The following is a 72,089-nucleotide window of genomic DNA, read 5'->3' on the forward strand; positions in this document are numbered from 1 at the left end:
CGGAGCGTGCGACGATCCGTCGTGCCTGTGACGGTCCATAGGTGGCATCGTAGTGAAGCTGCAGAAGGAAGATGGGGAAGTCTTACCAAGTGTAGGGTTACGAAGTTCATGACAGACTGTCGTAGCCATGACGGTCCGTCCTGCTGGTTCGTCGTGATAATTAGAGAAGTAGTCCCAGTACCCCAATTCCAAGAGTTTAAGTGTTATGGAACGGAGACCCTCGACGGACCATCGTGCCTATGACGGTCTGTCATACCTGTTCCTCGAGGATAACGAAGAAAGAAGGAGAAGGATTTGTAAAGTATAGGATGACAGAGGCCATGACAGCCCGTCGTGGCCATGACAGCCCGTCGTGGCCACGACGGCCGGTCACGAGGTCCGTCGACCCAATCGCGTTTTGACAGATTTTCAGCAAATAGAGTCCTTCTTTTATTTGTTTTTTTGTTTTTTATAAATAGTTCAAAAAACTTCGTTTTTGGGGTTAGACTCTGTTGTAGTTGTTAGACTCTTTGTTGGTTAGACACTTTTATGTTAGATTCTTTGTTAGTAGATTATTTTGGATATTAGACTCTGGATTATTACACTTTTCTCGGGAGTTTATTGTTGGTGATTTTGTCGATTAATCAAGTAAATTTCTTGATTTTATTCTTTCTCATTGAAGTAAGTGCATGAATTTTTATAATACATATATGAATATTGTGATTATGACTATGGGTAACTAAACTCCATAACTAGGGTTGTGGGAACCATGGTTGATTAACAAAGTAAACCTAGATTAATTACAATCAAGTTAGGAACTGTGGGAACACGTAAACCCTAGTTACTTTGTGTAATTGATTAAAATCCAACTGGCAAAGCTGTTAAGTGTCTCTTTCACGTTCGTTATTTATTTTCACTCATTTAGAAGTAGAAACCCCCCTTTTTATGGTTTTACTTTCCAAGGAAGTCATTGACCAAACAATAGTAATAACAAGTTGAAGTTAAGTCTAGACTATTTTCCTCGTGGGTACGATCCCAACTAGGGTTGTGGGAACCATGGTTGATTAACAAAGTAAACCTAGATTAATTACAATCAAGTTAGGAACTGTGGGAACACGTAAACCCTAGTTACTTTTATTAATTGATTAAACTCCAACATTTGAATCTGTTAGGTGTCTACTTTAATTTAGCTAGTTATTTTCATTCATTTAGAAATAAAAACCCCCCTTTTATTGTCTTTGTTTTCTAAGGAAATAATTGACTAAATAATAGTAATAACAGATTGAAGTTAAGTCTGAAGTATTTTCCTCGTGGGAACGACCCCAACCTCATTAGTTGGGTTCTTTACTTGATACGATAGCTTTACTTCTTATTTGAGAAGTAAGTTTGAGCGTTATCACTAGTCTCCAGATGTCATTGGCGTTTCTTGGTGTTATGGATCTAACTCCCCCTCAATAGATTTATTACTATTGTTTATGTTTAAAACATCATTATACATGATGTGAGAATATAATCTAGAACATCGAATTTACGGGGCGTTACAATATACCCCCCCCCCCAAGGAACATTTGTCCCAGAATGACACCTTCAACCTTGTATTGGAGAAAAGTAGTAGACTCAAGACTATCATCCCAACAATAAGAAATTTCATAATGAGTCATATCTTATACATAGTACCATCATATAGGAACTTAGTCCACATTTCATAACACATAAGAGCTTATAATTTTCATCACATAAGGAGGAACTACCTTCTCCATTTTAACATAGGCTCACTATGAACATATTCAAAGAGTTGACATGCAATTTCTTATCAAGGATACACTAAACATGTTCAACACAATTCTCATGGAAGAAATATAGCACACTACAAATTAAAATGCAAGTTAAGCATGAGGAACATACTTCATGAACTCAACTTATGCATGAATTTCTACAAAATATGCACATATAGGTATACATAATAAGTTCAATAATTATTCATAATATTCATTTAATGGAACTACTAACCTCAACCTTGACTAGGAGTAGGAGGTAAAAGATAAGGGTAACGACATTTCATGTCGACATCGACCTCCCATGTTGCACCCTCAACCGGATGGTTCCTCCATAGAAATTTTATGGAGGTAACCTCTTTAAATCTCAATTTCTTAACCTGGTGATCCAAGATCTCAACCAGGACCTCTTCATAAGAAAGCTCCTCAATCAACACTGGATCACCTATACACTTCTTGGGCATAGACACATGGAACACTAGATGAATCGAGGACAAATCAATTGGCCACTTAAACTCATAAGAGAGTTCCCCTATTATCTTCAAAATCTCATGAGACCCACATAATCGGGACTAAGTATCCCCTTTTTCAAAACCTCATCACCCCTTTCGTGGGTGAAATTTTCAAATAAACCCAAGCTCCTACATCAAATTCAAGGTCCCTCTTTCTATTTTAGGCATAAGATTTTTGCCTATTATAAGACACTTTCAACCTCTCTCTTCTAAGTTGAACCTTTTACGTGGCCTTGTATACTATATCGAGGCCAAAAAAGAAAAATCACCCACTTCAAACCATCCAACCGGGGACACGATACCTCCTACCATAAAATGCCTCAAAAGGTGCCATAGTGATGCTCGAATGGTAGCTATTGTTGTAGGAGCACTCTATCAAAGTTAGGTGATCATCCCAATTCCCATGAAATCAATTACACAAGCTCTCAACATGTCTTCTAGGGTTTGAATGGTGCACACCACCTGTCCATCTGTTTGGGGGTGGAAAGCAGTGCTAAGTTTTACTTTATTACCAAGCCCACTTTAGTAAGATTTCCAAAAATGTGAAGTGAATTGGGCTCTTGTATCCGGAAGTATAGACAAGGGGGTCCATGCAACTTCACAATCTCCTTTAAATACAATCTAGCATACTCCTCTACCGATTAAGAAACCTTCACGGGGAGGAAGTGGGATAATTTTGTCAACCTATCCACTACAACCCAAATGGAGTCATGTTGTCTACATGTTCAGGGTAAGCCAACAACAAAGTCCTTGTTGACATCTTGCCACTTCCAAGTAGGATTATCAATATCTTGAGTTAGACCATCCGATTTTTTATCCTTGACTTTGAATTTTTAGAAATTTAGGAACCTAGTAACAAACTTAGCTACCTCGTTTTCATTCCATTCCATAATAAATCTCATGCAAGTCATAATACATCTTGGTGGCTCCTTGATGAATGTAGTATCGGGAGCCATGAGCCTCTTCCATGATTCTCTCCCTTAAGTCGTCCACATACAGCACGCATAACCTTTCTTGGTACCTAAATACACCATCCTTCCCTTGGGAGAAATATTCATTATTCTTACTAAGGACCGACTCATTCAAATCCATCAATAGAGGATCAAAATGTTTCTTGAACTTCACATCAACCACTAAAGATGACTCAGAGTTATGTTGAACCATGAAACCACCTTTTGAAGATTATTCTAGTTTGACACCCAACCGGGCCAACCTATGAACCTCTTTTACCAACTATTTCTTATAATCAACCACATGAGTCACACTACCCATAGACACTAGGATCAACACATCCGAAACCACATTAGATTTCTAGGAATGGTAAAGGACACACATTTCATAATCCTTTAAAAGTTCTAACCACCTTATTTGGCGTAGGTTCAAGTCTTTTTGAGTAAATACATATTGTAGACTCTTGTGATTGGTTAACACGTCAACATGTACCCCGTAGTGATAGTGTCTCTAAATTTTCAAGGCAAATACTACCATCGCAAGCTCAATGTAATTAGTGGGGTAATTCTTCTCATATGGCTTAAGTATTCTAGATTCATACATTATCACTTTTCCATGTTTAATGAGCACACATCCTAGCCCCAAGTGGGAGGCATAACAATAACAACAAAACCTTCGGTACCATCTGGCAAGGTCAACGCCGAAGTGGAGGTGAGTCTATCTTTCATTAATTGGAAGATTCTTTCACAAGATTCCGATCATTCGAACTTGGACTTCTTTTATTTTAAGGTAATTAATGAAGATGAAATAGACGAAAACCCCTTTATAATACTCGTATAGTAACCGGTCAAACCTAGAAAACTTTGGATATCGATAGGATTCAAAGTTCTAGGCCAACTTTTGACCACTTCTTTCTTCCTCGGATCAACCTATACCCTTCACTAGAGACAATGTGACCAAGAAACAGAACCAACCTAAACCAGTATTTACATTAACTAAATTTTGCAAAAAGTTGGTTATTCATGAGAACTTGTAAAACTATCCTCAAATGGCTCATATTATCATTCTTACTCCTAAAATATATCAAAATGTCATCAATGAAGACAACCATAAACAAATCAAGATAATTTCTAAAAAATCTATTCATAAGATCCATTAAAGCCGTCGGGGTATGCATTAGAACAAAAGACATAACTAGGAACTCAAAGGGACCATATCTTGTTCGAAATGTCATTTTTGGAATATCAACCTCCCTTACTCTAAGTTGGTGATAACTATAACACATCTAAAGTCTAAGGCGTGTTATAGACCCTAAAATGAATGACTAAGGGTTTTATAACTGTTTTAAAGTCAATTTTAATGCATAATTTGGGAAGTTTAGGAATCAAAACGTCAAGGAATGTCCATGACATCCAGAAACTAGTTCAATGAGTTTCTAGTGTGGCTTAGCCTATTTGACTATGTTTTAAGAGTTGTAAAATGATGAAATTGGGTTTCAAGGTTTCTAACACGTATTAGAGTTAGTTTATAGTTGAAACTCCTGGCTACGACTCCCCAAGACAAAACAAGGGCCCTTGAGGAGGATACTTACAAAAGTGGCTAAAACATGTCAAGGGACAGCGTCACAAACGAAGGCCACTGACAAGGCGTGGTCCAATAGACGGGATGTCGATGGACACTTATCCATTTTGTCCAAGGTTCCATTGAGACCAGTCTCTGTTGCCCACCACAGAGCAACAGGACGGTTGGTCCCTTGGTTGTCGATTGACAAACAGGGCGTGGATCGGTGTATCATCTGTCAAGACTGTATTTGTTGCACGTTTTTTAGATTAGTTTAATTAATTAATTAGGTGGTTATTTAATTAGTTAGGGGTTAAGGGAGGTATTATTTATTTAGTTAATGACCTATATAAAGACCCTAACCTAATTAAACTAACCTAACCCTCATAATCCCCAAAACCCAATTACTTTTCCTTCTATCTTCTTTCTCTCTCCCAAGTAGAATAACACCATAGTTTTTTAGGGTTTAAAAGGATCAAGTTTATCCAAAACTTCAAGTTTTATCAAGGTATGGGATTTCTTTCACCTTTGGGATCTCTTTTCCCAAAGGGTTCCTCCAAATTGATTTCACAAAGATGAAATTCAAGTGGGTTTTCTTCCAATACGAAATTGATCTTGTGAATTGATTTATTTATGATTGCTTTTGATTATTATGAGTATATTAACATGTATTATGACTAAATTTACTAAATCATCAAAAACATACCAAAAAGTACATGAGGAAATCACTGTTGATGTTCCCTTGATTGGAGAGAATAAAATCTATTCTTGTTTTGAGGCTCCTAATCAACACCACTACAATCAAACTTCTTACCCTCTCTTCCTTTAGACTTAAGAACCTTAAAATATCTCATTTTATGCCCATCTTCCTCCTTCTATAACAACTATTCAAGCTAGATAGGCACTTACCATAGTGAATCCTCCCACACTTGGAGCAAGTGGGATTTGTTAATGGAGACCCACTACCTTTCTCTTTGTTAATCCTATAGGTGTTGGAAGAATCTTTACTGGTTTACCTTTGTTTAGACTTAGGCCTACCTTGCCAATCAAACTTAACACTAGAAAAGTCTCCCTCATAGGACCTAGACCTTTTTTTCTCCCTTGATCTCTCTTCGTTGAGTTTTTTTCTCTTCAATTTGTTAGGCATGAATAATGAGGAATGAGATATACATATTGTCAACAAGCATTGCCGTACAAGATTCTTCGGCTACCATGTCAGACACACCCGACAAAAACCTATTCATCTTATCTCTTAGATTTGTCACTATGGATCGTGCATACTTAGACAAGAAGGTGAATTTAAAGGCATACTCTTTAACACTCATGTAACTTATGATTGATGAACTCTTCCATCTTAGCTTTCCTCAATTCCTGAGGAAACATTCTATAAAAAAATACGACTGAAACATATCGCATTCTATGGGACCCACTATTATAATCCTACTATATTTCCATTGTTCATATAAAATTTGGGAAACACCTTTCAATTGATAAGCAATTAGTTCCTCTTTCTATGTAGAAGTCACCCCCATGATTGCAAGTGTCTTATAAACGTCTTGTATGAACCCATTTGGATCCTCATCCCTCTTAGATCCACTAAAGTCTGGAGGCTTCATCCTCAAAAACTCCCTCATTCTAGAAGCACACATCCCCATTATTAGGTTTTCCGGAGCCACCACTTCTCTATTCAATTCCATCATCAAGGCTGGAGCAAACATTTTATAGAAGCTCTAAACTCTGCTAAGGTGGCATTTCCTATATGAAGGGTTATCTGGAACTTAAGGAGGAGCTTGGAGAGGAAAATCTTGTTCCATATTGTCTTCCTAATATATCCCAGAATTTTCCCTTATGTTAACCATACCTTGAAAAACCATAGGGCACGGATTATAAAAAGGTCCTTCTGAAGCCAAACTCTATGGCACAACTAAGAGAATGAAGAAGTGATATTTCTTAAATATCCGATAGCCTCCTATTCATGAATGTGAAGTGCTTCACATTTATACCAAGACCCTACTAGACGTGGTTTGAGACAATCCTAGATCCATTCTAAACTTTTTGCTCTGATTACCAAGTTTGTCACGACGCAGGGGTACCCCTTAGACATAACATGGCGTACTCAACCCCGAGTGTCCCACACAATACCTTAGCATAATCATAACATAAGATAATAGATAAGTATGGAAAATTTAAAACTTATTCAGAACAATACAATTTAAAACATTTTCATAAAACATGCGAAAGTCGTTACTACAACTTTGTCACAAACCATCTATTAAAACTCTTGAATAAAAGTCTTGGGAAGTACACCATATAATGTTTAAAAACACAAATAAATGACATATGGAAATTATGTAAAGTGAATTCACGATACTTTAAATGATTTTTCCTTAAAATTGGTCTGTGTTAGAGACTTTTTATAGTAGTTTTAACATGATTTTATCTTTATTTTGCAGGAAATGTCTCCAAAACCAAAATGTAGAAGGCAGCTGAGATTTAGGTATAATGGTGAGCCACAAAAACCATCGACAGACTATAGATAGTGACCGTCGACTAAAAATTTAAGCATCTGGAGAAAATCAGGGAAATTTGACCAAGTGTGGGGCTATAGAAGGATCGAAGGTCCGTTGATTGATTGACGAACTATCCTGTTGAATCGTTGTTAAGTTCAGAGATAGTCCTAGTACCAAAGTTGAAGAAAGTCTAAGTATGGAGCGACGGAAGACATTGACGGACCGTAGACACATCGACGGACTGTGTTGTTTGTCCGTCGATTAAATCAGAGAAGATTCCAGCTGAAGATGAATAAAAAGATGCTAAGTCTAGACTAACGGAGCCAGTCAACGATCCGTCGTTTCATCGATGGACCATCTGTGGGGGTTGTCATTACAGCGTTGTTTTGGACAACTTATCTTATTTGGATTCCTTTTAATTTATGACAATTTTTGTTATAAATAGGGTGTAAAACCTCCTTTTTGCGGTTGGATTCTATTACTATTATTCTTAGTTTGTTTTTGGAGATAGGGGTTTTTGAAACTTTGACATTCATTCAAATTTTCGGATTTGGTTTTCAAGTGATTTCTTGTTGTTTCAAGTTGAATTTCTGGATTTTCTTCGAATTTGTCAACGTTAGTTAATGATTTATTATTTATCAACTATGAATTGTGTTCTTCTATGCATGGGTAACTAAATCCACAACTAGGGTTGTGGGAATATTGGGTTATTAACAAAGTAAACCTAGCTTAATAATAAAGATCAAATAGATTATTTCATGTATTGATAATTCTTTCTCTTAGAAGTCTTTTTAACGAGTGAATGCGTTAGAAATCGCCTTATTACTACTTGCCAGACCAAGGAGGTATTTAATAGGAAAAGAATTGTCAACATAGATTTAGTGGGATACTACCTAATAGACTAGTCTCTATCGGTGTGAAGTAATAACTAAGTGATACATCGAATATGATGCTTAATATAAAGTAGAGGTAAGGGTTAGTAGCTTAGACACATGTAGTCAGAGCAAGGTACGGGATAAAATTCTCTAAATGCAGGACCAAGGATATAGAGATACCTAACTTAGCACTTTGCATGCAAAACACTAGGGAAAAATTGTTATAGCTAGTAATACGGCGTTATGAACCTACGGGGCATACTTACACCCTACTTTATCTCACAACTTGATAAACACTAAAGATTTACTCTTGCTAATTATTTTAGATAAAGATATTAAAATACTTTTGTTTCACAAACCCACCTTTAATTACTGTTTTTGAAAAGGATTTGACTAAATAGAAGTAATCATACATTAAAGTTAATTTTAAACCATTTTCCTCGTGGGATCAACCCCAACCTAATAGTTGAGTTCTTTACTTGATACGACCGCTTATACATATTTAGGGAGGTGTATTTTTAGAATATCAAATTTTGGTGCCGCTGCCGGGGAAAGTGGATTTTATATTACCCTTAATAACAGTGCTAAAGTTTAGTCAACAATTTCCTACTTTTACTTTTTTTTTCTTTTGTTTTTTGTTTCTCTTAGGTCTAGCTCTGGTGTATGCCAAGTACACGGAGCCGAGGAGAACCAATACTTCCATTCGATGTTGAACTTAACTGTACACTTCGAAGAATATATAATCAGTAGAATCAAGCTAATCTAGGTGATGGGATCAATCATCAGCCTCCACACCGGTTGATGCTCACAATCAAATAGTTATGGAAAATTTGGTGTATGATGCAACCTCCCGTCCCACGCCCTCAAGAGTGCTGTAAGTCCAATGTAAATATCATTGATTCAAATGGGCCTCTTTTCATACCTCCTTTACTGCAGGCACACCCATTCTTGGTAACTAGTAGTTTGATGCAGATGCTCACCGCGAGGGGTTTGTTTTAAAGGCTACCATCTGAGGATCCCCATGCTCACATAGCCAAACTAAGTCGGTGTGCAAGAGTTATGTGGGGAGGCCAGAGTTAGACATGAACGTTATCGGTTTGAGAGTGTTCCCTCTAATACAAACGGGAGAGGCCACAATATGGTTTACTGAGTTGACTTATAATTCTATTTATACGTGGGATTAATTGAGGGATGTGTTCCTAGCACGGTACTACCCGGTGTACAAAAATCTCAACCATAAAGATAGAGTGAACAACTTTGTGGCACTACCTAGGGAGTCGGTAAGTATCTCTTAGAGTATATTTACTGCGTTCGTGAGAGGTGTCCCAAACCGCCACACTAATGATGAGTCGGTGAAAGAGTAATTCTATTGGGGAAAAGATGATAATAATAAAGCAGTGCTCGACACTATTGCGGGTGGTTCTTATGGTGAGTGAACATATGCAGAGATTGCAGAGAAGTTAGAGAAAATCTCTCGCAACAATAAGGCTTGGAGTACAAGAAAGTCGGATACTAGGAGAAACACCTTTGCAGTGCAAGCTACACACAATCTGGCCGCAGATGAGCTTCGTGAAGAGATGGCTTAAATGAGGACTCAGCTTGGGTTGGTATTGAAACATGTCAGTGGAGGTGCAGAGAAAGTAAAATAAATGAAATTACTTGACTAAACCACCACCACCAGCGGATGACTACATTTATGAAGAGGAAGATTGAGGATGGTAAATACCGGCGTTTTATCCCTATGTTATAGCAACATTCCATCAATGTCCCTTTGATAGAGTCTTTGGAGAAAATGCCAAGTTATGCCAAGTTCATCAAGGATATATGTACAAAGAAGAGATCGGTATGTTTTGAGGATGATAAACGAATGCGGCATTATAGTGTTATTGTTACAAGGTCTTTTGTGCAAAAGAAGGAAGATCTGGGCGCTTTCACTATTCCATGTACCATTGATTTATTACAATTTTCCAAAGCACTATGTGATCTAGGTGCTAGCATAAATCTTATGCCTCTATCCATTTATAAAAATTTGGGTTTGGGTTACCCAAAGCCCTCTGCATTGCAGTTACTGATGGCCGATCAGACAGTGAACAGGCCCATTGGGATACTTTATAATGTGCTCGTGAAAGTGGTGTTGTTTATATTTTCAGACGATTTTGTGATTCTTGACTATGAGGTGGACTTTGAGGTCCCTATTATTATTGGGAGGTTGTTCTTGCTACTAGTCGCGCCTTGGTCGATATGGATAAAGGAAAATGAATTAAGGTTGAACAATGAAGAAGAAACATTGAACATTTGTACGTCCATGAAACAGAGTGGTGAGCTCCAAATGGTATCTGCTAAATCCAACAGGGATGAGAGCATGTCTGAGGTACAAATCGAAGAGCACCTAGGTGTTGAGGCACTAGCGGCAGTGATCATAAATTTTGAGGGTGATGGTATTGAAGAGTATGGGTCTTTGCTTACGTCACTTGAACAGAGAGAATATCCGTCCAAACCAAAGAAATTGGAGTTAGATATGAAGCGTCGAGAGTCTCAACCTGTGAGACCATCTATTGAGGACGCACACAAAATTAGAGCTTAAGGCTCTACCACCTCATCTAAGGTATGTATTCTTGGGTAGAGATGACACTTTGCCGGTAATCATTTTGAGTGTGCAACAAATAGAGTGTTTTTTGGAAGTTTTGAAGAGGTTCAAACGAGCCATTGGTTGGACTATTGCGCACATTATTGGGATACCTCCCGGTATTTGTTCACACAAAATCCAACTCATGCCCAATTACAAGCCAAGTATTGAGAACCAGAGATGGTTGAATCAACTTATGCAAGAGGTAGTGAAAAAGGATGTCATTATGTGGCTAGATGTCGGAGTCATATATCCTATTGTAGATAGTAGTTGGGTATGCCCTATTCAGTGTGTGGCCAAAAAGGGAGGAAAGACAGTAGTGACCAATGAGAGGAATGAGCTTGTTCCAATGAGGACAGTGACTGGTGGAGAGTTGCATGGATTACCAAAAAATTAATGCATGACATGAGAAGGACCATTTCCCTATGCTCTTCATGAACCAGATGTTAGATGGACTCGCAAGAAAAGGATGATATTGTTTTCTTGATGGATATTTGCATCACAATCAAATTTCTATTGCCTCGGAGGATCAATAGAAGACCACCTTTACTTGCCCTTATGGGATGTTCACATTCAAGAGGATGCCATTTGGTTTATGCAATGGACCAACCACTTTCCAGATATGTATGATGTCGATATTATCCGATAGTGGAGGACACTATTAAGGTATTCATGGATGACTTTTCAATTGTTAGCGACTCCTTCGATCAGTGTTCGAGTCACTTGGACGAGATTCTCTAAAGACGTGACGATTGTAATCTTGTGATAAATTAGGAAAAATGTCACTTTATGGTGAAAGAAGGTATAGTATTGGGCCATTGCATCTCGGATAAGGGGATGGGGTTGATCGAGCAAAAGTTGAAGTTAATGAGAGACTTCCTCCACCCATCTCTATAAAAGGTGTGAGAAGTTTTCTGGGACATGAGGGCTTATACTGGAGGTCTATTAAGGATTTCTCAAAAATTGTACATCCTTTCAGCAAATTACTTGAGAAGAAATGTAAAATCTATTTTGATGAATCCTGTCTGAAGGCGTTAGGAGAGTTGAAGGAGAAGTTGGTGTTTACCCCATTAATTATTTCCTGGTTGGGGTAAGCCATTTGAGGAGATGTGTGATGCTAGTAGGGTTGCTCTTGGTGTGATATTAGTAAAAAAGTGATAAAATCCTTTGCCCCATATATTATGCAAGTAAGGAACTAAATGAAACACATAATAACTACACTCTAACTGCACAAGATCTTCTTGCTGTTGTAATTGCTTTTGAAAAATTTGCTCCTATTTGCTTGGCACGACACTCATAAGGCATACCGACCACTCCACTTTGAGATACTTGATGACAAAAAAAGGATGAAAAACCAAGGTTGATTAGATGGGTGCTACTATTGCAAGAGTTTGATTTTGAGGTAAAAGATAGTAAAAGGACTGAAAATCAAGTTGCCGATCACTTGTCTAGATTGGAGGATGAAGCTATGCGAGAGTTGGGTGAGAAGTCTAAAATTAATGATACCTTCCCTGATGAGCAGGTATTGGCCGCTTTTTATGACTTGATTCCATGGTTTGCCAATTTTGCAAATTATCTAGCCAGTGTTATAGTCCCACCGGACTTGTCCTACCATCAGAGGAAGAAGTTGATGCATGATGTGAAAAAGTTCTTTTGGGATGAGCCTTACTTATACGGGTTTTATGGTGATGGGACTATTCGCAGTTGCATGCCGTAAGTTGAGATGTTAAGTGTTTTGGAGGCATGCCACTCCTCGCCTATAGGTGGGCACCATAGTGGTATGCGGACATCCCACAAGATTTTACAATGTGGGTACTATTGACAAACCATTTATCAAGACTATCATGAGTTTGTCAATTCATGTGATCGGTGTCGAAAAGATGAAGGAATTTCGAAGAGGCAAGAGCTCCCTTTAAATCTCATTCTATTGATTGAGTTATTTGATATATGGGGAATTGATATTATGGGCCCGTTTGTGAGTTCTCAAGGGATGAAATATATACTTGTCGTGGTGGACTACGTGTCAAAGTGGGTGGAAGCCATAGAGCTTTCTAACAATGTAGGGAATTCTACAGAAAATGTTCTGGTGCACAGAATTACAGAACCCATCGACAGACCGTCGTTTCATCGACGGACCGTCAATGGTGTCAGTAGATCCCAGGTATGTCTTGAAATTTTTTCTAAGTCTGTATGAAATTGACGATTCAATCGACGATCCGTTGACTGACTTACAGACCGCCGAACGGGTGTCGTCATTCCAAAGAGCCAGTGACCCAACCCAAACCCGACCGATTATATTAAAAGAAAACCGTTCATTAACCACCAAAACCTTTTTAAATTATTTTCTCAAATGTTTCTCTCCCCTTAATTCCTTCTTTTTCCATCATAACACCATATCTCTTCCTTCCAAACTTATCATATTCCCCAAACTCCCAAATTCTCCCAAATCCCCAAAACCCTCTGATTCTCAAATACTACTTAGTTCTTCTTGATTTCTCCGGTTGGTGTTCAAAGGCGGGCACATAGGTTGTTCAAAAGATTACTCACCCAGTCACTCCACTACTATTTTAAGGTATTTGGATTCTCTTTGCTTGATAAATTCTCATTCAGTTTCTGTTGGAAACATAAATTAGAATGTGGGTATTGACTTAGGGACAAAATTTTATGTTTGTTCTTGTTTAAAATTGGGTAAAATTTCCCTTAGAATGATTAAAAGTTAATAGGTAGTGGTATATTCAGTTTAAATTGAGTTATAGATTATCCGACTTAGGGTTTGGTAGTATCTTTGAATCTGAGAATGAACCTTGCAAAAAAGAAACCCTAAGGATAAATAAATGGTCTTTTAATTGTTGCTATGTGTTGCGTAAATTTATGCGGGTCTGCAAGGTGTAAAAAATTGATGATAGAAACAAGGTCTGAAATCTGTATCAGGCCAACAACATGAGAACCCGTCTACGGACCATCATTGGATCGACGGCCCGTCGATGGGGTCCGTTGATTTGGCAACCTTAAAAGTATTCAACCTTAAAACGACGGAAGTGGAATAATGTCCGTCAATTGATCGACGAACTGGTCTGCACGGCCTTCATTTCCAATTGAGATCGTATTTTGAGAGTGTTTAAAATTATTCTAAGTGTCAGACAATGGAAGTGGACTATGGTTTGTCGATTGATCGATGGTCCATTTTGCACGTTCGTCATTTCCAACGGAGACGTCTGTAGAATGAAGAATCTAAAAATTTTCCAAGTGTCCAACGACGGACAATATCGATGAACCGTCGAATCATTAACAGGATGTTGGTAGTGCTCGTCAACCAGTACTGCATTCTGAACAGGAATGTGCTTCGTGTTTCCTTCTTCTAGTTTATTTATATTTGGTGTGTAGTTGATTTCTATGAGACTGAAAACTGTGTTATAGGTACAAATGGCCCCCAAACCAGAAATCGCTTATTTTAGAGGCAGGCCCAAGTCTGTCGCACCATGTTGTCGGATGATTAGAACATCAGAAGATGAGCGGGATCCTGAATATGTGCCACCAGGAACCCGTACCCCTACTCCAGCTGCACGAGCCACTCGAGTTACCCCCAATAAGGTGGATTCTTATTTAGTCACTGCCTCCCAGTTTGATGAGGAGAGCACACTGACCGACACATTGTCTGGGTCTGCCTCGGGTTCTAAAGGAGTGTCTGGCTCTGAAGCGACATTAGGCTCAGAGCTGGCCCACTCTACGGGGTCGAATTAGGACACTACCTCCGGTTCCGGATCATCTGGATCCACTCACCCAGAGTTACCTTCCCACCAAGCCTCATTTTGATGAGGCTCATAGTTCAAAGTCTTCTCTGACACCCCAGGATGATGTCCCTACACAGGTTCCTAATTAGCCAAACTGGTGGTGCGTAGATGGTCTGTATCAGGTCTACAGGGACGCAAACTTCTGAATGACAAGGGAGTGATGACTTGTTTGGTGACAATCGAGCGGAGAGTTCTTATAGGGAGCCTTCACACAGTTCCTGATGTGCATATCCTTTTTACCTGCCATAGGATCGAGTGGATGACTAGGAGTCTGGGGTCGTAAAGTGAGGAGATTATTCTAGAGTTTTACACCTCATATGTGGCCACTCTCAGTGGTTCTTTAGACAGGCGGGTGAGATCTGCCAAACAAGACCCACTCACACAGGTTCTAGTTCGAGGCTACCAGGTGGACATTTCTCCTACTTCTATCTGTTGTTTCTTGTACAGTGTGCCCACTGGTGCTACGGGGGATCCCCTTACTCCAGATTTTGTTTAAAGTTGGGTTTTGGTCAAGCCTGGCCAGTTTTAGAGGACCATAGATCAAAGAGAGTCCACCAGGAGGTGGCTTACACAACATCTGTCCATTGACGATTAGGGAGTAGACTGGGTGTTAGACTCCAGCGGCCTTATAAAGAAGGCTAACTTCACTTTCACAGCCAAATTCTTCTAGCTGTTAGTCCGCCACCGCCTATCTCCCACGGAAGCAAATAACATTCTTACATGGGATAAAGCGGTATTGGTAGCCACATTGGTGGTCGGGTTGGAGATCCACTTCGCAAATTTATTGATCTCAGAGATACATAAGAGGGCTTTTAAGTCCTCTACTACTTACCCATTTGCTTGTATGATCTTCCACCTATGCAGGGATGCTGGAGTGCCCATTTGTCACCGTCTCCGAACTCTGGCGAGGACTGTGGATATAGGTCTCATCAGGGATGAGGCCAATATGACGGCACCATGGAGAGGGCCTAGAGTTGAGTAGCAGCCACTGAGTGAGAATTTGGCAGATACGGTTGAATTAGACCAAGGGGCTGATCCTTTGACTTTTGATCCCAGTGATGCCACCCCGGCCGAGTCCGCCCTGTCACTAGTAGAGCACTTAGTTCCTCTCGATCTACTCTACCGTCTGCAACATAGGTCCCAATTGCAAGGGTCCAAAAGTTAGAGGCCTAGATAGACACCCTACTGCATCATATCCAGCCTTGGATGTAGAAATCCATTGACGACGCTGAGGACCGGATTGAGAAGAGGATGGCCCAATAGACGCAGTGGAAGATTCAGGCAGTTAACCATCTCCTTGATGCATTTGAGTTGCAGATTCATGCACGCCCATCCCCCACCATTGCATTGACTACTCTTCAAGAGGCTGTGGCGAGTTTGTAGGCGGATGATGGCAATATCCTAGAAATGAGGGGAGCTGAGCCCGAGACTACAACTACTAAGCTAGCGGAGGACACAATGCTTGCTATACTATTCACTGCCCGCTCTGCACCACAACCTGGGCCACGTGACCGTGCCAAGAGCATTCCATCCACACCACTGCGGGAGAGGATGCCCGTGCAAGGAAGAAGGAAAGGACAGACCTTGAGGCTGCGAGGAGAGCCTCTTTGATTGATGAGGAGACCTGTCAGATGAGGGCTCAAGAGTTGGGTCCTGGGACATCTAGTTTCAGACCTAAGTCTATTGAGAGGAGCATCACTAAGGGGGCGGAGATTGTTTTGGGCACCACTGAGGTTGACCCTACTAATGAGATTGCGGGTTCCACGAAACCAAACCCGCCTGCTTGTTGATCATCGATGCTATGCACCTGAGGTTTGTTTCACCTACCACCATGCCTTTATATTTCTTGTGCATTGGGGACAATTGTATTTTTTTTATTTGGAGGTGGGTAAATAGAAAGTGAGTGTTAGGTTGAAGTCTGAGTAGTCCAACTCACGATCCTCTCTTTTGGGTTTTCTCGCCTGTATCCTTTTGCCCTAAGAGACTAGCATGTCGTAACTTGTACAAAGTATGAAAGTGAAATATGAAGCATGATGGCTAAGAATGACTTACATCTCATTCTAAGAAAATGTTTGCATGAATAGGTATAAAAAAGTTGAATGTGTTTGCTCTAATCATGACATAGAGATGCACCCACTGCATGACCCTCAAACGAACACTCAAACTAGGTGTCTGACAATCTGATAGGGTAATGAGGTTTCAAGAGAGTGTGAGAAAGTTTGATTGTTCCAATGTTGGTACCTATCTAGAACATTCCCAGTTGGTCATGCAAAAGGAATCTGTGTTAGACAACTAGGAAATGATCATAAGCCCTTGTTCGAAATAACAAACATCTAGCCTAAAATAAATTGAACCAAATGAAATTGTTATTATGTTTTGATCCAATTATGTTGAGCCTATAATAAATCTTTGTTTTCTTCACCAACTCACCTTCGCTGGGTATAATGTGTTGGCCCTGGTCCCTTCTTGGGCATGTGCATCTCAAGTTAGGCCAAAAGCATAAGTTGAGGGTGGCTAATGCAGAAATTGACCTCGTCTTGGCCTTGACCCGACCTTGTGTAATGTGTACCTCGACTCATGGCAAAGCTATGAGTTGAGGGTGGCTGTTAGGAGTAATGACCCAAAAAAGTGGGTACGAAAAGAGTAGTGTGGAAAAGTAAAGAAAAAGTAATCAAGACAAGTGACTCAATCAAAATGATATATTTAATAAAATGATAAATAAAAATGAGTTGAGAAAAAAGAAGTAAGAGTCACTTCCACCAAGGCAAAGATGACAAGAAAAGAAAATAGGGAATAAGAGATAATGAAAAAGGTAGGACACTTAGCCATAATGTCAAAGAGGGCAAAAAGTCACTAACATGTACCCATATGTACCATACCTGGGCCTGAGCCTACATTACAAGCCAAGAAAGTCCTATTGTGATCCTAGAGTCTAATGTGGTGAACATAAGTACTAAAAGATAAAGGCAAGCCTATGGCGACAAGTACTAACTAGGTGTGAATTTGTTTTGAGCGTGAGTGTTTAATAATGATCCTTGAACACAAAGTTAAAATCATTGTACGAAAAAGGAGGATTTTCTTTTAAAGTAAAGGAACTAGTTGCAATATCATAAAGCTGGTACCTTGGCGAGAGGGAAAAGAGTAGAGGTTTCGGTGCATGGTGAGTTTATGTCATGGTGAGATCCACATGAGTTAGCTTATCAAGCCTAAGATTAGAAGCATTCACTAAAGCAAAGAAAAAGTGGGGATTGATAGCGCCATGTGATAGCGAAAGTTTAAAAGAGGATAATTTTGTACAAAGTGTTGTGTGGAGTAATAGTGTGTCGCTTGAGGTCAAATAGCGAATTTAAGTTGAGGGTGTTGATGTACCGTAAAGTTTTGATACTTTCAATGCTTTTTCCTTGAGATTGGTGTGTGTCTAGAGACTTTTTGTAGTAGTTTTATCATGTTTTTATCTTTTATTTTGCAGGAAAGGTGTCAAAAACCAAAAAGCAGAAGGCAAGTGAGATTTAAGTGCAGAGGTGACCCACTAAGGCGATCGACGGACCGTAGATGATGACCGTCGACAAAAAGTTCAGGCATATGGAGAAACTCAAGGAAATCTGATCAAGTGTGGGGATATGGAAGGATATATGGTTTGTCGATGGATCGATGGACCGTCCTGTTGTATCATCGTTAAGTCCAGATATAGTCCCAGTACCAGAAGTTGAAGAAATTCTAATTATGGAACGACGGAAGGCATCGACGGACCGTAGACGCATCAAGGAATAGTGTTGTTGATCAGTCGATTAAATTAGAGAAGGTGCCAACTGATGGATGAAAAGAATATGCTAAGTCTAGAGTGTGAGAGGCAACCGACAGTCCATCATTTCATCGACGGACCGTCTAGCGGGGTTGTCGATTACAGTCGCGTTTTTGGACAAGTTTCCTTATTTGTATTCTTTTTAATTTAGGACAATTTTTTTATAAATATTGTGTAAAACCTCATTTTTTTGGGTTGGATTCTTCTGCTATTTTTCTTAATTTGTTTTTTGAGATTGGCTTTTTGTAACTTTGTCATTAATTCAAATTTCCAGATATAATTTTGAAGTAATTTCTTGTTGTTTCAAGTTGAATTTATAGATTTTCTTTGGATTTGTCAAAGTAAGTTCATGATTTATTGTTTATTAACTATGAATTGTGTTCTTCGATGCATGAGTAGCTAAATCCACAACTAGGGTTGTGGGAATAGTTGGTGATTGACAAAGTAAACATGGCTTAATAACAATTCTCAAATAGGTTATTGCATGTATTGATAATTCTTTTGCTTAGAAGTCTTTTCAATGAGTGCATGCGTTAGAACTCGCCTTATTGCTACTTGCCAGACCAAGAAGGTAGTTAATAGGAAAAGAATTATCAACATAGATTTAGTGGGATATTATCGAATAGGCTAGTCTCCATTGGTGCGAAGTAATAACTAAGCCATACATCGAATATGATGCTTAATATGAAGTAAATATAAGGGTTAGTAGCTTAGACACACGTAGCCAGATGAAGGTACGGAATAAAATTCTCTAAATGGAGGACAAAAGATTTAGAGATACCTAACTTATCACTTTGCATGCAAAAAACTATAGAAGAATTGTTATAGCTAGGAATACGACGTTATGAACCTATGGGGAACAGTTACACCTTAGTTTCTTTCACAACTTGATAAACACTAAAGATTTACTACTGTTAATTATTTTACTTAGAGATATTAAAAGACTTTTGTTTCACGACCCCCCCCCCCTGTTAAATTACCTTTATTCTGAAAGGACTTGACTAAATAGAAGTGTTCGTACATTGAAGTTAAGTCAAATCCATTTTCATCTTGGAAGTCGATCCCAATCTAATGGTTGGGTTCTTTACTTGATGCAACCACTTATACTTCCTTAGTGAGGTGTAATTTTACCGTATCAGGAAACATAAGGGGTTTATCCTTGAATCTATTAGGACTCGCAAAAATCTTTAACTCTTCTTGATCCTTAGAAACCTAGCCTTCAAAGGACAATCTCCAAAACCCTACATTTGATTAGAATGTAGACAATATTAATTAGTACGATATGTACCAGTATGAAAGCTAGCAAATATCATAACATCATCTCAAAATGGTTAGTCAACATACGACATAAACATAAGAGATAATCAAATAGTCAAAGCACAATCTCAAACATAAGTATCATATGATCATAAGTCAATATAAGGCATAATAAATGCGTATAGGAGATACATAATGTTCATAGCATATCCCTTACTTAGACTTTCATATTTCTATACTTCAACCTTTAGTCTTTCATATTAAAAATGAACTATATCATAAGCAACCTCAAACCATAATTGTGCAAGGCAATGATACCATCCCATAATACTGCACAGCATAAGTACCTCTATTTGGTCATTCTTGTACATAGTCCACATTCATAGTCAAGACCTAGGTTTTCATGTTATGAGAGTACTATACTCCTAAATAACATCAAGGAACACTTGTCTAATGCATGAAATGAATCCTATACTACCCTTCAAACTAAGAATAACCTTGAAGTCAACATAGTCAAATTTCCCTACTTTAGTCTCTCTCTTTAGCTTACTTCATATAGATAAGGGAACTACCAGCCTTAGTAAAAAATACCACAGAAGGAAAATATAGCACAACCCTATCATAAAATACTTCACTCATAATAACTCTTTCTTAGATAACCTTGAGTCATACTTGTGGGAGGCATGAGTAGCATCCCATGATACCACTCATATAAGTGTAACCTTTATGTCCTCATACTCTTACTTCTTGATTGGAAACTATTCCATCTCTTTTAACCATAGAATCTAGGAGGTACTCCTCTTTGCACATCTTCGTCCTTTAATAGGTTGAACCCTATGTGATACTACCTTTTTGGCATGTCTAGGTTCAGCATTAAAATAGACCCTATAAGATACTACTTAAAACATGTCTAAGTCCATTTATACATGATGTACAGGGATATCCAAGTATAATTTAACGCTTATAAACAAAGAACTAATACTAGAATCGAGTGTATTTTGTACAATTTGATGTGTTTGTTGATGATGCAGGAAGAACTAGACAAAGAAGAGAAGTAGAAGTAAATCACGACCATCTTGATGGTCCGTGGTCCAATTCACAGACCGTGAAAGTGACGGTGAAGTGTGATGACAATAGCGGGATTCTGAAGACCAAATATTGACAAAGTTTAAATAAAGACGACGAACATCTTCACAGACCGTAATAAATTTTAAGGTCCCTGATTTTGTCCGTCAACAAGATTCTAGAGAGTAGTGCGAAGTGTCCAAAGTTTGAGAAAGTTGAAGTGAAGACTACGGACGTATCAACGAACCTTAATAACTTTGATGGTCCGTGATTCTTTCCTTCAACAAGATTCCAGAGAGCATTACAAAGTGTCCAGACTTTTAAAAGTTTAAGTGAAGACTACGGACGTGTTAACGGATCGTAATAACTTTGAAGGTCCGTGATGCTCTTCGTGAATATGATTTCAGAGAGCAGCTAAAATTAAGTGTTTTGGAGATTTTAAGGAAAGACCACGGACAATTGTATGAATATGCCTTTCATGGGATGTGATGGGGGCCGTGAAAGAAAAGCGACCATGCAGTCCTATTTATATTAGGTCTCTTTTTAAAATACTTTTGTCATTTTTATTTAGGTCACTATTATTTATCATCAAACAATTTTATGAAAGAGAATGGGGAGAACTTGAGACCTTCTAGAGCCTATCTTGTTTTAGAATTACTTGGAAACAAGAGAAAGTTTGACTCTTAGATTATCAAAGTTGTTTTTGAGTTTAAATTTTCTATCGTATGTATTCAAAATTATGTTCTCAATTGTTATTAATTGTTATATATGTAGAATTATGAGTCTCTAAGCATTTAAATCAGGTGTGTGGAATCTATGATGATACTATGAACTTGACCCTATAAAACGAGTATAGAGCAATCGTTGTACAGGTGCTTGAGATTAAAGCTTTTTTAATAATTTGGTCTAATAAGTGCACGCTTTAGACTACCCTAAATCAAGTGGTTTTTTGAAAGAAGTACTTCATAGGAAAAAGTAGAGATGTCTTTACATTATTGAAGTTAAAGTTAGAGTTTAGAGAAATTAACTTTAATAGAGAGAAAATAACTTTATATTCACATCCAATTAAGCGAGTTCTTAATAAAAGAATCCTTTGTAGTTCGAGAAAATATAAATGATTATTATATAATAAGGCTTAGAATCATTAGATAAAATTTATTCGCTGAGCTTTGTGAAGTTATGATTGTTAGAAGCTTATACAGCAGAGTAGTTTTATAGTTGTTGTAAAAGTGAACACTAACCTGGTTTCTCTTAATCAAAAGAACAACCTATACATATTCATTGTCTATACAATAGATTTGAAATCTTGATATTAAGTTCGGAAAAGGGCTTCAAATACCCTTAAAGTACTGAAAATGGTACAAAATTATCCTTCATCCACCTATTGGCTCCAAAATGTCCTTTTCATCCATCTATTGGCTCCAAAATACCCTTATCATCCACCTTTGAGTTCAAAATTGACCACTTATTTAATAATTTTAAATTTAAACTATTTATATATTTTTTAAAATACATGATGCTCAACTATTGGTAACAATTTAATTTATTTGTATCATTTATAAACCAACTCACTACCCACTCATTACTAATTAAACCCCACCCAATTAATAATCCAACTATTATATCAAAATCGTCATAAACACTACTAAAACACGATGAAATTATAGATTCCTGAAAGTGACATCCAAAATTATTCGAGTTCGAATTAAACCCCCAATTAAATTTGTGTTGAGTCGCTTATTTAGGAGGACACTTTCAATAGGATTCTCTTTCAAGATTGAATTAGAAATTTATGGTTAAATGTAAAGAATTAATATATCCCGAATTAATTCATGCACTTTTTTAAAATATACTTTTACAAATATTTATGATTTGTTTTAAAACCTTTAATATATTATTTTGAAAAAAAAGTTATCTATGAAGTAACATCACGTAAATGAGACGTAAGAATAATTAAAATCAACATAGTCAGACTTTTAAATTAATCGGTAATTTTTATTTAGGCACTTGAATGTATGATAATTTACTTCTATAGATATTTTCGTCTCAAATTTTTAAAAAACTCAATTGGCAGTAGCTTTTCTGTTGTTGCATTAATAATGTGACGTGTTTATTAATTTGGTGGATTTAATTAGTAATGGGTGGGTAGTAGATTGATTTATAAATTATACTAATAAGTTAAATTATAACAATAGTTGAGCGCCACGTATTTAAAAAAAATATTTAAATAGTTTAAATATAAAACCGTTAAATAAGTGGTCAATTTTGAACCAAAAGGTGGATGACAAGGGTATTTTGGAGCCAATAGGTGGGTGGGAAGGGTATTTCGGAGCCAATAGGTGGATGGAGGGTAATTTTGTACCATTTTCAATACTTGGAAGGTATTTTAGGCCCTTTTCCGTATTAAGTTTAGAAATTGATGCTTACTATTCATACCAAAGTTTTACTTTTTGTTTAAATTCATTGGGAGATAAAAACAACAATTTGATAAGAGTGACAATAAAACATTATCTGTAAAAAAATTCTCTGTAGGAAGGATCTCAACTATAGTTGAGTTCTGTAAAGTGACAACGCCCGTTTACACTTTCATTTGAGGTGTATGTTTGGACGTATCAAATTTTGGTGCCGGTGTCGGGAAATCTCATTTCAGGAATGTTTTACTAGCTTGTATTCGACTTGTAGTTATAATTTGCTAATTTCACTTGTGTTGTTGTTTTGATCTATCACAGATAAATATGTTTGTGCATTCCCAACACAAGAAGTAGGCGAGCCTTATTTCTTTCGTACGACCCAAAGCTCGAGAAAAACCTTTGCAAGATAGTTAATGTGCAAGAACAAGAGGCTTACAGGTAGAGATTGGACCCAGAGTCTAAACTGGATGATGCACCACATGTGCATCAAAATGATGGATTAGTCCCACCTAGGGGAGTAGATAGTACAGAGATAATGTAATCCCTCCTCATATTCCACCTGTATCCCAACGGGGTAGAGTTCAACATCCAACTCACTTTATGTATGATGAGGATGATGTTGATTTGGATGGATCTGGAGCCACTGGAGCTATTGTGTTACCTACACTACCTCCAGGGGTGAAATTCACTATCACTTGTACAATGATACAATTGCTAAATCTGAAACGAATATTTAGAGGGGCAGTTGGTGATGATGCGAACCATCATCTAATGAAACTTATGGAAATCGGTAAATCTTAAGAGATTCTTGGAGTTAATTCAAACTGCAATGAAGCTGGGCTATTTTCCTTATCTCTTACTGTGGAAGAAACTAATTGGTTGAATGAGGTATCATATGACCCCATTCGAACTTGGAGTGAACTAAAATAAGCTTTCCTATAACAGTTCTTCCCAGAATCAAAAGAACTGCAAATGAAGGATTAGATCAATACATATAAGCAGATACCACGAGAAACGATGCATGATACGTGGTTGAGGTTGAGCCTAAAATTAAAGGAATTCCCCAACCATAATCTTACTGCGAGACATCTTAAACAAGCTTTTTATAGGTCACTTCATTCTTGACTAAATATGTTGTTGATGCAGTCTATGGAGGTTCTTTTATGAGGAAAGCATTTGCACAGATCATGCAGTTGTTGGATGAAGTTTCCAAAAATAATAGGGCATAGTATACCAGAGATGCAGAAGTATTGGAATTAGGGTATACATATGAGATGTTAGTTGAAAAGAGGAAGAAGGAAGAAGAAAGGGGACAGGACATGGCACATCTGAGAACTCAAATTTATTTGCTAACAAAGAATATTGTGTCCAAGTCCAAAAAAGACAATGATATGGGAAAACAAAGAAGATATGAAGATCAAGACATTGACATTGATGAGGAAGCAAACTACTTGTGAAAGCGAGGAGGTTTCCAGAATTATAACTATGGACATCAGGGGTATAATTCTAAAAATACAGTTCAGAACTACAACAGGCATGGTCAATATGATAGACCACCAAACAGAGAACAAGGAAACTGGCAAAACAGAGATGGGTACACAAATAATCGTAGTGGTGTATTTGTTCACCGAGGTAGAATAGAAAGAATGAATGGTAATTCCAGCAGATCTAAGCTGGAAGCCATGATGGCCAAGATTCTTCATAAGGTTGAATCAACAAATACAAGAGTTAAGGAAATAAGGGGTGAGTTTTCAAGCATGAGTCAGTTGGTTGACTCTCACACCACCTCTATTAAGCAAATAGAGCAACAGTAGATACAACTCTCAGGATCCCTGAATTAGAGGAAGAATTGTTCATTACCAAGTGATACTATTCAAAATCCAAAAAAGGATGGACACTACATGGACATCACTACAAGGAGTGGTAAAGTGGTATCTAACCAAAATTCTGCAAGTACCAAGGAAGAACAGGTTAAGGATCAAGTTTGCACTAAGGAGGATGAAATTGCAAATGTAGATGACTTGGAAGAATTCCAACAAATAGCAAATCTTGCAAGAGAACAAGAGAAAGAGATCCAGGAAAACATTCTTTTACAACAGATTCCTACACCTCCTCCTCCTTTTCCTCAAAGACTAAAAAAAAATAGCTGAAGATGGGAAGTTTACAAAGTTCATCACCATGCTAAAGAAACTTTCAGTAAATATCCCACGAGTAGAAAAATCTTGAGCAAATGTCAGGATATGACAATTTCATGAAAGACTTGGTTACCAAGAAAAGATCGGTAAGTCTTGATTTTTCTAATGACGTGCATCATTGCAGTGTTATTGCAACCAGATATCTTCTTCAAGAAAATGAAGATCTTTGTGCGTTCATAATCCCATGAACCATTGAGTCAATGAATTTTGCATAAGATTTGTGTGATATGGGAGCTAGCATAAATTTGACGTCATTAGGCATCTATGAGAAGTTGGGTTTGGGAATGCCAAAACCTACAACAATAAGATTGATGATAGCTGACAGGTCAGTTAAGAGATTAGTCGGAATTTTGTGTGATGTTTTGGTTAAGGTGTATACAATTATCTTCCCAGCAGATTTTGTTATCTTGGATTGTGAAGTAGACTTTGAAGTTCCTATAATTCTTGGAAGACCATTTTTAGCTACCAGAAGAGCTTTGGTTGATGTTGAGCCAGGTGAGTGGAAATTTAGGCCAAATTTAGAGGAATTCAAGTTTAAAATATACAGATCAATTAAACAACCATGAGAGATGGAAGTGGTATTTGCAATACAAGTAGTTACTGAAGATTACTTACGAGTACCTATAGAAAAGATGATAGTTGTTGAAACATTATCTGCTGTGCTGATTAACTTTGATGCGGATTTCCAATTTGATTATGGAGAAACTGTAAATGATTTAGAGGGTATGGGAGCACATTATTATGCTCCCAAGAAAATAGATCTGGATTTAAAAAGCCAACAAAATTCTCCAGCCAAATCCTCCAGCGAGGAACAACCAGTTTTATAGTTGAAGGAGTTGCCCAATCACCCTTTGCCCGTGATATTTGCTGCATATTTAAATGATGGAAAGGTAAAAGAGGTGGTTAGAGTGATTCAAAGGTTTAAAAAAGCTATTGGCTGGACAAATAAATTGTCGATATAATTGGAATTCCTCAAGGAATTTGCACACAGAAAACTTAGATTGAGGAAGATTGCATACCCAAAATTGAGTACCAAAAAAGGTTGAACCCACCAATGCAAAAGGTGGTGAAAAAAGAAATAGTCAAATGTTTAGATGCTAGGGTGGTTTACCTGATCTCTGGCAGCCACTGGGTTAATCCAGTTTAATGTGTGCTAAAAATAAAAGGCATGACTACGGTGGCGAATGCAAAGAATGAACTAGTTCCACAACGACCAATGACCAGGTGGCGAGTATGCATGGACTACAGAAAGCTGAATAGATGGACTTTGAGGAACCATTTCCCTTTGCCATTTATCGACCAAATGTTGGACAGGTTAGCAGGTAAGGTTGGTATTGTTTCTTAGATGGATACTCTGGTTACAATAAGATATCCATTGCTTCTAATGATGATCTGGAAAAGACAACATTTACCTGTTCTTACAGCGCTTGTACTTTTAAACGCATGCCGGTTGGATTATGTAATGCACTAGATACATTTTAAAGTTACATGATGCGCATTTTTTTAGACATGGTTGAAGACACTCGGGAAGTATTTATGGACAATTTCTTTGTAGTAGGTAATACTTTTGATGATTGTTTGTTGAAGCTTAGAAATGCATTGTAGAGATGTAAGGAAGACAATTTGGTGCTAAACTGGGAGAAATTCCGCTTCTTGGTTAAAGTGGACATAGTTCTTGGACATAAAGTATTGAAGTGGACAGGGTGAAGATCAATGTGATTGAAAAATTGCCTCCTCCTGTTTGTGTGAAAGGTGTTCTAAGATTCTCGGGACATGCCGGATTCTATAGGCGTTTCATCAAGGTTTTCTCCAAAGTTGTACACCCCATATGTAAGATTTTTGAGAAGGAGGTGAAATTCGTATTTGATGGCGCCTACCTACAGCCTATGAATGCCTAAAAGAGAAATCACCATGTAATCATTGGTCCAAACTGGGCAGAACCATTTGCAGTGATGTGTGATGCCAGTGGAACAGCATCAGGTGTTGTATTGGGTCAAAAGCGCAACAAGATGTTCCATCTGATTTACTATGCTAGTAAGTCCCTAAATTGAGCGCATCGAAATTACACGGTCATTGAACAGGAACTGTTGGCTGTGGTGTTTGCATTTGAGAAATTCAAAGCATATTTGCTGGGTATCAAAGTAATAGTACACACATATCATGTTGCTCAAGGATATCTCATGGACAAGAAGGATGCGAAACTAAGGTTAATCAGATTGGTGTTACTACTTCAAGAATTTGATTTTGAAGTAAAGGATAGAAGAGGTTGTGAAAATTAGGTAGCGGATCACCTTTCAAGATTGGAAGCTGCAAAAGGAGAACATAGTGAGCTTGAAATAGATTATCCATTCTAGATGAACATGTATTGGCTGCTTCTCTTGATCTCATTCCCTCGTTTGCTGATTTTGCTAATTTCTTAGTTAGTGATTTTATAATTGCTTAGTTAGTGATTTGATACCTGAGGGATGACTTATCAGCAAAAGAAAAAGTTCTTACATGATATGGGTAAGTATTTTTTGGGATGAGCTATATTTGTATAGAGTATGTGCTAATAACATCATCAGGCAATGTGTTCCAGACGTTGAAATGTTACCTATTCTTGAAGCTTTTCATTCCTCTCCTGTAGGTGGGCAACATGGTGGAGCTCGAACAACTCATAAGATATTTTAATGTTGGTATTACTATCCAACTATTCACCAGGATACAACTGAGTTAGTACGAAGTTGTGATGTATGCCAAAGGCAAGGAGCCATATCAAGGTGTCATGATTTGCCTATGACACCCATTTTGGAGTTAGAGCTTTTTGATGTATAGGGAACTGATTTCATGGGACCTTTTTTGAGTTTATATGGACATAAGTGTATTAGCAGTGGACTATGTATCCAAATGGGTAGAATCTGTATCATTACCAGAGAATGATGGAAAGAGTGTTGCAGCATTCCTAAAGAAGAATATATTTGTAAGATTTGGGACACCAAGAGCTATTATTAGAGATGGTGGTTCTCATCTGTGCAACAATGTATTTAGGTCACTTTTGACAAAATATGGGGTGAAACAGCATAAGGTAGCTATACAATATCACCCACAAACCAGCGGCCAAGTGGAGGCGTCTAACAGAGAAATCAAGACAGTTTTGGCCAAATCAGTAAATGATAACTGAGTAGACCAGGCAAGAATGATAGATGATGCATTATGGGCATACCGGACAAATTTTAAAACACTTATTGGTATGTCTACATATCAACTTATGTTTGGAAAAGCATGTCACTTGCCTGTTGAATTGGAGCACAGAGCACTCAAGGCATTGAAGAAGTTGAATCTCAACTAGAATAAAATAGCAAATTTAAGGGTAGATCAAATAAATGAAATGGATGAGTTTCGTTTGAGATCATACGAAAGATCAGCATAGTATAAGGAGAGGATGAAGCGATACCATGATAAGCACATTGAGAAACGAAGCTTTTCTCCTTTGGACTAGGTGTTGCTGTTTAATTCTTGACTAGGTTTATTTCCAGGAAAATTGAGATCTAAATTATCTGGCCCTTTTACAGTCACCCAAGTATTTCAATACAGAGCGGTTGAACGGGAAAATGACAAAAGAGAGAAGTTTAAAGTTAATGGGCAACGAATCAAGGCATATTTAGGTGCCCATGAAGAATCCAAGATAGTGGAAGAATGCATGGTTGATGAAGTCTAAGTAATCAAGGAACTGGTGTCGCGCCACGGCGTTAAATTGTGCACTGCTTGGGAGGCAACCCAAGATTTCTTAATTTAGGTATGTTTGCATTTCTTTTTGTGTTATTTTAGTTTGTATAGTTAATGGGTGCTGACATGTGTAGGAAGTATTAGTAAGAAATTACAGAAAAAATGGTGCAATCTGCGTCTGACGGGAGACCTCACGGACCGTGGTAGCTTACACGGGCAATTTCATTGTCCGTCTAAGTGAAGATCAAACAAGGAAGCTACTGGAAAGCAACAAAATAAAGGTTTCACGGGAGAGTACAAGGTCCGTATTAATGTATACGGACCCATTTTACCTACCGTACATTTTAGGTGAAACGAAATGAGTCAAAATACTTTCTACGGGTAGTCTCACGGGCTGTGAACTTCTTCACGGGGGACTTTATGGTTTGTGATCTATCCCTGCTAAGTCTCATCACTGAAGTTAGTTCTATGGGAAGGTTGACAAGTCGTGATGCCTTTCACGAGCTACTCCAAGGTCTGTTGTTCAAGCATTTAATTCACTAAACCCTAACCGCTCCGTGATTAGACCCGTCCAAAATGCACAATATATTCAAATTTGAAAATTGCGTCTTTTTAAATTTGTTTTCTCTATCTTTCTTCTTCTTTCTTCAGTTTCTTCTGTAACTGTTTCCCCAACCATCCCACCTATAATCCACTAAGTTAAGTCACGTGAACTGGTTACCTCGTTCAAGACATTGCTAAAAGTAAAGTTCAAGAATCCTTAAAGTAAGTACAATGTTGTGTGGTTAATTCTTTCTTTTGGATCTTTTAATTTTCTCCAATCATTATTTTTCTTGGTTAAATATGGTAGTCATGGGGGATTTGTTGAAGTTATACGTGACTATTTGGGGATTATATGGGTTGAAGCCTGTAGCTAGTCATTTGGGGGTCAGGTAATTGCGTCTAAATAAAATGTTAACGTTTGTTCTACACTTAAAATGATAAACTGAGTGTTTTGAGTGGGAATGGAGATAATAATAGTCTGAACCTGAGTGTTGGTAAGCCACGCTAAACTTCACGAACTGTAGAAATGCCTACATATTGTGAACCTTTCCATGGACCACACATATGACATAGTATGGGTGAACATAGTTCACGCACAAAATCAGGACCCACGATTTTATCCACAGAATGTGACCTTATCTGTAAACATCCCTTAGGAAATTATGAAGTTGGTCACGTCTGCTTTGATTCTGCCCAGATTTCACGGAGGACTTCATTGTCTGTGGTCCACTCCACGGTCCGTGAAGGAAGCTGTTAACATTACTTAATGTAGAAATCATGAAGTTAGTCACTTTTACTTTGATTCTGCCCAGATTTCAAGGAGGACTTCACTGTCCGTGGTCCACTCCACGGTCCGTAAAGGCAACCGTGAACATTACTTAATGATGAAATTATGAAGTTGATCACTTCTGCTTTGATATTGCGCAGATTTCGTAGAGATCTTCACTGTCCGTGGTTTACTCCAAGGACCATGACGACAGCCGTGAACATTACTTCGTGATGTTTTTTTTCTATTTTGTTATACTCTTACGAATATTGCATCCTAAGTTTTGTTGATTCTGTGAGCCTTCATGATGATAGATTAGGTGACTTCATTCTTAAGGCAATGTGTCACGATGATGATAAACACACGAGAAGTCTAAGTACCCGATAGTGTATCAATCATTTGCACTCATGCTAAGACTTTTCATCTTTACAAGTAACATGCCACAGAGACCAAGAATGAAGAATGCTGCCCCCATACAACTTCCTAATCTAAGGGCCATGCCGCATCTGAGGCTAGTGGATCCGAGGTTCACTTAGAGGTTACTCCGAAACACCATTCACCTCGGGCCACTAGATCGCAGGTCCAATAACGCCTGCTCCAGAACACTGCCACTCAGTCTGAAGAAGAGGGTAGTGCTTCTGAGAATGGTGACACTGCGAGCAGTAAATCTTATTCTGCAGTACATAGCTGTAATGAGGACAACTCAGGGGACACTGCTGATGCTGAAGGCAGTTCTCAAGAGAATACAGAACGTGAAAAAGCAGCTCGAATTGCTGGTCATCAGAGAGAGATTGATGAGGTACTCAAAAATGACGAGACCATGGTACAATATGTGCATTCTCAGGAACCTCATCCAAATCGCTGGGAACAACTTATTGCATGCTACCATACTATGTTGACTATGAGCACCAAGCAATATTTCCACAAAGGGATTTTGACCAAGATTGGTAGCTTCAAGAAGCGTGCTATTTTACCCAAATTTAGGGTGGTGAGCAGTGACACTAAGGCATTTCTGGATGTTTACCAGACATTTCGATTTCACAAGTTTGAATAGATGGACAATGCACCAGGTGATTTCTTTAGTAACCTGACAAAGGAGTTTTATACATCATATGTAGCCACGCTGATGAACCTTGCTGCTACCACTGAAACCACAAAATGAGGGCAGAAAGATTTTGCTTCTACACTAGGTTCCCTTGACTCGATTATTGTGAGGGGAAATTCCATTGACATTTTAGAAAGTTTATCTATCGAATTTTAGATGGACCGGACTACATGGCTCCACAATCAGTGGGACTTTTTGAACAGAAGCACCATGAAGTTACCAATGCAGGAAACATGGAAGAACAGGTTTCTCAAGAAAGAGTGTTGCGGCGGATCACAAAGAAGATTGCCATAGATGGGTAACTACTATGCACTATGCTAATAACAACAACTAAAGCTACATTGACCTTTCCAGCTAAATTATGGTGGCTGTTGTCCAAGCATAATTGCGGCCAATGGCAAATGACAACACATTTTCCCCATCCCTTGCTTCAGTTCTAGCGTGTTTACTAAGTCGTTACCTAGTGAATACAAGAAGGATCATAGCTACTGAAAGAGAAGTTATGTCGCCAAACGTAGATTCCTCCCAACCACTTGGTCAATCGATGTCATGAGTCATCTAGAATAATTCAGGTGTCAAAGATAAAAGATTAAGCAAACCACCTATTTTGTGCCAAATCTAAAACATTAGGTCATCTGTTGGTTGCTCTGCAAGTTCATAGAGAATTCCAACAAGCTGACAGAGTGCTCGATCAAGGAGAGTCCTCTAAAACTGCCACAATAACACCACAACCAACCTCCACCGCTCAACCTTCAGGTACTTTTGTGTCTACCCCAGTAGTTTTTCTTAATAAACTTATTGCTTACCTGCTCCAAACTAGGGAATTAGGAGACAAGATAGTCAATTGAATTCCTCAAAATGATTTAGACCAAAGTATTTGCTGCAAAGAAGGAGACACGAGTAAGATTTGGAACGAGTTCGGGCTACTTAATGAGCGGATGGACGGTATAGAAAATCTATTGCAAGACCGAATCCAAGTACCAGTTAGAAAGATTTCGATGAGATCAAGGAACCACAGGCTTACATGCGATCTCAGATTGACAATTCATCCAAACAAACGGTACAACTGCCTCCTCCGGCACTACCTGAGTCTCCGATGTAGATGCTAAACCAAGCACCTCTTATTCAACCACTTGATGATGTTTGGGGAGAAGAACTACCCTTCACCTCCGAAAAGAGGAAGCATAAGGCTCGTGACATCGACTAGGACATGCAAGTTGACCCATTGCTGGAGACACAAAAAGAAGAAAATCAAGCTTGCAAAGAATCTCGAAAGTTGGAAAGGGAACTATCCTCCCATGCAAAGGAACAACTAGAAGCCATATTAACTATCGCGTCTGGAATTGGAGCACATGCTCACAATAAAGGTACAACACCCATCACTGCAGTAACTGATTTACTCATTACATCCCTCAGTTCTAAGAACACTAGCTGATAAGGGTGCCATTGCTGAGCCAGAGACTAGCGCCTAGCACGCCGTAGGTATGACCCCTCCTTATAGATGTTGCCGTATATCATTATATCATGTTATATCAACTTAGAGGGAAAAGCTTTTTGTGGAGGGGGTGGTGGTGAAACCTCCCACAGCTTTAGCAAATAGAGGTTGTCTCCGATTTATGAGTTTATTTTGTCATAAAAGGTTGAGATATGCAGCTGCTAACTAGCTACTAAAATGAACAAATTATTTTGAACATGAGTTTGATGGTTAGGATATGTATATGACATTTGAGATACTAACTTGTTGAACATTGCTGATTTTGAATGATCAATGAGCGAATTAAGAAACTGGATAATGCAATCATGTGTAAGTGTGTGTGTGAGTGTCAATTGATGTCTAGCACTATGAGAAGAATTTAGAAATTTCCTGTAGTCTTACTTGAAACCGAGGAGAGTTGGAAAGGGAATGATCAATAGGCTATTTTTTATGATCCTGTAAAAGCCGAAAGAAAAAGAACCAAATAAAAAGCTTACCACTTGAACACATTTTGGCCTATAGACTTTTATTCTCACCCAAAACAGTTCATAACCTTCGTTCACCCAAAGGTACATTATCACAACATAGGCTAAAAGCCTAAGTTGAGGGTGAGTGTAACCCGAACATGAAAAGTTAGTCCAACCAGCAAGCTAAAATGCAAAGTGATGTGTATATAAATAAAAAAGAAAATAAAATAATAATTAAAATGGTGAGACTTCTAGGATGACAAAAAGAACGAAAATATAAGATTCAGTTAGAAAAGAATTTGTGAAAACAACACTTTGGGAAACCAAGGGATTAGTCACTCACAAAACCAAATATCCAGATATCTTTCCCCTAGCACTGAACCTATGGTACAAGACAATAAAAATCATGAAATCATCCTACTAAAATTTTCTGAAAAATAGAGTGTAGAAAATGAGGGCAAGCCAAAAGCAGCTGCTTGTAGTGCTAGATGTTCTTTTAGAGCATGAGAGCAGGACTAAATCCAACCATTTTGAGGGAGGGACTTTTTTTTTGGTGAGTACATTGTGATTGCATTTGACAGTGGAATAAGTATGCTAATAACTCACGGATATAGGCATGATTAATTATAAGTAATTAAATGTCATGTAAAGATCCTTACATGTTATATTCAGTGACTTCTGATCCAAAATGTGCTGAAAATAGTTGTTGCATATTTTCAATGATTGGCAAAGATTTTGAGAAGTAGGGGGATAATAATCACATCACTTGAGGACAAGTAATGGTTCTAAATTGAGGGTGTTGATGTACGGGGATATTCGAGTACAATTTAATGCTTAAAAACAAAGAACTAATACTAGAATCGACTGTATTTTGTATGATTTGATGTGTTTGTTGATGATGCAGGAAGAATTAGATAGAGAAGAGAAGTAGAAGTAAATCATAGCCATATTGACGGTCGATGGTCCACTTCACAGACTGTGAAAGTGACCGTGAAGTGTGATGACATTAGCGAGATTCTGAAGATCCAAGTTTGAGAAAGTTTAAGTGAAGAACAAGGACATCTTCATGGACTGTAATAACTTTGATGGTTCATGATTTTACCGTAAACAAAATTTGAGAGAGAGGAGTGCAAAGTTTCCAAAGTTTGAGAAAGTTGAAGTGAAGACCACGGACATCTCCATGGATCGTAATAAGTTTGACGGTTCGTGATTTTGTCCGTCAACAAGATTCTAGAGAGCAATACAAAGTGTTAAGAGTTTCAAAAGTTCAAGTGAATACTAAGGACATCATCACAGACCGTAATAACTTTGACGGTCCATGATGATTTTAGAGACGAGCTTAAAGTCTATGTTTTGGACATTTTAGGGGAAGACTATGACAACTGTATGGACCATGAAGCCTTTCACTGTACGTGATGGGGGTCGTGAAGGAAAGTGATAATGCAATCCTAGTTATACTATGTCTCTTTTTAAAACTGTTTTGTGTTTTTTATTTAGGTCGTTTTTGAACTATTGTTTATCATTGAACATTTTTACGAAGGCTAAAGGGGACAACTTGGGATTAGCCTAACTTGTTTTCGAATTACTTGGCAACTAGATAAAGTTTGACTCTTAGATTATCAAGGTTGATTTTGAGTTTTTCTTTGCTCTCTTAAGTATTCAAAATTATGTTCTCAATTGTTATCAATTGTTATATACGTAGAATTATGAGTCACTAAGAATTTAAATCAGGTGTGTAGGCTCTATGACGATACTGTGAATTTGACCCTGTAAAACTAGCGTAGAGCGATCGTTGTTCACATGTTGTTGATTAAAGCTTTAATTATAGTATGGTCTAATGAGTGCACACTTTAGACTAGCCTGAATCAAGTGGTTGTTTGAGAGAAAACCACTTGTAACAGAGATCTTTTTGCAATATTGAAGTTAAAGTTAGAGTTCAAAAGAAAATAAATTTATCTTCACATGCACTTAAGGGAGTTCGTAATATAAGAATCATTTGTATTTGAGAGAATATAAATGATTATTGTCTAATAAGGCTGACAAGCATTAGATAAATTTTATTTGTTGATCTTTGTGAAGTTATAATTGCTTAAAGCTCATATTGAAGAGTATATTCACAGTTGTTATTATAGTGAACACTAACCTTGTTTCCCTTAATCAACAGAAAACCCCATACATAGTCATAGTCTATACAATAGATTTGAAATCTTGATCTTAAGTTAAGAAATTGATACTTAATACTCATACCCAAGTTTTACTTTTTGTTTAGATTCACTAGGAGATAGTAACAACAATCAGATAAGAGTGACGGTAAAAAATTATCTATAAAGAAATTCTTTGTGGGAACGATCTCAACTCCAGTTCAGTTCTGTAAAGTGACAACGACCGTTTACACTTTCATTTGAAGTGTAAGTTTGGACGTATCAATACTCTTGAACATGATAATGTACGTCATTAGGTAAGTCTTAGTTCAACTTCTTTTGTGACTTGTTATGTTTGACTTGAATATGTCCTTAGTATGAATTATGTTTAGAAGAGCTTGTGTATGCATAATCCCAAGGAGGAGACAGTGTGCCTATCTAAGAACGTTATTATGTGTTTATGTCTTGCCAGACTTCTTTGTATGCATGTTAAAAAAAATACTTAGGTATTTTTAGAAATTACTTATATTCATATTTTTCTTCATGTTATAGTGCATTGAGTAGAGTTGCATATAGACTTGCTGAGATGAATATATGAGTAGGCCCTAGTCTTTGGAGTTTAAAGCTTCTTCCTTAAATAACTATTTTTTCGAGTAATATGAATTCAGTCCGCATGAGCGTATGTTGAGTATGTTATAGATGGTATTTCCTCCTTAAGAATGAGTAAAGAGAAGAGTTGCATGCATTTTTGGTTGGTGGAAGTAGTTTCTACTCCTTTGCGTTGCATTGACTTTTTTAGCTCGGAGTTAAAGTTTTCCTCTTTGGTTACGTGCATTTAGATGTAGTTCATGCATGATGGGCGGCTAGTCTTGAGTCATTTCCTATAAGAAGTGATTAAAAGTTTCATTCTATCACGACTGGAGTCTAGACCCAAGACGAGACCGGCATCGTTGACCTCTCAGAGGTTGCAGACAAGCCTACATACGTCATCGTTACTTCATCTAGGTTGATCTTAGTGGAAAATTTGAATTTTTTGTTATTTAACATTCAGATAAGACATTCTACTTAAACTCATAAACGTTCACAATCAACCATCTAATATTAAGATCATCAAATAAAAGAAATAGTTCAATACTGCATTAATTGTATACTTGCCAAAATGGCACCAATACAATGTCTGAAATAAAATGAGAAAGAAATGCTAAGGGAACATACTCCACTAACTCAAAACTATATCTAAGCTAGAATATAATGGGCAAGCGTCCTCGAAAGCATGAGGGCCTACCAAGTCCGGATGAATGCTCCACGTCCGGCTTGCTTCAGCATCGACCTGTAAGCTCTAACGTCAACCTGTGCCTGCACCTAAAAATGTAGAGTTGTATGGGACTAGTACACACTTGTACTACGAATGCGTATATGCAAGCACACACCAAGGACATGCATGATTAAGAAGAGCTCTTTCCTAATGATATGAATTATGGAAAGTCAAGTTAGTGGACTTTCCAAATTCGGATTAGGAAAGTCATGCCATGAGAGTAACATGTATCATCAAACTTATCATTTTGCAAACAGCACATAACATATTGCACATATCATATCACATAGTTCATATCATTCTTTCATATGTCATGAAACCTTGGAATCATGGACTCGACATTAGGACTTCCCAAAATGAGGTCTCAACATATGGGACCTTAACTAGGGAGCCTTCTTTAGCAAACAGAGAGTCTGATTCATTCATTCATACGTACTTTATTTTCCTTCTTTCGTATACTAGTGCAACCACCAGTCATACCTAAGATGTAGTTTAAGACTCTTATCGGGTTCTCTGTGCAACGACAAAGAATAACCTAGTGTTATTACCTAAGTCTAGCTCACCTTTTGATTATCCCATCCTAACACCTCTGATATCGTTCATTTGATTATGTGTATTCTTTGAGGCTGGCCTCATTCTTTCTTTAGGAACTTTAACTTTAACCGACATAGATCATGTGAGCATCATGAAATCTAGTGTCCTCCCCACACCGAAAAGAGGTGGAATCACCGGCCAAAGTGACTCGAACATGCTAGCGTATATAGGGAGTTGAACCCTGCTAGATCCCTATATTAGCAGTAAGGTTCAAAGGCTAGAACATATAAGGAGACCCATACCCGGCATGCTGGACAGTCTCATCTAATGATATTTATGTGAACCTCCGCCCTTCCTGAAGAAAGGCATCACCACTCATAACTAGCCTATCGGTGCTTAATATAAAGTTCTATTACATTAAACTCATAAATCATGGAAGTTGGCTTTTAGAATGAGGACATCATAGCTCATTAGATGATTTCTCATCTCAACATTAGTATTAAGTATGCATTAACTTTAATACTTTCATTAGAGTTTTCATAGAGACTGATCTCTTCATTAACTTAACACTCTCATAGGTGAGTACGTTCTGGTAACATTTACTTAGGCTCATTTGAGATTGCTCTCATCTTTCACATTAGCCTCTTATAATGTTGTCACCACATTCATTATCTTTAGCACACTTGCTCTTCATAATTGCTCACCCCTTTTACGTAAAAATGTTCATTTCATCATATGCCAATACACATTGCCCTTTAGTATGTTTCACACTCTTACTTAACCCTTTTAGGGATACATTATTTCATCACATACATCTTAGGTTCACTTACTTTTAAACATTTGCTAGACTTATGAGTCTATACATACAATCAATTAAGCTTCATTCATAGTTCATTTAAGTGATTCATATCTTCCTATGATTATGTGGTACAAGATTTATGCATCTTGTATATATGCCAAGTGAACCCGATTTCAAAAAATTTATTCACGTACAACTTATGTGTCAATACGGAATTTGGGCAAGGGAACCCGATTTCAAATCCCTTCGACAACACTTGGTTTTTCCACTTAATTTTTTATTTACATTTCGTCTTGGAGCGACTCAAGATCGAATCCCCACACCACAATTTCCTTATTTCCCCTTTTTTCCCTTCACTTTCCCTTAGATGTTTAGACTTAGGTTATCTGATATCGAACCCCCACAACCACGTTTATTTAATTTTTATTTACTCTCTCTTTGTCTCTTCATTCGGCCGAGAGATTGTGGGTTCGAATCCCACTCCTCTCATCTTATTATTAATTTAAATTTTTCTCTTTGCTCTCTTGTTTGGCCCAGAGGATGTGTTCAAATCCCACTCCTCTCATTTCTTTCTTTCTTTCTTTTTTTCGTTTAAGTTAGGAGGGATTCGGCTATGGGAACTCCTTTTTATTTATTTTCTTTCTGTAGCTTTCTTGTAGTGAGGTCTTGGGTTCAATCCCTACTGACCTCAAATGTTTTAATTCATTTAAACTCTCAAAAACTTCAAGCATCTGGCCGAAACCAAATTTCCAGAAAGCTGGAAATTTAATCACATTTTGCAGCCCATTCTCTCCACCTTTTTACATTAGATTTAGGACAATTTTCGTAAAACGTTTTGTACATAATTAATGGAATCTTTATGATTACTTTTAGTCAAGACTTCTTCACTCAAAAACAACAATAATATCTTCACATGAACATCATGGTTTTACACAATTACTCACATAAAATACAAGTAATCTTTATTCCATTAACATGAACAAGCCGAAACTCAAAGTCACGATCCAAACTTGCACACATACGCACATTCCTAGATCATCACACAAAACATAGTACCCTAGATTCTATCAGCAAGCATACCCAACCTAAGATCATAGGGAGCTAGTGACAGGGAGCATAAAACCGGGGGGACAGCCCTAGTTTTCGGAGTAAATTCATCTGAGACTTAAGGGTCTCTCGGGAAAGGACCAAGAGTAAGAAAACCCATACCTAATTTCACGTCGTTCAACACTTCAACTTGCTGCCAAATCCACCCCAAACCAAACGTCCACAAACGAATCTCACACCTTACCCAACGAGAAGTGGCCCATTTCGTACCCGAGAAGCCTATGTATGAACAAGGATTTATTTTACTTCCTTACCTAGCTAAATATAACGTTTCGCATTACGTTTTCGAATTGCTTTGTCGTTTGTAATTTGTGTGTAAGTTCTTCAAGTATGAAGAACTTTTATTTTTGTTATTATTCTGATTTTTGGTTTCTATTTTGTTAAGCAGAGAGAACGTGAAAGAGATTGTTGAAGAGAGGGAGATAAACGTGAGAGTGGATAGATGTGTAAGAGAGTGTTTCCTTAGGGCTAGGACTTTAGGCAAGACTTAGTCAAACGTGATTTTCCTTTTTCTTGAATCAGCCATAAAATATTAATTTATTAAATTAATTCACCAAATTAAATAATCAAATTAAATCATTGCTCCCACCAAGGTTCGAACCCAGGTAGAGCAAGATTTTGCTCAAAGGAATTAAATAATTAATTAAATATTTAGCGTGATTATGATACTACCCTTGGCGTGGAAAAAGACGATTTTACCCCTAGATCCTCCAAACTTAAAGATTCCCCTTTTTAAGTCCGGTAAAGACTCATCCGGGTAAATCTTCATATTCGAGTACCCTACATGGCTGGACCAAACATTTGCTAGCTCTACTAACTCACCAAGTTAGTTGGCTTGCCTGTTGCAGAGGTTCAGAGGTATGAATCTACGTGTATCAATCCGTGTGAACCCGGTCTAATCGTAGGCATTCTATACACATTAAGCATAACTTAGCATATCCATTTTTAGGGTTGTTACACATTAGAGGACGAATGTTCCCAAAGGGGAGATATTGTAACACCCCAAAAACTAGTAGACTAAACTAGATCCTTAAGTTAGGGTTCTAAAGTGTGATGTTGAGGATTATAGTCGTAGATGAGACTTTATGTGCTTAGAATGAAGGGTTAGGGGTCGAACGTCAAGGCATGTCTTACACACTGTAAATTAGTAGACAACCTAGCGCTTAGTGAGGATCAAGGACAGGGACAAAGTCTAAGGACAAGGGGCCAAGAACTAAGCCAAGGCCAAGGCTGCTCAAGCTTTGAAGCACACTACCTCAAGTCCGGGACGACTACCCTGGCTTGTGGAGTGGACCACGGCTCGTGGTGTGGTCTGTAAGGCCAAGCAGTAGCTCCCTAAGGGAAGCCTCAATGTGGCTTACCTGCACGATCCACTTCATGAGTCGTGGTCCAAACCACAGATCATGGGGAGGCTCATAAGATGCCTTAGGAGAAGGGAAGCCAACACTTTTTAGATCCAAGTAGGGACCCTTTTTCCTGACCAGTGACCTTGACAATGGTCCGTGAAGAGTACGAGTCCCCTTAGAGTCATTGGGGGCAAGGTCCTTAGTCCTAGCTACTGCCTAATGGACCACGCTATCACCACAAACCATTGTCTTGACCACGGATCGTAATAGGTCTCGTGGTCATGCCTACGTATGTAGGGGCTTAGAAATTTGAGGGAAGAAAGTGGTTAAGGGAGAACGAGCACCACCACTGTCCGTGGAGTCACTGACGGCTCGTGAAGACTGGTGTGACCCCTTGGAAGGGGCTACTTAGTCGAGGGTACATAGGTAAATTCCAAAACATTTAGTTAATTAATGGGGAATATGGGTTTTAATCGCCTATATAAAGTCTTTTAAGTCATTAAACACCCCAACTAAGTCATTTAGAATCAAAACCCCAAACCACTCCTCCCTCAAAGAACTCCAATAAAGAACAAACTTGGGATTGAAGCTAAGGTCAAGATCAAAGTTTCTATTGTTGAAGGCTTGTCCAAGGGATTTGATTAGTATGTTTACATGGGTTGTTACACCCATATATTCCCCTATAATTCCCTAAGATTTGTGAAAAAGTACCCAATCTAAGCTAGGGTTTCTACCAATGTGTGGGTATAGTTAGGTACGACTCCAATTGGTTGCATAATATATATTTATGATTTATTTAGTGTTAATTCATGATATTGTGATGAATTCATGTTGTTTCAATAATTGCCCTATTCTAATTTATGAAGATAAATTATGTGGGTTATTTCTATGGACGGTCGAATTGAAGGTTCATAAGTGACCTTCAACGACTAATGGTTTGATTAGTAATTATATAAGGCTAGAAACATATATACATGAATTGACCTAAAAAATGTGAATGTGATGGATATTGACTTTTTAGGCTTGAGATTGATCTTTGATGCGCTCAAATTACACCTCTCTAAAGAAGAATAAGTGATCCTTATCAAATAAAAAGCCCAACTTGTAGGTTGGGGTCGATCCCACAAGGAATATGGTTAGACTCAAACTTAATTGACAATTATATCCGTTTATATTCAAGGTATTTTCGAACAAAAAATAATTAAATGGGAGATATTTTTGAAACAAATTCAGAAAAATATGTAAGTAATGAGTGATCAAGATTCAAACTTTAGTAATTGTCAAGATGAGAAAGTAAATAGGGTGTAAGTGATCCCCTCAAGCTCATAACAAGGTAATCCGAGTAATATCAACCATTTCCTAGTGTATTACATGCAAAATTATAAGTTAGGTATCTCTAATTCCTTGGTCCGACAACTAATGAATTTCCCTCTACACCTTTGTCTCGCTACGTGTGTATAATCTACTACCCCTTACATTTACCTCATATTAGATATCACAACGATGTATGACTTAGTTTAAATCCTAGCACCAGTCGGAAGTAATCCATTAGATAGTGTCACACTAAATATATGCTGATAATTCTATTCTTATTAACTAACTACTTGGTCTGACAAGTAGTAACAAGGTGCGTTCTAACGCGTGCACTCGTTAAAAACACTTTAAATGAAAAAGTTATCAATGCCTGCAATAACACTATTCAAGAATTGCTTAATTAATATTCATACTATATTAATCTTTCATGGTTCCCACAACCCTAGTTATGGATTTGGTTACCCATATTAGTAAGACCATAATTCATATTTTTAGATGATAAAATCATGAACTTACGTAATAAGAAGAATAAACCCATAATTTTACTTGAGTTTCAAAGTCAAACTCTTCAAAACAACTTTAGAAATAAATAATCACAAAAGTTTTCAAATTAATCTCAAAAGTCAAGAACTAGAACAAGAATAATAAAGTTTAACACCCAAAAACGAAGTTTACATGCCCTATATATAGAAAAATTAGTCCTAACTAAAAAGGAAGCAAAATAAGGAAATAGTATTTCATAACACATCTTAAATCCATGACATTGACCTATGGTCCCTAGATCAATCCACGGTCAGTAGGTCCTTCCCTAACTGGGGACTTGGGCAAATCTTCAATCTTCCAAAGTCAGCATCTCTATGCAAATAACGGATCAACTGTTCTAAGACCCCGAAGATGACCTAGGTTAACTAGAGACTAACATGTTGTTATTTATGTTCTAAGGTCCTAAATATGTCTAATATGTTGTATAGAGTCAGTAGCTAAAGTATTTGGTGTGTTGGAAGTCAAACGTGAAGGGACGACTAAGACGTTCGACAACTAAGTCACCTAAATGTATGTTATGTGATTCTATGTGTTTATGTGTGTTTCATGATGTTTTAATGTTCTTAATTGATTTAATATAGCATGTATAGTCATTTTTTAGAGTTTCGAGAAGTTTAGAGGTCAAACGACCAAGAACGTCCAAGGTGTTCGAAAAACATGTCTTGAGTTGAACTTGTACGTCTACGCGAGTTTCATCGAGTTTTATGTTTTAGTTTTGGATAAAATTCATGATATAGGTGTTAAACTTATATACGGTCGTATTTGTATTGGAAACGTCCGGGAAATTATCCCCAAGGACCACCAAAGGGTCCTTGAGGAAGGACCCAAAATCAGTGTGCAGGCTGTCCCATGCGGACCCTAGCGACGGAGCAGTCAACGGCGAGTATCAATATATATATATTCATTTAAAGTATCAATATTCTTAGAAGTCTATCTCACTTTTTTATAAATTAGTTCAATCATCCAAACTCAACTTGAATGTTATGATACATTCTTAAATTTGTTAGATAGATTATCTTCAAACATCAAAAGAATCATATTCACAACGGATGTAGCATAAGTTTCAGAAGTCGATACATTATTATTTGACTGAAATCCTAATACACACAGGATGTTGATACAATAAAGGAACAAAGAGACATGAAGCTTGTATCCAAGGAAGTTATTGTAAATACAACTTTATATATATGAAATATTACTCATTGAATGGATCATTATAACAAAATAATTTGTATAACCAATTAGGACGATGAAGTAATGTTCGCACCAAAACATCTAAACAATTAACTGATAAATTGCAACATAATATCCCACTTCCAGATAAAGTATCAGTACAGATTGATACATTGATAAATTTTAAATATATTCAAGGCGTGCTTATTGAGTATTGAATGATATAATTTTTTTATTTTTACTGAAAGAAATATAGGATTCGACCAATCGATATCCATTTCTTATGGAACCCAAGAAGCTATAGAAGCACTATTTTCTGGCCTTCAGACTGTTTGATTGTTCAATGATTGAGTATTGTCAAGTATAATATATCAAATGAAGCACACCAATTGTTGCCGGACAGTAACTTACCTATGGAAATATTAAGAAATGAAATTGTCTTGTATGAACAAACAGAGACCCCTGTTCAATGAAATAGGATGTCATTACAGATTTTGAAATTACCCGATTTGACTGAATTTGGATCCTGTGACAAAGGAAAATAGAAGTTAATTTAGATGTTTGACCAATCGCACATTCAACAGATGTTGTATTTCTTACCAACCTCTGTCTCATTTATTGAAAGAATATTGTGGATTTCAAAAGGCCTCCTTAAAACTCATGATAACAAGTAACACTTTGATATTTTTATATGGCAATATATCATATTGTTTTAACTTGTATTGAATTGTTATATCCATACAGAAAATCAAAAGATGATAAATACATAGTTAAATCATCTTCATTGAATTTTAATACATGGACTTTGTAGGTTCTTTTCCCACGGACAAAAAATAGTTTTAAGGCATATCTCAGCTAAAAACGTTGAACATATGAGGTATGATGAAAAGACAAATTATGTACATTTATGATACATTTGATCTTTCGTATCAATATAGTATTTATAATATAGAGAAAAGACATAAAATCACCACCGAAGTTGTCCCGAATTTTTAAAAAGAAACCTTAACTTTGCGGGTGTCCTATTACCCCATTGAAAAATTTCACAATCATATATATACCCCATTTTTCAGCCAATACCACTTATACAAAAATATTTGTAAATCACGCACTAATAGTCACTTGACACGTGTTAAAAGTAATTTTTTATTATTTTTATATAATTTCTTTGATTTTTCTTTTTCTTTTTCCTTTTTTTTCTTTTTTTTCTGGTTCTCTTTCTTCTTCGCCTCAATCCTATATCTTCTGTCATTTCTTCTTCTAGAAGAACAGTCGCCAAACCCACTGTTGTAGGGAGGAATTTTCCGGCAGCATTATTGATTTTTTGTTAAACTACCACCAATTAATTTATTTATGAAAATAAATATCATAAAATATTCAAAATATCACTAAGTCAAAATCTGACATTTAGATCACCTTCTTCTCCAATTTCTTACTCCCAAATCGAGTTTTCCATAGTTTCACTATTCCCAAATTTCAAACTTGATTTGTAGGAGGAATAAAATCACCAAACTAATTTGTTTTTTAAAATAAAAAAGAACAAGAATGAACACAATAACATTAGTTTAGAAAAAAAAATGAAGGAAGACATAGACGCCCAAGAAACATGGGTAAGCTAATGATGGTAGGGAAGATGAGAAAGAAGATTTGAAAATTACAAACTATTCCTAATAAAGCTTTAAAAAAATTAATACATGGGTTTTGTATTTTTTTTCAAAATAAGTCAAATTGGGAGTGCCACATGGCAATTTTACGTTGGTCTGAAGTTGTATGAATAGTCCTTCACGTGCTCAAATTCCATGACAATACGACTGGTGTTAAAATTAATCAAAAATGTATATTTAATTTGGATTTAGATAGTTTCGTGGGGTAATAGGACACCCACAAAGTTAAGGTGTCTTTTTAAAAATTCGAAACAACTTCAGTGGTGACTTTATGTCTTTTCTCTATAATATATAAATATCAAATCATACAATATAGATTATATTAATGAGTGATTTTTGTTCTTTATCATATTGACTAACATTTTATTTTACTTTTCATTTATGGCAGTACATCAATGTAGTTTTTTACTACTTAACGAAGAAGTCAAAACTACGCAGCCCCAGATTTAGCACAGTCAATTGTTTATTCAGTACATATGTCAATGATGAAAACACAAGGTACCGCAACATCCCTCTTGATGATAATTTAATTATACATGAGCACATGGCGTGCGGGAAAGTTGTATATGCATTAGAGAGGTCAATTGAAAATATAATCAAAGAATTTTTCATCCCGGCTAGATTACCGTGGCATCTAGCTGATGATATATGCATTTTGGTGAATTCCGATAGGAAGTTCCATTGGGTGTTAGTTGTTGTTTAAAGAGAGGTTCATAAGCATGTAGTATTCTTCATTGAGTACAAGAATCACTAATAAAAGATTGTTAAAAGAGACCTCATGAGGACTCTTTTCCAAAAAAAGAGACCAAAAAGAGACCTCAGCGATAGGTCACTATAATGTAGGTAGCTTTTTTGTAGAGACCTCATGAAGTCGCAAAATAGAGACCTCCCGAAGTCTCCAACTTTTTTTCCAAATTTTCTAAAAAGGGACCACATGTGGTAGCTAATTTATTATTATTTATTTATTTATTTATCAACAAAAGAGACCGCATGAGGTCACTATTTTATTATTTATTTTTATTTTATATTTATAGATAGAGACTTCATGAGGTCTATATACTTATTATTTTGAATAGAGACCTAATGAGGTCTCTTCTATCATAACACAAAAGATAAATAGCGACCTCCATGTCACATTATTTTGATGAAACGAGACCTTGTGAGGTCACTTTAATGTATTTCTAAGAATCAAATTGCAGAAATGTGACCTCATGAGGTCTCCCCTTAGCAATTTCTTAAAAATAAAATGCAGTGAAGTGACCTGAAAAGATCTCTTTTCTAGAAAAAAATTGACACCTTATTAATGCTTTTGCAGCTTCCCACCTGTCATTCTAATTCAATATATATTCTAATCAGCCAAATCAATCTCAAAGAGCTGCCGACGATCGATCAATACAACAAAATACATTTACTAATATTATGCTTCAACTCAAAGTAATTCAAATTCCAAAGAACAAACATTAAAGTCAGTTAGTTATATAATAGGATTTCAAAGATATCTAACATTAAATAAACACATAATAAGTCTCATAAAATAACCTTAACATAACAACTTTAGACTATCTAATGCAACTCTTATCTTCAATAATGCGGCAATGAGTTTTCCACATCTTCCTCGTCATCTTCCTCACTACTAGACTCCTCCATCAAATCTCTTTGTTTACCATATGCTGGAGGTTGAGATTGAGAGGGTCGAGGAGGGAAAGGGACATCACTGGGACAAGAGGTAATCCCTCCTGAAGCAAGTAATGCATCAAATTGAACCTTAAGACCAGCAAATTCTATGTCCCTCCTCCTTTCCCTAACCTACGAGGCTTCAACTTGACTAGATAGCTTATATATCGTATGCTTCAAATCAAGATTAGTCTTCCTCAATTCATCATCATGGGAACTAGATAGGACTTCTAGCTTAGAATGAAATTCACGAAAGGCCCTTTGCGGCATGCCATAAGCATATCCATATCTAGTTGGACCACCAACATAGTCCAGCCAAATTCTCTCGGCCTGCTCTTGGCTAATTGACATGCCTTGGTTGTCTTCTGGTAAAGTTTGGTGGAAATCCTCGAAGGTTTGAAGATTTTGATTCTGAATTGAACGATAAGAATGTTAGAATATAAATTTGAAAATAAAGTAATTATTATTTCAAATTAGAGGCCTACATAGGTCAGTTGAGCTCGTGGCTCAACCCAAACGTCTGGATCTCCATGATTTTTCTTCTTCCTTGTGTGTGTAAACTTGAATGCTTCAGCCTGAGTTACAGACCATGAGACCATTACTACTGGAACAATAACAATAGATTCGCCTAAGAAAATATCTTTCTGGGAAGTGCTACTAATGAAAGATTTATATGAGCAATGTCATTTTGTTCAAGTTTATTAGAGCTAGAGATTTTAAGGTCGAGGAGTAAATTTCTATGTTAAATAAAGATGAAGTTCTAAGATTTATATAGAAGAAAGAAGATTGACGATGACGCATACCAATTTTCTCCTCACATTTCCTTGACTCTGTGCCCCGCTTGTGTGTAGAGAACCACCCTTAGTAGATGATCTGGCCTTCTTGCCGATCTCGCTCATCTGCTTGAACCTTGCATTCGTCTCCCAATGTTCAACTAACTTCTCCCAATCCTCAAATAAAATCCATCGAGGCTTCTTATCTTTTTTACGAGCTTTCAGAAACAAACTAGAAAGTAGACACCCAGCTTTCTTGTGAAGGTTTGCACAAATTTGAGTCTCGTGTTCCGGACACCAAGCACACTTTTTCTGCAATGACAAGACACATTTTTATAAACACACCTTATTGAAGACAAGTATTTAAATAGAGTTAAAGCAATAAATTTTAATATATTCAAAACTCCAAAAAAAAATTGTCTTCTAAGATTAGCTGGCATCTTGCCCTAACTCGAAAATGAACCTATATAAAGATCTTTGATAGTGCGAGAAATGATCCTTACAGCATCATCTGGATTAAAACTATAACAAAAGTTTAAACACTTAAAGGTTAAAACTAAGAAAATTAAGAGATAATCTTAAACTAAAAATATTTTATAAGAAAATATATCATATGTGTAGCCGTCAGGCTCTATGACCAGTCCATTGTATATATCCCTCACACCAACTTGTGTATGAACCTGATCATGTGTGGCTGATTGATTTGTGATAGGAGTGTCAGGGCTGCTGCCTTGAATGTGAAGACTAGACATCCCAAGATTTGAAATAGATGATGATGAAGGTTGTGAGTTTGTTGGGTGTGATTAACTGTACAAGAGACACTGGATGTCGGTCGCTGATACTCGGGAGGCAAATGAGTGTATCCATTTGGGGTAGCATATCCGGATGTGGGCATCATTACAGGCACCTGATGCATATAGGTCGATGGAGATGAATCTATCGAGTCAACTGAATATAAGACGCGGTCTGCCTAGAACTTCAATGTACCGGAGTGTCTCGTGTTGGGAGAGATGGTGTGGAGTCTGATCTGATGTGTATCGCAGTCGATCGCCTAGTAATCATGCTATCTTTTTTCTTCTTCTTTTGGGGAGAATTATCAATAGCTTTATTCTTCCCGCCACCTGCCATCTAAGTAACCAAAGCATTTGAAGGCAGTAAGCATGATATAGAGACAACTATACATCAGATATTTTCTGGTTCATGTTTCTTCAGAAGAATGGCATGACAATCATTCTGCACTTTAAATTCCACAAGATTAAACACTTCAAATTGGTGTGCTTTAGGGAATCCAGAAAAAAATCTTTACAACATAAATGTGCTCAAAAACACAACATCAGTAGATTTATCAATATAATAGTATAATTAGACTTTCTATATGTGGATAAATAAACTGAATCTCTAGCCTGTTAAATCAGTAGGCCAGATTGTATAATGCAAGAGATATTTATGATCATCTAGTTTGTAATATCATATTATGACAAATTTGATTTGTTTCAAGATTTATGCTACGGACTATAAAAAATCACAATATATATTGATTTTCCTCATCTCCTAACGAGATATCAATATGAACTTGTCAAATTGCAACTCAAAAGGAAAACATACAATTGGTAAAGATAAACCACAAGTCAAATTATATTGAATGTTATTAAAATTAAGTTCAAGAAAATAAAGTTGTTTGAAAATCTAAATATAAGAAATTGAACATGCTAATTGCTATTCCTCCTCAACCTCATTCTCTTCTTCTGACCATTCTTCAGATTCTGTCCATTCTAATTCATCTGGCCATTCTTCCTCATCAATTGATTCATTTACCCCTTCATCTGTTAGTTCTTCTAACTCAACCTCTTCTAATATGTGTTCAGGATGCTCTAAATCATTTTCGAACTCAACATCCACTGTATGGTGAACACTTGATATGTCGTCATCTTGGTATGCGACATCCAAAACGTTTTCAACTTCTACATGCCCCATGGGTTTGGTTTTAATTACCACCCACCAATCTGATTTATTTGGACGCAAGGGATAAGGAGCATAGTACACTTGTTTAACATTTTGTGCGATGATGAAAGGATCATATGCCCCATACTCTCTTGTGTGTCTTACTTCGATGATATTATATTATTTGATTTGTCTCGTACCTCTTTTGGGTGTTGGATCAAACCACTTGCATCGAAACATTACAAAATATTTTTTTGGCCTTCCAGAGTACTCCATTTCTAAAATCTCCTTGAGTACTCCATAATAATCAACTCCATCCTTATTTCCATCACCACCTTTCACCCAAACTCCATTATTTTTAGTTTTTTATGTTTGGAGAATTCTTCAATATTTAATTTAAAACCATTTACAACATATTTATCCATTGTATAAATCTTAATGGGTCCCCAAGATATATCCTTCAAAAATTGATTGAATTTACCATTTTTGTGTCATAAACCTATAAATATTTGAGAAGTAGGAAATTATCATCAATAAAATATAAATCTTTCAAATAATTATATCATTATTACAATATTATAAGACTTACATAATTTTTAAATCATGTTGAATAATACTCAAATACTTTATCATTGCCATATAAATGCACGAAGTAGCTGTCAAAGAGGATGAATATTGAGTTAGTTCATTTACCTGGTAATTACATATTAAGTGCAAACTAATATCAACTTACTAAACATATTGTTTAACTTGTGGACAATTCAACAAGATATGTATCGATGCAGACTTAAACTACATTGCATTAAGATCCCTCCTTGTATGTTTTTTTGAACCTTTGCCTGGTTGATTGAAGATTGATAGTGGCTTTGCAAGAGGATTAGACTCACCACCATCGTCATGACGATTGGGTCTATTTCGCAAGCATGGCACATTAATATCAAAGTAATAAGAACCAAAATTAGTTATTTACCTAGCAAGATAGGCTTCAACCATTGCTCCCTCAAGTCTATGTTTTTGCTTCATACCCCGTTTAGACTTGACATTAGTTCTACATTATATTATATCATAATTAATTTTAACAAAATATTGTTATATAGAAAAATATTAAGAGTTAAACACTTACCTCTCATATTGATACATCCATCTATATTGAACCGGGCCTCCGAGACGGGTTTCATGCACTAGATGCACAGGAAGATGCTCCATAACATCCCAAAATCCAGGTGGAAGAATCTTCTAGAGCTTATTTGTAATTATAGGAATATTTGGTTCCATCTGGACGAGGTTGTCTTCTTTCATAGTATTAGAACACAAGTCTTTGAAGAACAAACTAATTTCAGTCATAGGTTTCCAAATTCTATCATGAAAGCCACTAATTGCGATGGGGAGTAATGTTTCCATGAAGACGTGACAATCATGACTTTTCAAACCATGTAACTTTCCATGCTCCATATCAACACGTTTCCCCAAATTTGAAGCATGTCCATCAGGCATCTTAAGTTGCTCGACCCATTCACATATTTTACGCTTTTGATCCATTGTAAATGAATAATTAGCCTTAGGCTTGAAGAAAAACTTGTTTTGTTACTCCTACAACCATAACTCTCTTCGCCTACAGTATTCTGGTAAGTCCATTCTAACTTTAACATTATCTTTTGTCTTTCCACGATATCCATTACTGTGTTAAATAAATTATCAAAGTAATTTTTTTTGATATGCATGACATCAAGATTATGTCGAAGAAAATTATCCTTCAAATATGATAACTGCCAAAATATACTCTGTTTTGTCCAATTATGAGTAACACCATATCCATCAAATTTGTAAGGTTGTTCTTCTGTAACCTTTGGAAGGTGTTGAACCCTCTCCCAAACTTGTTCTCCAGTCAATATTAGAGGTGGACATCCTCATTCAACAGTTTTCTTTTTTAATGCATTTTTCATACTCCTAAACTCATGGTCCATTGGCAAGAATTGACGATGACAGTCAAACCAAGATTTTTTTTTACCATGTTTTAAAGTGAAAGATTTAGTATTTTCCATACAGTAAGGACAAGCTAACTTTCCAGTTGTCATCCACCCTGACAACATTCCATACGCAGGAAAATCATTAATGATCAACATTAACGCAGCCCGCAAATTAAAATTTTGCTTAAGAGACACATCAAATGTTTCAACCCCTTGAACCCACAGTTGTTTCAATTCATATATCAAAGGTTGCAAGTACACAACACCCAAGACTTTTGGATTGCAGGGGCCAAAAATGACACAATTCTGAAATATATATGGACTGGTATTACACATCTCAGGTGGAAGATTACATGGTGTTAAAATACAAGCCAACAAGAGTAAGGTGCAGCAGAAACAGAATGTCGAGTGAATCCATATGAACATAAACCTAATCTAATGTTTCCTGGTTCTACTGCAAAATCGGGATAAGTTCTATCAAAATGCTTCCAAGCCTCTCCATCGGATGATGACACATAATACCAGGTGGTCTTCTGTTTTCATGGTGCCATCTCATATGAGGAGCAGATCTATTTGATGCATATAACCTTTTTAACCTTGGTATAAGAGGTAAGTAACGCATCGTCTTAACAGCAACTTTTTTCACACTAGGAGCAAGCTTATACCTAGATTTACCACAAAAATTACAGGATTCAAAATCAATATCATCCTTATAGTATAATACACAACCATTCTCACAACAATGGATTCTCATCGATGACAGTCCTAATTTTGACACCAACCTCTTTGCCTTATAGAAATTATCAGGTATCTCTGGTTTTGGATCAACTAAATCATGCATAAGGTCAATCACAGAATCCATTGCCCCTTGAGAAAAATTCCAATCTGATTTGATATTTAATAACCTAAGATCAATAGACAACTGGGAGTGAGGACTCCCCTCACATAAAGGCCGACTAGCAGCTTCCAATTGTTCAAAGAAAGTTCTACTTTTATCGTTGGGAGTTTCTTCAACGTTATTATTACCAAATTCAAAATCAGAATGCACCCCATACGCATCCTGAACCATTTCATTCATTCTATAATTTTGGAGTTAATACCTCAGATGGTCACTCAACTTTGCACTATTCTCTCAGAAAGTCACTCAACTTTCAATTTTCCCTTAAAAGTCACTCAACTATGCACTCTTCTCTCAGAAAGTCACTCAACTTTCAATTTTCCCTCAAAAGTCACTCAACTATCCACTCTTTCCTCAGAAAGTCACTCAACTATCCACTCTTTCCTCAGAAAGTCACTCAATCTATTAAATTATTTTTAATTAAAATTTATTGATATTAATTATTTATATAACAAACCAAAAATTTTAAAAAATAAATTAAATCATTTAGTGATCCACCCACCTAACCCGACCCATTAAAAAATATGATATGACCCATTTTATTTTATCTTTAATCCTAAATTAATCTAATCCTAATTCAAGGTTAAAGAGAGGGATTAATTTAGGATTAAAGATAAAATAAAATGGGTCATATCATATTTTTTAATGGGTCGGGTTAGGTGGGTGGATCACTAAATGATTTAATTTATTTTTTAAAATTTTTGGTTTGTTATATAAATAATTAATATCAATAAATTTTAATTAAAAATAATTTAATAGATTGAGTGACTTTCTGAGGAAAGAGTGGATAGTTGAGTGACTTTTGAGGAAAAATTGAAAGTTGAGTGACTTTCTGAGAGAAGAGTGCATAGTTGAGTGACTTTTGAGGGAAAATTGAAAGTTGAGTGACTTTCTGAGAGAATAGTGCAAAGTTGAGTGACCATTTGAGGTATTAACTCTATAATTTTGTGTATTAGATTTCAACTTAGTACTAGTTTCACCAACAACATAGTTTTGAAATACATCAAAACTATTATCAATTTCTCCATGACTAGTCCACAGTGTGTATTCTTTTTTAAATCCATTTCGATAAGATGAAGCTCAAAAATATCTGGTTTTTCATAATTCATACATTGACATTTGTTACAAGGACACTTAACCAAGCCATTACGTTGAAAAGGTTCTAGTGTCTTTGCATACTCCACAAAACCAGCAACACCTTCTACAAATTCAGGCCTCAACCACATTCGATCAAAATTAGTCATATAATACATCCAACTACGATCCATCTACACAAAAATCACAAATTTGAATTTGTTAAACATTAAATTAAGTTATAATTACAATCCTAGAAAAATTTTGTAACATTCTACTTAAGAATTTACAATCCTAAAGTCATCATACTTTGCATCACTAAAGAGTCATAACCTCTATATTTTAGTGTTACAAAAATTAGTTGTTCACTTATTTTCAAACCAAAAGGAAAAAAGTCACTTTTTGTTTCTATTCTTGAACTTATTTTGTTTATCTATGCAAATCTTTATCTTTAGGAACTTATAAAAAAAGAGACGACAAAAAGTTAAGTTGTAATTATACACAATATCCAACAATCAATTAAAGTTCATCTGACTAATTTTATCTCTAGTAAAGTATGTCATCAAATACAAAAAATAAAATTAAGGTGTCCAAGAAAATCATGTGCGACCCTGAAGTTTTTAGTTGGATAATCACAACTAAACAGACAAGTCAAAATTTAGCAAATTTGATTTTTTTTTAAAAAGATAACAAGAAACTCAACAAACAGTAGAATATATGTATAAGTCAAGGAAAATAAAATTTTTCTTTTCCAGTTAAATCTTAAAAACAATAAACAAAAACATAAACTACAGTCCCATATATAATATTCTCACTAATTGGTGATATTGTCACAGTACATACGACTCATTTGATTTTACTTTTTATTTTAGTTCAAAATAACTTATAAATAAGCAAAGAAAATATAAGAAGAGAACAAGAAACAATGTAAAACAATAATTATTTTTTCCTATAAGAAATTCTATAAAATCTCATTCGTGGTACAAAAGCAACACTAGTGGAAACTACTTCACTAATTACTTTGTTTGGAAATTTTCCTACTATTGATGGTGAACCTTGATTCTCTCATTAACCAAACATAATCATTCTTGTGTATTGCACTTGTTGGATGACCCTCAAACAATTCAAAAGACCACTTTCTTATACATTTATGAGTATTGATTGTGTCTGTTGGAAAGTAATTTTAGACTAGTTAATATAATTTAGATCCTTGAGAGTCTACACGCATAATCATATTGTCCTTTGAGAATATTCTAAAAGACTAAATTTTGGGACCCTTAAGATTTGGAAGTGCCCTTACCCATCCTTTAAACCATCTCGACAAATCATTTCAGTTGCACCTACTGCAGCTATAGTAGTAAATTATATAATGATTTAACAGGGGGAAAACAAAACAACATTTAATGACATGAAGCAAATATACACATCATCTATACTCAGAATTTATCAAATCTTTTTATATTTGAATCTGCAATCATTCTCTGAACTAAAATTATGCACATTGCTTCCATCCTACCACTCCTCTTCTTCCTCAAACTCGAGCTAAGAAGAGTATTTCACATGTGATAATATTCACATTGTAAGTCTACACTTTTCTGTTTCTTGTATAACTCAAGGTGTAATATAATCAAAAATTTCATTAGAAGAACACATCGATCAACCACAGTACATTCAAAATTCATTGTGATCTTCAAAGGTGTATCATAATTAGACTATACACCAGCCATGAAACCCCATTCCACATACAATGTTGCGACCGGGAAATCATTATGCTAAAGTTTTGATTGAATATCATCAAGAATTACACCTTAAATTAAAAAATTAAAAGCTTCAAAATTACCTGTTAGAGTCTCCACAAATCGATCACGACAGTAATTAGGGCTTCAAAGACTGAGTGATCAGTTGATGGAGGGTCAATCGATATGTAATTACGCAGCTACACAATCGTTGTGAAGAAAAGGGAGAAAGAGATGTGTGCTAAGTTAGGGTTAAGTGAAAGCAAATGTGGGAAAGAGATTGCTATGTTAATTGAAAAATAAATGCCTCTTATTTTAAATTTTATTTCCCTTTTTTAGTCAAACTTGGTCACTAATATTTATATTTAATATTATATATTTAAAATAAGAGACATCAAATTTGGTCAAAAGTATTTAAAATAAGAGACCTCATAAAGTCTCTTATTTTAAAATATTATTAACTAAATTTGACAAAAAAAGGAAACCTCAGAAAGTTTTTAAAATTTATTTTTTTATTTTTTATTTTCATAGGTATAGTAGCAGCCAAACTGAATTTTAAAATAAACGACCTATACTAATTTTTTTAGATATATATATCATCGACCTCATAAGGTCTCTTATTTAAAAAATTAAATTAAAAAAATTACAGATGCAAATAGTGACCTAATGAGGTCTCTTTTTAGCGAACCTACATTTGACGTCTCAATGTTTAGGTCTCTTTTGTTAGTTTTTTTTAGTAGTGAATAAAATAATTGTCTAGTGAGATAAAAAAGGTTGCGACAAAGTTGTTCTTTTACCTTCGCGACAGTGGCTTTTTTATCATTTGTAGTGAATCGATCGGTCATCATTGAATGCTTACAAGGACAAGCAGACTGGCATGCTTTTGGGACCACAACACAATTTTGAAGTTAAATTCTTTCAAGACATTATGCATCAAGAAAGCGGTAGCTTGTAAGTATTAAAATAATTTTTCTTTGAATTACAAATGTATTTTTTGTTATTATACTTATATCCTTCATTTTTTAAGGGGTTGTGGAATGTTTGTAGTTGTATTTGTTGAGTTCCTTAGTGATGACATCCTTATTCCAAAAATTGGTTTCTATCCAGAATACCTCTGTACACGATATGCAGCCCTACTATATAAATACCATACTGAAAAGGCTCACGTAGGTTACATTAGTGAAAATGATCATCCAACAAGGCCAAAAAGTCATTTCACAACACCAACTCAACAAAATTTTGTCGATGTTGAATAGAGTTTATTTATCAATTGTTAGAAACTTTTTATAGTTTTATTATTTTTTAGATACATTAACTATAGTTTTAGTGTTTTTTGTTTTTATTGTTTTAAGGTATGTCTACTCCAGTATTAGAATGTTTCTCTAAACAGTTGTTTAATTTGACTCCAACTTTTGATATAATCAGTTCTTATTTACAATATAGATTGTCGTACATATTTGTCGTTTATAATTTGATAAAAATTTTGGATAACTTTTATGTATGAGATTCATTAATTCAGTAACATATTATTTATTCTAGTTAGTTCTGGTAGGAGCTGATAGATTGACACATAACTAATTCAATGTACCTTATAACTTCATCCCTAATTCAATTTGGTATTTGCTTGATAACTCAGTTTTAGTTAGTTGTCTATTCATTCATGTTGATACAATCGACAATTTCGTGTAGCTAGTAGTTCGTTAATTAATTTATCCAATCATATTGATAACTCAATGTTACTTATTGTGATACATTAATCGATACACTTTATTCCATTTTACATACAAACATTCTTGACAACCTTAATGTATCAAATATATCATTTATTAATTTAGCCAAGCATACATTGTATATATGATACATCATACATACAATGTATTTGATCTATATTGATTGGTACCATCCACACAAACACAATCTCCGATAAATTATTAACAAATGGATAATGGTACATTATTTTTAAAGATAGATGAAAAATAATGTATTACAAAAATAAACACAATGTTGAAAATTTAACATTTCAAATTGTTGTATTGAAACTTCACGTGCTTATAGTATATTGTAATGTTATACATAGGTAAATGAGGAGAAATCAAAAAACCTGACAATATGTTATCTCAAAATAATGTATCTAAAACATAATAGTATCTCCAAGAAAAAGGTTTGTCAATTTTTTTCAGAAAGAAAGTACAAGTTCTTCGATTGTGACCTTCTTGTCCACAACGTCCACAACGATTGTGTTTTGATTATATTCTTCTTTTCCTTTGTTTTCCAGCTAGCTTTCTGCACCTAGGTGGAATGATGATTTCTTCCAAAACAAACTCTGGTATCGTCCAATCCTCCCTATCAAGCATTGAAACTATGGAAATTTCATACATGTTTGTAAATGCAGTTGGTTTATAATAATATGAGCAGTAGGAATGTATATCTAAAATTATTTTCTTCTTCAATACAACAATTATGTGTGCATCGTTAAGTTGAAGTCTCCCACAATAATAAATTATTCTCTCAAAGCAAACAATGTATCTTCGCCCACCTTCTTACACTAAATAAATAAATTCACCTGCTAAAGTTAAAAAGTAAGATATATATAACCATATCAATTAACTCAATTCCATACTCACATCATCCATACAACAACCTACTACATATACATGATACTCCATATATTGATACATACCTTCATTTTTTAACATTTAAAAGTGTTTAGAATCAATAATTCTTCAAATCTCCTCCCTAATGTTTCCTTGTTATAGGATGATGCAACACCCCGTATCCAAAAAAGAACAAAAATGTAGATTTTCAAAAGTTGCAGGTGCCAGCGACAGAGCCAACTATGGACCGTCAATCGACTCCGTCGATGGGCCAGTCAACTTTCACTCCTAAGTAGTGAACGACAGTCGATCGGTACGGACCATCAGTCAACTTACAGTCCGTCAGTCAAGTTCGTCGATTTGTCTGCTAACTCCCACTTCTCATTCGCAAATGACAGTCGACCAATACAGACCTTCAGTCGACTCCATTGAATGGCTAGCTAACTCTCACTTCTCAACTGCGAACGACGGTCGACCAGTACGGACCATCAGTTGACTTATGGTCCATTAGTGGAATCCGTTGATTTGCCAGCTGACTTTCAGTTCTCAGTCCCAAACGATGGTCGACTGGTACGGACCGTCAGTCAACTTTTCAAGTGATTCAGATAGCTTTTAAGTTAGGGGTCTTTTAGTATTTTCCTTGTTTTTTTGGCCCCTAAGCTACATCTTTTATACCCTAAATCATGAGGTTTTAGTCATTTTAAGCTTAGAAACATAACTAGAATTTATCTAAGTCAAAATCATTAATCTAAACATAGAAAATTATAAGCAAGGGAGAAGAAAAATGTCAAGAACTCTAGCTCAAGAACAAGCTTCCATCATGTCCAACCACGAAATCGAAAGATTTCTCCATGGAATTCGTCACCGGGTATATGGGATTTCACTAGTGGGTTCCTTTCACCCATTAGGTCCCTAGAGTTCAGTCAGTTTCTTGATTCCCTTATAATAAATAGACCTAGGGTTTCTAGAACTTCAGCAGATTATCATGAATTAGTTTGTTGTATGTTTCAAATCAAATTACCATGTTATTATTTAGTTTATTACAGGAACTTTAGAATCTTAGCTATGTATTTCTTTAGTTCTTGAATTACACATGCTAGGTGAGACATATGAGTCATTCAGTTATACATGGCTCAGTTATTAATACATCATTATCAAATTAATTATTGCATTCTCAGTTTGCATGTTTAGTTTTGAGCTATCCAATATTACAGATGCTCACTCGTAATGTGTTAATCACTTAATTCATTGGGAGTAGCATAGTACCGAGTTGGACTAGGGTTCAGCGTACCCAATAGTCCCAGAACTACTATTAAGTACGTTGTAAGTCCCCTATGTGGCCATTAGTTTAGTGATCACGCCAGCATGTCTCGATACCTTTGGCAGGGTATATTGGTCCCTCTCTATGGGGCGTATACATCGTACTCCACATTTATCTCATGTGGTTATATTATCGGTTATTAGTACCTCTTACTGTTCAATCAGACTCTATTGCATTGACCATATTTACAGTTCAGTCAGTATTCAGTCTCAGCAGGTTATAAAATTGGTCATTACATCCAAAGAGATCGTCATTTAGTATATCATGTTCAGAATATTATACTTGTTTTTGTGCTTGTTCAGTTATGTATTATTTCATTGTTACTCTATCCTACATACCTAGTATCTTTCAAGTACTGACGCATATGTGCGCTACATCTTCTCATGATGTAGGTTCAATTTCTCAATATCCAGATCACACTTAGATTAATTCATGGTCTCCAGTTCAGGAGAATCAATGGTCAGTACTCATTCTCTGAGGACAATAGTCATAAGATCTTTTCTGTATTGTTAGTCTTTTATTTTCAGTTTTGCTAGACTTAGCTGGGGCATGTCCTAACATTTCTCAATTAGAGGCTATTTTCAGACATAGTTAGTTTCAGCTTAGTATTGAGTTAATATCTTCTTTGTATTAAACTCATCAGTTTTCATATATCTAAATCATAGTATATAGATATTTCCCATCTTTTCATTTTAATTATTATTTAGCTTTCGTATCAGTTTATTATCTTTAGTATGTTCATGATCATGTCAACAGGGTTATATTGAGACCACTTGTGGTCCTAGGTCCCGTGTTCGTATCTCGAGGGTAGCTCGGGTCGTGACAAACTTGAAAACAGAGCACTAGGTTTAAGTGTCCTAGGATGTCCGAAAAGCCTCACCAAGTAGACCCTTTCATGGATATGAAGTGCACCACATATAATGAGAATAAGGATACAAAGTGATTTACGAAAATCCTCATTTTCTTGTTACTCTTATCGTGCATAAGGTATGATATAATTCCATTCTAACTCGACGTCCTACGTTTCAGATTATGTTTCCTGGTAGAGCTAACGCCAGGAAAGCAAATATAGCTCCTCCAGTCCTAGAACAAGAAGTATCAAATGTTGAGGCCATGAACGACATTCGGATGTGGGCTCAGAGTGTGGCAACTAAAACAATCGGGTTCATGCTCCTGTGAATGCAAATGGTGGATCAGCAGCAGCAAGGGTCTGTGAGTTTGTTAGGATGAATCCTCCTGAGTTCTTAGGATCGCAGACTGGTGAGGATCCTCAGAATTTCTTAAATGAGATCAAGAAGATATTTGAGGCGATGCAGGCCACTCGAAATGATCGGGTTGAGTTGGCATCATACCAGTTGTAAGATATGGCTTAAATCTGGTACACTCAGTGGAAAGAGAATAAGGGTACAGATGTAAAACCTATTACTTGGGATTGCTTAAGTGAGACCTTTCTGGAAAGGTTTTTCCAAATAAAGGTTAGAGAAGCAAAGGCCCAGGAACTCATGAACTTAAGATAGGGTGACATGACGGTCCAAGAATATGGGATCAAGTTTAACCAACTCCAGGTATGCTCCTCACATGGTTGCTGAGTCCAAGGCTCAGATGAATATCATATGAAGTGAAGTTTCTAGCATATGATGTGCTATGAAAATTTTTAAGTTTTTCGCTAAATTTACTATGACAATGCGATGAATGATAACTATGGGCATGTATAAGACCTCAGAGAGGTCAAGTACGCCATATTACTTGTAGGAGGTGCTCCCGGATATGACAGTGTCACCTATGAAGGGGGTGATGAGGTTTGGCAGGAAAGGGAAGCTCAGTCCTAGATATGTAGGCCCTTACAAGATCTTGAAAAGGGTTGGTAAAGTGGCATATGATTTAGAGTTTCCATCAAAACTAGCAGTAGTGCATCCGGTCTTTCATATCTCACTTTTAAAGAAGTGTGTGGGTGATCCAGCCTCCGTAGTGCCATTAGAGAGTGTGGCTGTGAAATATAGTCTTTCTTATGAGGATGTACCAGTTGATATCCTTGACCGTCCCTTCAGTCAAAGTTTTATGGAGGAGTCAGTCTGTAGAGGGAGCTACTTGAGAAGCAGAAGCAACCATGAAAGGCAAGTATCCTCGCCTCTTTCTTTCTTATTCTACTCCAGCTTGAGGTAATAGTTTCTCTTCAGTTTTTCAGTTATTCATGCATAAATTCTATCTTAGTATCATGTTCCTTCAATTTGTACTTGCAATTCCAGCGTATTTGCATGTTCTTAGAACTCAGTTCAGTTAGAAATTTAGTTCTTGGTGTTTAGTTGTAGGGATTGTAGCCCTCTCCCTCCATTTCAACTAGTTTTCTTTGTTCGAGGACGAATGATCCCAAGTGGGAGATAATGTAACACCCCGTATCCAAAATAGACCAAAAAAGCAGATTTTCAAAAGTTGCAAGTTCCAACGACGAAGCAAACTACAGACCGTCAATCGACTTACAGTCAGTCGACTTACCGTCAGTCGACTCGTCGATAGGCCAATCAACTTTCACTCCTCATTAATGAACGACGGTCGACCAGTAGGGACCGTCAGTCAACTCCGTTGATTGGCATGTAACTCCCATTTCTCAATCGGGAACGATGGTCGACTAGTACGGACCATCACTCGACTTACGATTCATCAGTCGACTTCGTCGATTGTCCAGCTAACTCCCACTTCTCAGTTGCGAACGACGATCGACCACTACAAACCGTCACTCGACTTATGGTCCGTCGGTGAACTCTTTTGATTTGCCAACTGACTTTTAGTTCTCAATCTCAAATGATATTCGACTAATACGGATCGTCAGTTGATTTATGGTCCGTCGGTCGACTCCGTCAATGATTCCAACAGCTTTTAAGTTAGGGGTCATTTGGTATTTTCCTTGTTCGTTTGGACCCTATGTTATGTCGTTTAGTCCCTAAATCATGATGTTTTAGTTAGTTTAAGCCTAGAAACAAAATTAGAACTTACCTAAGTCAAAATCATTGATCAAAACAAAGAAAATTATAAGCAAGAGAGGAGAAAAAGATCAAGAACCCTATTTCAAGAATGCAGCAAGTTTCCATCAATGTCAACCCCGAAATGAAAATATTTCTCCATGGAATTCATAACCAGATATGTGGATTTGACTAGTGGGTTCCTTTCACCCATTAGGTCCCTAAAATTTAGTCAGTTTCATGATTCCCGTATTATTTATAGACTCAGGGTTTCTACAACTTCAGCAGATTATCATGAATTAGTTAGTTATATGTTCCAAATACGATTACTATGTTATTACTTAGTTTATTGCATGAATTTTAGAACCCTAGCTACGTATTTCTTTAGTTCTTCAATTACACATGCTAGGTCAAATATATCAGTCATTCAGTTATACATGCTTCAGTTGTTAATGCATCATTATCAGATTTATTGTTGCATCCTCAGTTTGCATGTTCAGTTTTGAGTTATTCAGTATTACAGAAACTTAGTCATAATGTGTTAATCACTTAATTTATTGGGAGTAGCAAAATATCGAGTTTGACTAGGGTTCAGCGTACCCGAATAGTCCCAAAACTATTAGCCAAGTAGGTTGTAAGTCGCCTCTGTGGACATCAGTTTAGTGATCACGTCAGCATGCCTCTATACCTTTGGCAGGGTATATTGGGTTCTCTCGATGAAGCTTATACATCAGACTCCACATTTAGCTCATGTGGTTTTATTGTCGGTTATTAGTAGCTCCCACTGTTCATTCAGACTCTATTGCATTGACCATACTTACAGTTCAGTCAGTATTCAGTCTCAACATGTTATAAAATTGATCATTGCATCCAGCTAGCTTAACATTCAGTATATCATGTTCAGAATATTATACTTGTTTTTGTGCTTGTTCTATTCTGTATTATTTCAGCTTTACTCTATCCTACAAACTTAGTACCTTTCAAGTACCGACGCATACGTGCGCTAAATCTTCTCGTGATGTAGGTTCAGGTTTTCAACATCCAGATCATGCTTAGATTGATTTCCGATGTACAGTTCAGCAGAATTAGTGGTGAGTCCTCACTCGCTGAGGACAATAGTCATGAGTTTCTTTTCGGTATATTTAGTCCTTTAGTTTCAGTTTGCTAGACTTAGTTGGGGTCTGTCCCAGCATTTCTGGTCAGGTACAGGCTATTTTCATGCATAGTTAGTTTCAGCTTAGTATTGAGTTAATATCTTCTTTGTATTAAACTAATCAGTTTTCATATATCTCAGTCATAGTATATGGGTATTCCCCATATTTTCATTTTAATTATGATTTCGCTTCCGCATCAGTTTATTATCTTTAGTATGCTCATGATCATGCCAGCAGGGTTAGCTTTGGATCACGTGTGGTCCTAGGTCCCGTATCCACGTCTCGGGGGTAGCTCAGGGCGTGACAGATGCTACTTCTCTATTTTTACAGTTTCAAGAACGGAATAGAATTGTAACTTCTTTCAAAAAAATCTAATATACGCAGTTGTTGCGCCTCAACAAGGCAACCATTGATATATTCCACTATGTTAAAAGTCATCATTCTTCCCTATTTACTGTTGCATGAACTCCTGACCACTTTTCTTAACCAGCATCCTCAAGATACATCTTAATTTGATTGTCAACTTTAACAACATTAGCCATCAGCTTATCAAAATCCTATTTTTGATAAGTCTTGGCCATAGAATAGAACACATCACTTAGTGTGTTTTTGCTTTTCTTAAAGTTCAAATAAACTTTTTTCCAAAGGTGTCATATGCATGCAAAATGAGGAACATTTGGAAAAATAATATTTACACTCTTCCTATAATTTATTTTTCGGAAAAGGACCTAAAATACCCTCATAGTATTGAAAATGGTACAAAATTATCCTCGATCCACCTATTGACTCCAAAATACCCTTCACACCCACCTATTGGGTCCAAAATACCCCTGTCATCCACCTTTTGGTTCAAAATTGACCACTTATTTAACGGTTTTATATTTAAACTATTTAAATATTTTTTTAAATACGTGGCGCTCAACTATTTGTTATAATTTAACTTTTTAGTATAATTTATAAATCAATCCACTACCCACCCATTACTAATTAAACTCCTCCAAATTAATAAACCCGTCACATTATTAATACAACAACAGAAAAGCTACTGCCAATTGAGCTTTTTTAAAAATTTGATGCGAAAATATCTATAGAAGTAAATCATCATACATTCAAGTGTCTAAATAAAAATTACCGATAAACTTAAAAGTCTGACTACGTTTATCTTAATTATTCTTACGTCTCATTTATGTGATGTTACTTCATATGTAACTTTTTTTTTAAAATAATATATTAAAGGTTTTAAAACAAAGCATAAATATTTATAAAATTATATTTTAAAAAGTGCATGAATTAATTCGGGATGTATTACTTCTTTACCTTTAATCATAAATTTCTAATTCAATCTTCTAACAGAATCCTATTGAAAGTCTCCTCCTAAATAAGTGGTTCAACCTAAATCTAATTGGAGTTTCGATTCGGACTCAAATAATTTTGGATGTCATTTTCAGGAATCTATAATTTCATCGTGTTTTAGTAGTGTTTATGGCGATTTTGATATTATAATTGAATTATTAATTGGATGGGTTTTGGTTAGTAATGAGTGAGTAGTGAGTTGGTTTATAAATTATATTAATAAATTAAATTATAATCAATAGTTGAACTCCAAGTATTTTAAAAATATTTAAGGAGTTTAATATTAGAACAATTAAATAAGTGGTCAATTTTGAACCCAAAGGTGGATGACAAGGGTATTTTGGAGCCAATAGGTGGATGAGAAGGACATTTTTGAGCCACTAAGTGGATGAAGGGTAATTTTGTACCATTTTCAATACTTCAAGGATATTTTAGGCTCTTTTATGTTTATGTTTTAACTAGATAGTCCAAAGGTATAATGCTCTAAATAGGATGTAATTTCATCTTTTAACACTATGGTTTTCCTATCATTTATATTTTAACTAGATAGTCCAAAGGTATAGGGCTCTAATTTAACGCATGATTTATTTGTTTGGAATAATTTCAAAGACCTCCATCCAGGTTTCGTTTTAAACATTCACCTCCCCTGTGGTTTACGATATTATGTCTACCTCCCTTATTTTCATTGTCGTGTAACCATTTTTTAAACCTATTTAAAATAAACACACACACACACACACACACACACACATATATATATATATAGTATTAATGTATTTGTGATTTTTTATTTTTTTAAGCATTTGTTAAATGAGTTTTGTTTTATATAATATTTACTAATATGAAGAAATTAATACATACATAGAATTGTAAAATTGTCAAATCTAAATTAATATATATTTATTTTATATAGGTTTAAAGAATGATTACAAGAAAATGAAAATAAGGGAGATAGACGTAATATCGTAAATTACATGGGTGAGTGTTATAGAGAGAAACCTGAAGTGAGGTCTATGAAATTATCCCTTTATTTTATTAAATCAAAGTTATTAAATTTCTTTTTAAAATCACGTGACTTACTTAATAACGCATTAAATGATTTAACAATTCTTGTTATTGAAAAAGTAAATTAATTTTTTAACATTTATTTTACAAGTTAAAAATGGAAGATGTGTAGATGGTTTATGTTGATTTTGGTAGTGGTTAAAGAAGGAGGGACAGTGTAATAAATTAAAATGTTGTTTTGACTGATATGGATGAGTTTAATGAAGATAAAACAAATTTGAGATATTTTTATGATATTAAGAACAAGGACATAATATAACAGAGATCAATTTTTGAACTTCTTTTCACTACATAGTAGATAGGTAAATAATGATCCTTTCCCTTTTATTCTATTTCTTTGATATATAATCAGCGAAACATAGCAATAACTTGCAGAAATAAAAATTAAGATGGTTTATTTAAAATGAATCAAATTTGCACAAATTGTTGAATTACAACAATAGTTTTTGCTATCCAAGAAAATACTAATAAGATTTTGTGTCATGAATAAAAAATATGCAATTTTTGCCAGCCTTGTTGGCGTTTCACAAATTTAATTGAAATTGTTGATGATTAGAATTTTGACATAACGATGTCACGCATGAATTCTTCTGGTGCTGCAAACATAAAATATAAGTTAGTAGTTGTACATTTGATGGAAAGAAGCTCAATTCTCAATTCATTTGACAGCAAATGGCTGTGAATAATGCAATATGTAAAGGCATTACCTTTACTTCCTGTGAAAAGGTTGAACTGTCCTATAGCCTGTCTAAGAAACATTTCAACTCCACTTACAATGAGTGCTCCAGCAGCCTCCGCATCTTCCAGTAGAGTAGTCCTTCGTGGTGTATATACAGCATCAAACACCACTACATAATCCTTTAAGCTTCCCTACAAATAACCATCAACTTACTTATTTTTTTGTTTGTGAGTGATAGTATAAAGCGGAGTTGAAGTGTTTGAGATACCTCAGGCACAGGTATCCTATCTTTATTTGGATGCATTCCTATAGGTGTTGCATTCGCAAGGATTGCACCTTTCTCTGGCTGAAAAGAAGCTAATTTTTCAAATGGCAGAGCTTCACCACTAACTGCGGCAGCAAGAGCTTTTGCTCTATCAAAATCAATGTCAAAAATCACAATTCGAGCTCCCCTGCTCTTGGCTCCGAATGCAAGAGCTCTTCCTGCACCTCCAGCACCCACCAACACAAACATTTTCCTAGCGAGTGAACAAGGAAGTAAAGCTTCTCCATTTGCTATGAAGATGCACCAGTTAACCTTTAATTAGATAAGTGACTACCTAAAACACAACACACTGAACAAAATGGTGTTATACCTTTCAAAGCATCCTCGATGGCTGTTATAGAAGCCTCACAATCTGTGTTGTAACCAATTAACTTCCCATCGCAAGGCCTCCGTATGATAGTATTTACAGCCCCTATGGACTAATGGAACATCACAAAGGTAAATTATATTAGGTTGAGAAAGCAGAAACTTGATGTATCTCATTAATATCAAAAAAATTTCTTGAGAGAGAAATCCTGGAAAAAAGTGTCAAAAAAATCTCTCTAGCCGGTTCCTTCTAATGCAAACCCTAAGCTAGTCGAAACTGTGATAAACATATTTTTGAACTGTCAGGAGTCTCCTTGATCTCTGAATTTGCATTCAGGATCATATAGTGTTTTGATGATTGACAACTTATGTACAAGGAAGAATGAAGTACAAGAACCCAATTCTTAACATATAAGATAAATAAAGATATGGATACAAAAGAACAAAGACTCCGGACAGACAATCCTGCAAAAGTATGTATGTCTCTGTCCCACACAATCGTCTAGGCACTCATTGTGGAAAAAATGGACACTTGCAAGATAAGTGCACAGCCAGATTCGGGGCAATCGGAAGAAACATGCAATATCTTGAGCAAAGGAGTGATCCAGAGATGAAGATAAGAAGACCATCAGATCCAAGTTAGGCTGACGCGAGACCATGTGTGGAGGTCTTAACACATGAAAAAGAAAAGAAAAATATATCCTCCTACTGAAATCCCATGAAGAGGGAGATTGGGGCAAATAAAAGGAAGTAACCACTCCCAGAAGATGAAGATAAGAAGACCATCAGATGAAGAAATGTCGCAGGTATATGATAGAAGAAACAAGTTCTGAGGTGCATCAGAACTAAAGAACCTGGTTCTCTGATGGTCTGGGCACAAATTAAGAAGAGTTAGCACCAATATGGTTCTACAGTTGTTAATGATTCAGACAAGATGAGAATGAAGAGAAGTTGCAGAAGATAAGGGCCAATATCCATTCAGACAGATGGCTATAGATTTATAGCACGAATTTCTTGAGAACAATGATGAAGGAACTGGTTCTCTATCAGGAACAAAGCTCCCTCCCAGCTTGCATTCAAGCACATGTAAATCAAACGTGCCTATGGAGATTTTTTGAATTCAAACTCCCTACAGATGATCAGTTGTGGAGAATGGGCATTGCAGTCGTATCTAGGTGTTGGTGTTGTAGACAGACACAACGGTGTTTCGGACAGGTACATTTGCTTAAGAAGTATGGAAGGTATTCACATCTGAAGCAGGTTTGCATTTGAACCTGGTTCAAATTCATAAGTAATTAAGGCATGGTGGAATGTGGACTTCTCCTTAAGCTTAAACCTCTCTTTAAAGCTGTACTAACATTGATAGCATGGGAACAATGGAATAGACGAAACAAAAGTATGGGGGAAGAGTAAGCTTCAACAGAGTGGTGCATCAGATCAATAACAATTTATTCTATCTAGCAAAGGTGAACTATCCATGGTTGCATAACATCCCATATCTATGGTCTGATATGATCAAATGTTTGGAAGAATATAAACCTATTTTAAATACAAAAACAGTAGCATGGAAGTCAGGCAGCGTGCTCATGAAGGATGGTACAAATGCAACACTGAAGGAGTTTCAAGAGGTAACCCTGGGCCTAGTTCACTTGGCTTCTATTTGAGGGACAGTCAAGAAAATTTGATATATGCCAAGTCCAAGAAATTGAAAGATGCAACAAATGTGGTGGCTGAAGCTAGAGCTATACTGGAAGGCCTAACATATTGAGTATAACAGGAGTTGCACCCCTTGATATTGGAAACTGACTCGCTAATGATGAAGAAGATGGTGAATGGAAGCAGGGAACCACCCTGGCGTATAGTGGTAGAGGTAGATAAGATCAAGAAGATGGGAAGTTTCAATGTGATCATACAACATATCTTTTGATAAGGCAATACACTAGCAAGTCAGTTTTAATTCCTTCTCTGAATTGCCAAGTGTAGGAATGACCGAATGAGAATTTTAAACCTAGAGACGGCACATATTCTTGATCTTAGATACAAGACAATACAAAGGAGAGAATCCGACGGATAATAGATTTACATATAAGCTGTTCATTACCTGTTATTGACAAATCTTCAATGTGAGGCATTAGCTTAGCTTAATCTATTGAAAGTCTATCAGTACATAGTAATGTTGAATCCAACTGATACCAAGAAACAAGAATCAAGAAGGAGCAGCATACACTAGAAGCAGAAGACAGAAAAACAATGTAGAGGGACTTATTAGAACTGATTTTGCTGTTGATTACCGAATTGTCAACATAATGGTTTGGCTGTGAGATTCTGGTTTCACTTTTTGTTTGAAAGATTCTAAGTACGGCTTAAGTTTCATAGGACCTGGTGAGAGGTTGGAGGTACTACTATATGATAATAGCCGAAGGAGAAAAGAACCACACGACCTAGAAAAGGCATACGACAAAGTCCCGAGGAAGATTCTACGTTGATTCTTGGAGGCTAGAGGTGTACATGTCGCATACACTAGGACGATTAAGGGCATGTAAGATGAAGCCAAGACGAGGGTACGGAGAGTGGGAGGAGACTAGGACCACTTCCTAGTGGTGATGGGTTTGCAACAAGGATCAGATCTTAGACCATTTTTGTTTGCCTTGGTGATGGATGAATTAACACGACATATCCAAGGGACCACACTAATGACGGAGTTAACACTAGACCAGAGGTTTGGAGACAAATTCTGGAGTTTAAAGGGTTCAGGATGAGCAGGACTAAGATTAAGTACTTATACCGTAAGTTTAGTAACATGACCAATGAGGCTGGTTTGTAAGTGAATCTCGATACCTAGGCCATTTACAAAAGAGGAAGTTTCAAATATCTTGCGTCTACAATCCAAGGTAATGGGAAAATTGATTAGGATGTAACACAGTGTACTGTTGCAGGGTAGATGAAATAGAGGGTTCCACCCGGAGTCTTGTATGATAAGAAGGTTCCACCAAGACTTAAAGGTAAGTTCTACTAAGTGGTGGTTAGATCAACTAAGTTATGTTCAGATGTTTAAAATGGCAAATATGAGAATGCTGAGATAGATGTGTAGACATACCAGGAGCAATGTTTTGGACGGCGAAAGGTGATAAAAGGCGACAAGGGTCTGCCTCGCCACAGGGCGAGGGGAACGCTTGAAGTGCGGCACCATTTAATGCCAAAAAATTAAAATATTTAATTGCATATCAAACAATAACATATTAGCAATTTTTTCAATTTAAAAACTAAAAATAGATAGTACATACTAAAAAAAAGCCTAGAACTTGATAGAGAAAAAAAAGAACAAAAGTCAAAACAAAGGTAAAAGTGACCAAGTCTGAAGAAGAAATATGTATTGGTTAGGCTTTGGAGTCGCCGGAAAAGACACCGGAGGATTCTAGTCGAAAATCCTAAAATTACCTTTTAATTTTTAAAACCCTAAATTGGTCGCCTTTTTCTAAGAAAATAAAAAGGCGACACCTTTCTAGCCTTTCTCGCCTCTTGCTCTAGCCTTTTGTCATTATGGCATCGCCTTTTTAAGATTGTTTCACCACAAAGCTAAAAAGCGATGAAGGGTCGCCTTGCCTCGCCTCTTGCCATTGGCGACGAGGCGATCGCCTTTCACAACACTAACCAGGAGAGAGAGAATTAGAAACGAGGATATGTGAGACAAGGTGGGAGTGTCTCCGGTAGAGACAAGATGAGGAAGGCGAGGCTAAGGTGGGTCATACATGTGAAGAGAAGGCGCACAGATGCCCCAATGTGGATGTGTGAGAGGTTAACTTTGGTCGGTTTTAGGAGGAGAGGTAGACCGAAGAAGTATTGAGGAGAGGTAGACCGAAGAAGTATTGAGGAGAGGTAATATGGTGCAGATTCAACTTACTGAGGGCATGACCTTAGATAGGAGGTTATCGAGGGCACACTACTGACAGCTCATATACAATGAACACACAAGGAAATTCATTTGTCCTTTTGTTTTCACATTACTTAAATTTCTGATAATTCCTCAAGAGACTTCAATGATTAAACTCAAACTAGAATATTTGTTCTTACCATGAGTCCATAATCAAGAAAATATGCAAGTCTTCGCTGCAGCTAAATTTTTTCAAGTGTCATTACTGACATATAAGTTACGCTATAGTGCTTCGCCCCAAAACATGTTTTTCAGGACATCAAAGTCTCGATACGTCAACCATTTTGTTCCATATTCCATAAATGAATTAATGATACAGTTGAAAGTAGAGTCGCATACAAACCTCAGCCAATGGATCGACTTCATCACAAAAGCTCACCACTGCTTCCTTGTATGGAATCCCAACACTACAATTCATAATAGTAGGAACACGTAAGGACTCTATATCCAAGATCTCTTAACTAAAATTCAACAATAAGTGTGGTAATTTTCTTAGAAACTGATAGCTTAATGACCAGTGCAAATGACATACCTGAAACCAGCAAAGTCGGGACTTGAGTAGACCCTAAAGAACTCCTTAAGATCATCCACAAACATTGGAACATAAATTCCATTATAACCCACATGTCTAAACGTTGGATTATGCAAAATAGGTCCTTTACTATGACCCACTGGTTTAGAAATGAGCCCAAAAACTTTAGTATCACTATCCATGAAATCAACTCCGTAGGCTTGTCTAAGGCTGGCAAGAGAAGGAAGACCAGGCACTGCATTACCATCAAGAGATCCATATAATAGGACACTACCGAATTTTGGGCCCAACAGCTGACTTATGAGACCTCTTTCCCCAACAGAGTAGGCGATAAGCGGCACCTGCAGAGTAGGCAATAAGTAAACACTTTTTCTTTTATTCTGTGTGGATAAGCAGACAGTTTCTGTATCTTTTACGTTATGTTAGTATTACATAACTTGATATGCAGTATTAGTACCTGGCAATGTGAAAGCAAGTGAAACGTTTTCTCTAGTTCTGTAATGT

General features: G+C 36.4%; 5 protein-coding genes across 9 annotated transcripts in view; 2 read left to right on the plus strand and 3 right to left on the minus strand.

Moving 5' to 3' along the window:
• Positions 1–9,954: 9,954 nt before the first annotated feature.
• LOC107001556 lies at positions 9,955–14,529 on the plus strand. Its single transcript, XM_015199550.1, has 5 exons — positions 9,955–10,533; positions 10,642–10,704; positions 12,311–12,501; positions 14,123–14,126; positions 14,206–14,529. Exons 1-5 carry the CDS (start codon positions 9,955–9,957, stop codon positions 14,527–14,529), a joined length of 1,161 nt encoding a protein of 386 aa, XP_015055036.1.
• An 11,007-nt stretch (positions 14,530–25,536) lies between these two features.
• LOC107001557 lies at positions 25,537–26,136 on the plus strand. The gene is made up of 2 exons (XM_015199551.1): positions 25,537–25,804; positions 25,937–26,136. The coding sequence occupies exons 1-2, from the start codon at positions 25,537–25,539 to the stop codon at positions 26,134–26,136; spliced, it is 468 nt and encodes a 155-aa protein (XP_015055037.1).
• A 20,576-nt stretch (positions 26,137–46,712) lies between these two features.
• Positions 46,713–55,668, minus strand: LOC107032167. Of its 5 annotated transcripts, XM_027912581.1 has the most exons (7): positions 50,817–52,723; positions 50,664–50,741; positions 50,283–50,349; positions 48,433–48,880; positions 47,783–48,064; positions 47,465–47,554; positions 46,713–47,390 (listed from the first exon to the last, which is right to left on the minus strand). In XM_027912581.1, the coding sequence occupies exons 4-7, from the start codon at positions 48,502–48,504 to the stop codon at positions 47,112–47,114; spliced, it is 723 nt and encodes a 240-aa protein (XP_027768382.1). In that variant the 5' UTR covers positions 48,505–48,880; positions 50,283–50,349; positions 50,664–50,741; positions 50,817–52,723; the 3' UTR covers positions 46,713–47,111. The 5 variants fall into 5 exon arrangements, with proteins under 5 accessions (XP_027768382.1, XP_027768384.1, XP_027768381.1 ...); XM_027912583.1 differs by lacking the exon at positions 50,283–50,349 and having other exon boundaries at positions 48,483–48,880; positions 50,817–52,724; XM_027912580.1 differs by lacking the exon at positions 50,283–50,349.
• LOC114074481 lies at positions 51,917–52,766 on the minus strand. The gene has a single exon (XM_027912584.1). The coding sequence runs from the start codon at positions 52,736–52,738 to the stop codon at positions 52,112–52,114; it is 627 nt and encodes a 208-aa protein (XP_027768385.1). The 5' UTR covers positions 52,739–52,766; the 3' UTR covers positions 51,917–52,111.
• Positions 55,669–66,190: 10,522 nt separating the features above from the next.
• LOC107031885 (bifunctional 3-dehydroquinate dehydratase/shikimate dehydrogenase, chloroplastic-like) overlaps positions 66,191–72,089 on the minus strand; it is a 17,926-nt gene continuing 12,027 nt past the window's right edge. The window contains exons 3-9 of the mRNA XM_015233376.2: positions 72,043–72,089; positions 71,586–71,926; positions 71,397–71,460; positions 67,127–67,235; positions 66,760–67,046; positions 66,520–66,682; positions 66,191–66,408 (exon numbers count right to left, since the gene is read on the minus strand). The exon at positions 72,043–72,089 is cut by the window's right edge and continues 169 nt beyond it. Coding sequence (XP_015088862.1) covers positions 66,365–66,408; positions 66,520–66,682; positions 66,760–67,046; positions 67,127–67,235; positions 71,397–71,460; positions 71,586–71,926; positions 72,043–72,089 — 1,055 coding nt within the window. The 3' untranslated portion in view covers positions 66,191–66,364. The remainder of the gene's footprint in view (positions 66,409–66,519; positions 66,683–66,759; positions 67,047–67,126; positions 67,236–71,396; positions 71,461–71,585; positions 71,927–72,042) is intronic.

Source organism: Solanum pennellii, chromosome 10, assembly GCF_001406875.1.
Source record: "Solanum pennellii chromosome 10, SPENNV200".
NCBI classification, from domain to species: Eukaryota; Viridiplantae; Streptophyta; class Magnoliopsida; order Solanales; family Solanaceae; genus Solanum; species Solanum pennellii.

Coding starts and splice junctions, on each gene's coding strand:
- LOC107001556 (XM_015199550.1), top strand. CDS start 9,955: ATGCCAAGTTATGCCAAGTTCATCAAGGATATATGTACAAAGAAGAGA. Junction 10,534..10,641: donor GGGATGAGAGCATGTCTGAG/GTACAAATCGAA, acceptor TCACTTGAACAG/AGAGAATATCCGTCCAAACC. Junction 10,705..12,310: donor AGCGTCGAGAGTCTCAACCT/GTGAGACCATCT, acceptor CCTGATGAGCAG/GTATTGGCCGCTTTTTATGA.
- LOC107001557 (XM_015199551.1), top strand. CDS start 25,537: ATGGGAGCTAGCATAAATTTGACGTCATTAGGCATCTATGAGAAGTTG. Junction 25,805..25,936: donor TTTGGTTGATGTTGAGCCAG/GTGAGTGGAAAT, acceptor GAGTACCTATAG/AAAAGATGATAGTTGTTGAA.
- LOC107032167 (XM_027912583.1), bottom strand. CDS start 48,668: ATGCATCAGGTGCCTGTAATGATGCCCACATCCGGATATGCTACCCCA. Junction 48,065..48,482: donor GTCTAGTCTTCACATTCAAG/GCAGCAGCCCTG, acceptor TTGTCATTGCAG/AAAAAGTGTGCTTGGTGTCC. Junction 47,555..47,782: donor GAAATGTGAGGAGAAAATTG/GTATGCGTCATC, acceptor TCTGTAACTCAG/GCTGAAGCATTCAAGTTTAC.
- LOC114074481 (XM_027912584.1), bottom strand. CDS start 52,738: ATGAATGAAATGGTTCAGGATGCGTATGGGGTGCATTCTGATTTTGAA.